The sequence below is a fragment of the Fundulus heteroclitus genome, chromosome 19 (genome assembly GCF_011125445.2).
Source record: "Fundulus heteroclitus isolate FHET01 chromosome 19, MU-UCD_Fhet_4.1, whole genome shotgun sequence".
NCBI classification, from domain to species: domain Eukaryota; kingdom Metazoa; phylum Chordata; class Actinopteri; order Cyprinodontiformes; family Fundulidae; genus Fundulus; species Fundulus heteroclitus.
Window position 1 is genome coordinate 24,218,965 of NC_046379.1, and position 72,089 is coordinate 24,291,053.

Consider the following 72,089-nt stretch of genomic DNA (forward strand, 5'->3'; position numbering starts at 1 on the left):
GGTGGAGGTCTGTTCAAGGTAATGTGCAGTGTTAGTTTAGAGCAGCAGGTTTTTAGAAAACCATGTATAATTTTTCTTCCACCTAAAAGTAACCCACTGCATTGTGTTGGTCTGTCTCATTAAATCACAGTGAAATCCTCTGAAGTTTGTGGCTGTAAGGTGGCAAAAGCTTTATGGATACCCGTGCTTGGCTCTGTGGTTATAAAGGCTTACTGAGCATCAGCAGAGACAGAAACAGCGAGCGGCTTCCCTGCAGATAAACCCAGATATTTGTTAATTCGTAATCAGATTACTCTGTTTTATTATCAGCTCGGGGATCATCTCAGAACCTTTTGGTGTCAGTGCAGCTGTTGAGCTTAATAGGCTGCTTTATTGAGTGCATTTAATCCATTTTTACAGTATACGAGCAGACGTGGCTTAATACTCTGAGTTGCTCGTGTTTTTTTTGGTTTTGGTTTTAGTTTTTTTCTTTTTTTGTAAATCATGGTAAGTTGTTCCAGGGGGTTGAGGGTGCTTCTACCCTAAAGGATGAGCACCGTCATCATATTCCCCAAGGTTTTACCCTCATCACTGTTGTTTTGATTGAGGAGGAGGCAGATGTTTGCCGTACAGACAGGCTGTGCATGTGGGGTGGGGTTATCACCCAGGCAGGGGGAGGGGCCTTGATTTTATCTCTGATTTGCAACCATCTGCCTCCTTCCAAGGCCGAGCACAGCTTCTCCGTCTGTGCTGTCCCGATGCCCCCTGGGATTTAAAGAGAGAGAGAGAGAGAGGTTGATGCTGTTGTTGGGGATGCACTGCGTCTCAGTTTTGTCAAATAATCAGGCCCATTCACACATTCATGTACTCTCAAAAAGCAATAAAGAATCAAATGAAGGGCAGATCAGGGTGCAACTGAGATTGTAATTGCCGGCAAACATATTCAAAGTGAAACCAGAGCTCCAAAATGCCTCAAAGAGAGCTGCACATCGTGCAATAAGGCAAAAAAAGAAAGAGAGAGAGAGAGAATGGAGGAAAAGGGGGGGGGGGATGACAGGTCCAGAAAAAGGATTTCCCCCTCTGTGTTGCCATGGAGACAGCAATGGATGGAGGATGACTGATTTCCTGTACAGCTGTAGAGGGAGGGAGGAGCCCAGTGAGGGAAGCATCCAGGTTTTCTTTTACATTGTTATGCCAGAGTAGCCTTCAGGGATATTTCCCCCCCCCCCCCCCCCCGAGTTTCCAAAATGTACCAAACGGAAGAAAAGAGAGAATCTGTGACGTTAATCTATCCCAGCTGCTACCGCTGACTGGAACGCAACACAGTGGACTTTTACAGAGAAAGGATTTGCTGAAGAACATTAAAAGCTGACACATGGAAACTGTCCAATCCAGTCATATCGTGAGGTGAACATCTAGTGCCAGCAGTTTGTAAAAATTAACTTACAGCCATAAGCAGATATGCATTTTTTCCCCATTTCTGTTCATCTTTAGTTAACCAGGTTATACAATTGAGAACTAGATCTCTTGATTGTAAAAGTAGTAGTGCATAATAAGTAGTGAACAGAACCTGAGGTTTACTGAGAAACATTTTGCTAATAGAAATCTGAAAGGTGTGGAGTGCACGTATTCAGCCCACTTCAATCTGATTCGACCAGTCACCTAATTAGAAAACAGAGTCCACCTGTGTGTAACTTAATCTTAATATATTTCCTGCTCTTTAATGAAGGCCTAAGAGGTTTGTTAGAGAACAACGTAAAAAAAACAGTGTCATGAACGCCATTAAAAGTGTTTCATAACCGCAAACTTACCAAGAAATGGTCGTTCACCTAAACTGACAAGTGGGAAAAGGGGAGTGCTGATGAAAGATGGAGTGAAGAAGGTCCATAGTAACTTTGGAAGAGCTGCAGAGATCCACAGCTCAGGTAAAATAATCTGCTGCAGGAGGCTCACTCTAGTCTGCCCTAACACAACGTCCCCATGGTGAAACATGGTAGTAACAGCATCAAGCTGGAGAGGATGCTTTTGCAAAATATGAGAGCCTGTCAGTGTTAAGCCAAAAATGTATGGATAGAAAATACTAGAGGCTGCTAAAGAACCAAGAGCTAAGGATTAGGGTGATGGCAATGAGGCCTTCCAACCTGGACAGCTTAAAGCCTGTTCATTAAAGATAGATCAACAAAATACAGAGGTGTTCTTGTGAATAAAAGGAAAGCATCTTGTTCTGCAGAATCATCCTTGCAAGTCCTGTCCTGACCTTGAGATTGGCAGCCAAGCATGGCATAAAGCTTCTTGGACAGCTAGAACGAGCAGGTTGCCAACGCAACCGGGTGAAATGCAGATATCTTATTGTGTACAAGTAGATTATTCCATTCATTTGATTGTGAGAGACCTAAAGGAACAGGAGTCTGGATCTATAGAACGTATAAACAATGATGGGAAGATGGTTTAGTGGCCGTATTGGAATGAAGGGATATACGAAGGAATGTTTAATGCCATATGCACGGTAAGGAAACACGTTTTGCTTTAAAATTCAATCCATTCTTGGCCGTCCAAAATTAACATCTAACTGAACAAGAAACAGAATAAAACAAACAAAAATCAGCATGGAAAAATACAGAATCAATTAATGTAGCAATCAGCAGTAAATGCAGACAAAAGCAGAGGAGAAACGAAGAAAAAACTATGTGCAAATATTACAGATGTGCTGTGCTGCATCAGCTGAGCTAAAGTTAGAACCGGAGCAGGAGTCTCATGTGTGAGAAAACACTGCCACCCTCAGGCCAAAGGGATTTATTGCTGACGAATGCATTCCAGACCTGGTATTCTTTTTCTTTCTTTCTTTCTTTCTTTCTTTCTTTCTTTCTTTCTTTCTTTCTTTCTTTCTTTCTTTCTTTCTTTCTTTCTTTCTTTCTTTCTGTCTTTCTTTCTTTCTTTCTTTCTTTCTTTCTTTCTCCTTCCTTCCTTCCACAGAGTTATACATGTACACAGCTCAGCACGTTAGAATAGAACAGCAAATTTATTACAGCAATTTAATTTAAGATGAAACATGTATAAAATCATTACTAAAAATGTCAAGTATCGGTTCTGATTATTCTGGCTTAGTTTGTGAAATCTCAAAAATCTTGTTTCTCATAAAATAACAATATTACATAAAACCAATAAAAAGGGATTCTTAATCCGATCTGCCTGCAAACTGAAAATGACGGCATCAGCGTAGCGTGGAGGTGATCGGTCTGAGGCTCTGCTGTGATGTTCAGGAAGACCAGGTTGCTTTAATAGTGCCCTTAGGTAGCATGGATGATGCGTCTCTGCCTCCAGACTCTGGAGCCAAACCTTTCCTTCATCTAAAAAACAACAACCTGTACTCCCCCCTGCCCCACCCCTCGCCTAGGTAAGACACCTCTGACTATGTCCCTGGTTCAAGAGTATTAACACAACAGTTGTTGCACATTTTTCTAACACACCTTTTCCTTCCACTGAACTTTCTATTATGCTTGAATGAGCAGCCACCTTGTTCAGGAATGACCTTGTGGAGGGAGTCGGCGACTTACCTGCTGGTCTTCCCAGTGATTGTGTGCGCAGCAACACATTTCTACATTAAAAATACTTTCTATTGCTCTTCTGTAACTTCAACATTCAGAAACTGAGCTGTGGATTTTCACAAGCTGTAAACCATAAGAATCACATTTTCCACCAATAAACCCTTCAAATATATAACTCAATGTGTGCTATAACATATTCCGCTATCTCCATTAAATTACTTCAATAGATGGACCATTTCACTATATCCTAATTCATTAGGTAAATAAGAGTCGACAGCAGCGCCGTGGTAAGATAAATGTACCTGTTTATTGGATGAGAGGAACATTAGTACCAAAAAGGCACGGAGCAGACTCATTGTAACAAATCATTTTTTTTTTTTTTTTTACCAATAGGGTGACAAAAAGAGATCTAGTCTTTTCCTGCAGGCAGATCCTTTCACAGAAAGGACGATGGGACACACAGAGTCTTACAAAGCGTAAGCAGGACCATTCCCTAAATCAGCGACAAATACAGGAGGCAGGGTTGAACCTGCATGGCTGTGTACCTAAGCATTTGTGTTTGCTGAGATAAATTCTTGCTGATGATTAAAAAAAAAAAAACTAAAAAAAACTTGTCTTTGACACCTTCCATTAAAATACAGCTCTAAAAAACAGGAAGAAATATAGAAATTCCTTTTAACTTGACGCCATTATTGAAAGAAAATGTTTTATGAGAGATGTTCTCACGGTTAAAACCGAGCTGGTGAGCTGTAGAGAGACGCCAGATCTTACAGGACTATAATTAAGTTTGGCAAATGTGCGGATTTATTCGTTTATTGCTGACATTTAAGGCAGCCGTGTGGATCTTAAAATGTCAGCCAACCAAAAACACACAAAAAAAACCCAACAAGTTTACTGCTAAAATAATACCATCTGATCAGTCAAGCTTACAGGAAAGTTGTGACATTTTGAGAAAAGAGTTTACGATCAGCAGCTTGAGAGCTCCCCAGGAGGATAAACGTCTTTGTCGGCACATCTTTGGCGCAGAGGCTGAAAACACGGCGAAACACCTGGAAGGCAAAAAAGGCGGTGACCAGAAGAGCCGATCTCACAAAAAGCGAGCACGTCGCCTAAAGTTGAGTTTAAAGACTGGAGAGGTTTTCATCTCGTCTCTAAAACCACTGGAACTAGTGTCGTAGCTGTTGCTGAAAGTATCTGCTAATAATGTAAATGTAAAAAAAACCCAGAGCAAACAGGCTTCTGGTGATGAGCTGGGCAGGGATCCAGCATCGGCGTGCTTTAAAAATATGCAGGGAGGGAGTAAAAGACACGAGGCGCTTCAAAGGAGCGGACAGAAGGCCGTTCCCTGTGGTTGGCGGCTGCTTAATGGCTTCCTGTCTTGAGCTTAGCTTCTAATGACAGACTCAAAGGTTAGATGGGCCCGGGCCGATGGTTCCAGACTGCAAAAACGGAACTAAAAATGAGTCATATTTTCTTAAAATTAGTGTATCTGTCCTTGATTTGAGTCTAAATCAATAATTGTCTAATTATCTTATTTTAGGGGTCAAAATGCTCATTCCATTGGTGGATAATATTATTTACCTGCTCAAATCTAGGAAAAAAACACAAATTTTAAGAACATTTCGCTTATTTTTAGATCCGTTTTCGCAATGCAGAAAGAAATGCTCTGTCATGCCGTCGCTACCGTTCAACTCCTTTCATTGCAACATGTTTCCCTTCCTTCCAAGAAAGTTAAACGTAGTGCCGAAACAGCAGGACGACGAAAAGGTCAGATATTCTGTGCGACCAGAGTTTATCATGAGAATTGTTCTGTGTATTTGCTGAAAGGAAGCAGTTTATACCTTCAGAACAGACGCTAACCCTCCTGGCGTCTACACGTGCTGCATATGGTGTGCTTTTTCTTTATTTGTTCTTTTTATTTAAATATAAGCTGGATTTTCTGATTTCTCAGACATACAGGAAGAGCTCTACCGGAAGTGACAATTCTCCCTTTCTTGTTTGCTGAGCAGCCCCGAGTGTAGTGTCCAATATGACAGGCTGTAGTGAAAGTTCCTGTTCTAAATAATTAGCAACTTTAATGCTTTATGTTCGACTTTATAAGTAATAAAGTAACTATTTTTTTCCCCCGTGAAAAGAGCTGAACCTGGGTCCTTCAATGCGAGACTAATTCAGGATTGTGATGAATCCAGATCAGCTGGTCCTGGAGGCTGGAGCTAGCAGCTAGTCCAAGCTATGGCCAAATAAAGCCTCATGGAGCAACAAAGCCTTCCAGCCCATTGCTTTGCCCAAAGCTTCATCACTCAGTGCTCCATCGGTTCCTCCCAGGTGACATCTGCTGCTGTACTTACACTACGGCAGCCCCGTCACTTAAATCACTTCAAAAACCCAACAGAGCACAGCTGTTTTAAAGCAACTCCAGCGTGAAGAAATGACACCGAGCGGTTAGCGAGAACCCCCCTTTTATGAAGACTGGAACCTTTCTCACGTTTGTCACCGAGTGCTTATTCACAGAAGAAGCAGACGATTGTTTTCACGCGGTATGGAGGTAGGAAGCGGAGTGTCAACAATGATCTTCTTCTAAAAACACGTGCAAAGAACAGAATGTAAAAGTCTGAGTAACGTGTCCGTCTGCGTTTCCGGCAGGAACGCTTCTGGTGTCGCACCGTCTCCTCCCTCCTTTTCCCTCATCTTTTTAAATAATCATCAGCTTCTCTGTAAACAACCAACCAAAGCAAAGGTGACGGCCAACTAAAGGCTCATAGAGTTTGCTTAAAGCGCTGCAACATCTTTGAGACTGGAGCTGGTTTAAGACGAGACAGAAATGTGCCCTGAGCCTCGGTTACCGACTGATCTGGACCGATACCAAGAGAAGACGCCAGGTGTCACTAAACTGTTGCTGGACCCTCACTTCCCCTTAGATCAGGTCATCATAATAGCAGTAAATGCATGTTACAGATAACACAGTTATAGCTGCAAAAAATCACTGAAATATTTTTGGCATAAATGTTGCTTTTCTGTTAAAAAATGTTAGAACATGGTATATATTTCTGGCTTAAAATAACAGTGTAAACACAGACCGTGGTTATTAATCAGAGCCTCATACCGACCCGTGCCCAGTCAGGACTGTGGTTTTGTTCTTATGTCATAACACAGCTCAGTGTCGCTTGCTCAGTCTTGTTTTGTTAAATAAATCCCTTTTTCGAGAACTTTTGCAAGAGTTAAACTGCATTTCTGTTAAAACTTAAAAAAAAAGAAGAAGGTGAAATTAAAGCCTAAACGGCGGTACTGTTCCATTTGTTCTTTTGACCCGTAACAGTGACCCATGTTCCCCCACACCAGCTGCGGTGTATTACCGTGTCAGCTGTGAGAGCTAACAGCCCGTACCGGCGCATCCTCGGGGAGTCCGGCCTCTTGCTGGGGGATTTAAAACGATGATGTCAGATTAAAACCACTGAGACACTCCACATCCTTAACACTGCCACCGACATTTGTTCGTAATACTGATGACAGCAGCCACGCACACAATAATATCTAAACAATCATTTTATATAAAAATACATCTAAAAAAAATGTTGCTTTCTGATTGGAGGACGTAAAATAAAAACAGATTCCAGTTTTTTTGTTTGTTTTTTAAAAAGTCCTCGCTGACAGAAGGCTAGAAGTGTGAAGGAAGACGTAAAGCATCGACATGCATGGTTTGTTTTTGGCTGACAGCTCCGCTTTGACTCCAGACAACGCTCAATTGTATTTTGGCCACAAGCTCGGCTCGTGTGGGGACATGCAGGAGAGCTCAGTCGGGCCCGTTCCTGCGCGGACACCAAGTCTAAATGTCTCGGGAAAATATTGGGAGAGTTAAAAAGCGAGCTCGACTTGCCGACGCGGAGGTGTGTGAAATGCTTAAAAGGTTGAATCCTCATGGGTTGAATGGTGGGGTTCGAGCAAGGTGAGGGCTCGTGATTGTCAAGGCGAGTGTTTCAACACCTGCATAGTGTTAGGAAGGCACGGCGGTGGTGTGTTCACGTCGGTTCGGCTCCGGTGGCGTGAAAGTGTTGCTGGAGCAGAGAAGCGGGTGATCGCGGCTCCACGTTGCAGGCAGCAGGTACGGCGGCCGTGGAAACAGGCCTTCTGGTTTCGTACTTTGTTAGTGACCTCAGCTCCTTATGCTGCCAGTCTTTGTATGACTTTGTAAAGCTGCTGAAAACCGGATAAAAATAAAGATGGCAGGACTCTGTTCCTTAGCTTTGAGCAGTTTGGGCTGGCTCTTAAAACAAGTTCATTATTCCTTTATATAGATGTCCCATTTCAGCCAGAATCCTTGTCTGTAGGTCAGTCTCTGGTATTGGATGAAGGGCCTCGTTATGGCCTGGTTACTGACCACCTCTAAGAGCGCTTCTCTCGTCTCGTTCCATGAAAGGTCTCCACACTCGACCCGGGGGGGGAGCAAACGCGCCGCCGTCGTCTGCCGCCGTCACACCACGAACTCAGGCACCTCGTCGTTGGTCAGGTCCAGGGAGAAGTACTTGTTGGCCCTCTTGATGGGGAAGGGATGCTGCTCTCCGAGCACGCCGGCGCGCTGATCGGACGGGACCTGGAGTCCGTCGCCGTCGCTCGGCTCCTGAGCGCAGCCGAACGTGTAGCTGTGGGCGGTGTCCTGGCAGAGCTCCGCCCACTGCTGGCAGTCCTTCTGGTAGAGCCGGATGTCGTCTAGGGATTGGCTGTGGCGGTCCGTGGAAGACTGGGGCTTCCGGCTCGTAGTTGTCTGCAAAGGTGAAAGGAACAAGATTACCGACAGGAAGAACGGTGAAGGCCATAAACCGTTTTGGTTTATTGGGATTTATTTGTATTAAACACTGTCTTTAGGTTTCCTGGGTGACCAAAACATGAATGAGGTCAAAGCCTCCCATCTGTTTTTGGCTGCCTGTAGCTCACAGCTTGAGGTATAGAACCAGCTATTTATTTTCTGGACAGCCACTATGGGGCCCCTGGCCCTGACGTACGGCTCTCTAACCCACCCATAATAAAGGACTGTAATTTGACCTTACTTGCTATTGTAAAGGTTCCTATAAATTTTCCATGTCCAAATTCAGGCTTTTCTAGACTTAAAACATACGAGTTCTCAGTCCATAATTTCCCCATTTCAAAAGTAGAAATAAAATTTTTCCCCCTGCATTTAGTGCTGACAGTAGGAAGCAAAAAAGCAGGAAAACAAGGAAAAGAAAGTAAGATACAACAACGAATGAAGGAAAATGAAAAAGAGGGAAGGAAGGACTCTAGAAATGTTTATTATCTTTCCTTTTTTTATCCTGTGTTTTTCTTTTTTACTGATCCAGATGTAGAAAACACTTTTGCTTATATTACAAGTTCCACGTTTCAGTTCACACGCGTCACGTAGCCGGAGAAAATCCTCTCTGCGGTAACGCTGAATGTTTGTGCATGACCTTCTTAGGACTATAACGGAAAATGATGCGGCCTTTGAATGTAGAAAAAAATCTGCCACACTGATGAAGGCTTACTTCTGACAGGGTGGAACCAATTGTGTTAACCAAAGCTGGACTGTATAACTATACTACAGAAAACACTGCACTCAACATAACACCGAAACGACGGTATTTCTTATTTCTACATGTAGCTGCTTTGTTTAAGTGGTGTTGAAATAAGTCTGAGTTACCTGTGGCAGCGACTCAATGCTCTGTCCTCTCATCTTGACAACAGTTTCTGAGGAGCTGGAAGTGGAGGAACTAATGTCTTTTACTATCAGACCTTAAAGGAGACCAAAAAAAAAAAACAGTTTTTTTAGAGCAAATCCTCTTCCTTGCAGATATAAAACTATATTTGCATTGTCAGACCTTAGATGCGGCATGATGTTATGGAAGACAGGACTCTGACAGACTATACCTGAATATCCATTGGTCTGATCTGGTGACATTGTCAGCATGTCCTCAGTGATGTGGATGCACAGTTCCTGGTCCAAAGCCATCTCGTGAAGCTCCTCGTAGTCTTTGGGGTCATCTACCAGCATCTCAATCTCTGCCGGGACAAAAAAAAAGAAATCAGAATACGGAAACATTAAAGGAAAAAACGTAGCGCTTTAGACTGGTCAAATCTTTATTTCTCTAAAAAAAAAATCCCTACAATCCTCTCATCAATATATAAAATTTTCTTTTTTATACCAACTTTTCATGAAACATTATGTGGGAAAAACAGTATCCACACACCAAAGAAAAAAATAATAACAATAATAATAATAATAATAATAATAAATAAAGACATGTCAAAAGAGATTCATTTGCTCTAAAGTAAACTTTAATCTGTTCATTGTAATACAGACATAATCCTTTTCTTAGCCTTCATCTATAAGGATAGAATGAGGAACGAAAAGTAATGTTTAGATAGTAAAAACAGAGACAATAGTTAAAATAAATATATGAGTGTAGGGTTACTATAAATGTTCCTGAAACTAATTAAAGAAATATGGCCTTAAAAAGGATAAATAATTTCATTTTAAAAACATAGGAAAATAAATCACAATCTCAAATAAAGCGTATTACATTTGTGATGCCCGATAAATCGGCATTAACATCGGCATCTTCTGATGTTTGCCATTCTTCAACGTAATGTTTTCAGCCCCATTGGTGGGCAAATATTACCCACCAATGATTATTTCTTGCTTCTCTTTGTGTGTTTGTTTTTGAAGCAGGAGGGGATTTTTTTTTCATGCTGTCTAAAGAGTAGGGAAACATATATAATATATATAATGTGAGTAAATATCAGTAGTCAGCCGTGACAGCAATATTAGTATCGGATATTGACATGAGACCCAATATGCGTATTGGTACATCTCTACTAAAGATGAATAAAAAGATAAAATTATAGTGTTAAATTGGAAGTTGATAAATTAACTCAAATAAAAAAAGGGTCAAAACGACAAAAGTATTAAAATCATTCCTTAAACTCAAAACAAAAATGAACAAAAAAGATAAGATAACGTGTACCGGGTCTGTTCGCTTTGAAGCTTTGCTTTACGCTCTTCCTACTTGGTTATATGATCAATAATTAAGATTTCTCTTGTATTTTCTGTTTGAGCTGTATGAAGTTGTCTGCCTTTCGAGGCCACGTCTAAGACGCAGTTATAAACCTCGTCAGTCAGGCTTGAGTCATCAGGAGACACAGCAATGTAAACCTGAGTGTCGTCTCCATATGCTGCTTCCTGATTATGTCTCCATAAGGAAGGACACAAAGATTAAGAAGTACTGGACCTAAAATCTAATCTTGTTAAACATCACATTTCGCTGTACACCTTGTTAGGCTCGCTGATCAATGCTGACAAAAAATATCCACTTAAATACAGAACTAGACAACCAGAGGGGGTTTAAAGTCCGTTTATAAAACTCACAATGACCCACATAATAAAAACCTGCACTTAAGTGAACAGACAATGTTCTCTTATGAAAATCCTGGTTATCTATAATCTTAAAGGACAGCTGAAAATATGCTCCCTACCACCATATCACCACCACCTAACATCAACTATCCACTCTTACCATCGTCATCAAGGATGCGCTCTTTGCCGCTGCTTTCGATGCCGGAGGTGTGGGAGCTCCCGTGGCTGGTCGTGGATGAGCTGCAGGTCCGTAGGGGCCTGTGGGGGGCCTGACCGGGGGCTCTGAAGCTGTCCGTTTCAATGCCGGATGTGTGCGAGCTGCCGTGGCTGGTTGTCGAGTGGCGGGACAGACGTTTGTGGTGGGACATGCTGCCCGCGCTGCTGCCGCTGGCCCGGGAACGCTTGTCCAGCTGCTCCATGTCCAGCTCCAGAGCGTCGCTGATGTACGACTCCCGGTACTGCTTCTTCTCTAAAGTCAGATCAACATGAAAAAGGCATGAATAATTAACAGGGCGAACACAGTTTAAGAAAACGGTCATCAATTCGAACAAAGACATTGGTACTATGTGATCTTTCTGAATAAGACACAAGATGCTTTGCTTTGTAAAACCACTCCTCACACTTTGTAACGGCACAATCACATGTTTCAAGATATCTAAGTGGGAGTTTTTTTTATTTTTTTGTGGACTTACAGGTCATCCCCAAAAAATGTTATGTTGGGAAAAGGTTTAATATTTTTGTCACTCTTTTTTTGAAAGGAAAACACATACATTATATAGATTAATTACACATAGACTATTCATCTCCCTCTGCTGAATATAGAAAGTACTCCTGGATCAATGTGAGCTTCTGTGCTTTTTGTGTCTCTGCTCTGTCTTCTCTAACCCCCAGTCGGTCGAGGCAGATGACCGTTCACACTGAGCCTGGTTCTGCTGGAGGTTTTCCTTCCCGTGAAAGGGGAGTTTTCCTCTCCACTGTCGCTTCATGCATGCTCAGTATGAGGGATTGCTGCAAAGCCATTAGCAATGTAGACGACTGTCCACTGTGGCTCTAAGCTCTTTCAGCTGCTATATAAATAAAATTGAATTGAATTGGTTTCCAAAAATAGAAAACCAAAAATACAGTGCGTCAGAATATTTTAATACATAGGATCATTAAAAATAATATTTTTAACAGAAATGTCTGACAGGCGATCAGCCTGTGTTTCTGCCGAGGTGTAATTGAAGGCCAGGATGATTTGATAGCAGCCTTCATGTCGTCTGCTTTGTTGGGTCTGGTGTCTCTCATCTTCATCTTGAAAATGCTCCATAGATTCTCCAAGGGGTTCAGGTTAGGCCACCTTGCTGGTCAATCAAGAACAGTAAAACCATGGTCATGGAACCAGGTTTTGGTACTTTTGTCAGTGTGAGCAGATGTCAAGTTGTGCTGGAAAAACAGCATCTCCATACAGCATGTCTGCCGAGGTAAGCATGAAGTACTTAAAATCTGTTAGATGCCTGCGTTGACTTTGGACTTCAAAAACACAGAGGACCAAATCCAGCAGATTACATGGCACAGCTAATCACCACTAACAGAAGTAAGACACTTGTAGTCCACGAGTAGGATTCATCTGTGCGTAGCGACTCGTCACTCCTTGTGAAGTTCCCCCAACTTGTTGAAGAGATTTTGCTGGACAATCCACTCAAGGCTGCAGATATCCCTGTTGCTGATGCAGCTTTTTCTACCACACTTTTTCCTTCCACTCAACTTTCTGTGAATATGCTTGAGTACATCACTCTAGCAACAACCATCTTCTTTCGCAATGACCTTTGGTGTCTTTCCCTCCTTGTTGAGGGTGTCAAAGCTTTTGAACGTCTGTCCAGTTAGCTAGACCTTTGAGAGACTCACCTTTGCAGGTGTTTTGAGTTAATTAGCTGATTAGAGTGAGACGCCATGAGTTTCCAATAATCAATTATTTCGAAACGTTATTTCTTTCAGGATGGATCTGTATATTCAGGCCCTTCTATCCTAACATCCCTAAATTAAATACCGTGTAACCAACACTCTACAGAAGTCACCAACTTAGTTCATAGAGTCCACTTTTCTAAAAGAAATTAATAAAAAAGTTTGCACCTGCAATATATAGCTTACCACAAGACATGTAGAGGAAACAGTGGATATTCTACATGTGGCAGAAAGCAAGCACTGCACCTGAGTTTGAACATTTTTGAGTTTGAGCAAGATAGATGGCGATAAATACTTGTAAACTGATGTTCACAGACATCCTCTATCAGATGTGAGAGTGGTGTTATGTCATGGTGACTGAGCAGAGATACACGCCACACTTTTCAGATTTCCAGCAGATTTTGAAAACCATCTATTGTTTTTCTCCCACTACTTTGTTTTGACCTGTCACGTATAGTCCTTATAATACACAAAGGACCGAGGGGTGTGAAGGCTTTTGCAAAGAGCTGTATGTAATTGCACAACAAGAGGCTGAAATTACCTTCATTTTCCTCCAGCCGACGCACTTGTTTGAGAACAGGCTGCAGGTTCATGTAGAGCCGGTGGCTGTTGCTGAGCAGCTGCAGGAGGTGGCGGGAGCGCAGGGGGCAGCCCGTGTAGTAGATGAGCTTACGAGCCGAGGGCAGACCGTCGGGGAGGATTTCAAACTTTTTCCCCTGAGAAAGCGTAAAGGGGGGGGAAAAGAGTAAATCACTAGAAAGTGACAGAATGCTGATTTCTAACATATGACAAAGTGCCAGAAATTTAATTGAAACAGTAGAAGCCTCTTGTTACCAAACACCAAGCAGGAGTTTGTTTTCTCACAAAAAAGCATTTTTTTTTGGGTATTTTGATGATTTATTTCCAGGAATAGGACCTTTTGGCTGGATACATGGAAAAATCTAAATTGGTTTGTGCTTTCTGTGTTAGAGATCATCAGACTGTGGGACTGCTTTCTGTTGATACCTCCAACCTTTTCTCATAGGGTTTGGACTTTTACATGTGAAGGTTAAAAACCTAATTTCTGACTGGTGGGCTAAACTAAACTTTCTTTATCCTGGTCATTTTTTAAAGGAGGCAGCTCATTTTCAAGACTCCAGTTTTGTTTTTTAAGGAGATTTATTTTTTGATAGAGGCTTTCCTATTAAATATCATTTTCTCAGGACAGATCTATCTACGGGAAAACTTGGACCTCATGTTTAAATTCTTGCACAAACAGAAAAACTCAGCAGGAAAAGTCTCTTCCATCCTTCAAACTGAGTGTATTTAACCTAAAAGTTTCCCCCCTGGAGCATTGACAGCCTACCATTAAAACCACACTAGGGCAGCAACGGGGGAATTGAATAAACTGCAGCTTTTCATCTCCTGAATTGCTTTAGCTTCTGGGGGTACAGATTCCTGTCAGAGGTATAGACACACTCACTGTGGGTGTGAATGTTGGTCATTCTGGGATTTTGTTCATACATTTTAGCTGTTCTTTGATAAACCAACAAGACTGATGTTTTGTTTAAAACAAGGATTGGAAATGTCAATTTATTGTTGATTTTTTTTTGCAGATACAGGCTAAAATAGTTACACACACCCCTAATAATACAATAAATATTTAAATATAAATATTTAAATATTTATAGCCCTCAACAAGGTCCTGTTATAATTCTGGTTTGAAATTTGAAGCAGCTGTCATTGGGCAGGCCAGTGAGGCTTTCAAACCTTAGCTGTCAGGCCGACATGATGCTTCTGGACTTGCCCCAGCCTCAACTGTGTTGAAAATTTCATCCAGAGTGGTCAAATAATCTGCCAGAATAAATTTGTTGATGGCTTGTTGATGGCTAAAAAGTGCTTGGTCCAATTGTCCAACTTGGCATTAATCCAAATTTGTGTCAGGGTGTATCATGTATATATTTGGGACTGTATGCATAATTCTGACCCTATGTGGATACGGGAAAATTAAGAAAAAACAATTAAGCATCCGCTTGAAAAATGGCGTTTTTAAAAAGCATTGAAGTGGTTTGTTCTATCATGATTAACATCGAAATAATCTATCTGCAAGATATTGCAGCATCACCACGAGGCTTAAACCCGGTCCTGTGATAGATTAGACTCGGTGCTTGATTCAGGCCATTTTAACTTTCAGAGGAAAGAGACTGAACTCATAAGATGCTGGCAGGAAAAAAAAACAACAACTCTGCAAGCCTAAAACTCATCCCACCTTCCTGCTATGTTTGACACCGAAGATGATCTCAAGTTACTCATAAGGTCCAGACTCAAAACTCCTTCCCCCAAAGCATCATAACATCTGGTGTTTATTGAACTCCCCGTCCTTCCCCCTGGCTCTGCTGTCAGACCCGCCCGCTGACGGTGGCAGCTCTGTTGGGATGACGCAGCCCCCGTGGGTGGGGTCAAGCTGAACGGCAGCTATTCTGGAGAAGGGAGGGACGGGGCAGCGAGAAACCGTTCGGGTCCACGGTAAAACCCCAGCCACGCCGCCGCTCGCCTTCATGATGCTCCAGGCAGGCGACGGAGAGAAACCACCGAACAACAACAAAGACCAGGAAAAACAGGATGCCTGCAGCGGTTGTTTTTGCTCAAATCACAACAAGCCCAAACACAATTATGGATCCAGGTTTCCGGAGAAAAACAAATCAAAAACTAAAAGAAAAGCGTAGGGATAAGCAGTGAGAATCTCTCTGGATGGTGATTAAGAGCGAGCTGGCAGCAGCCGCCTGGACGTCAGAGTGAAACAGATATTTAGTGAACTTCTCCGGCTCCACTTTGATAACGCAGAACGAGGCGGCTGCTGCGCTCAGCTTTACGACACGCTGAGTCAGAGCAGAGATGAGGAGATTTAACAAGTTTTCCTTTAACGGGCACAGGGCACCTAATAAAATCAATCAAGCAAGAGGCGTGTTTATGAAAAGGCAGAAACTGTTGCTGCTGATTGCATGAAAATACGTGTGCAGCACACAGCGCTCTGTGTGAGTGTGCGTGTGTGTGTGCTTGAGTGAGGAAAGACTTTCAAAATCCCTGATTAGTTCCAGAGGACTTGCCGGCTAAGATAAAACAGCAGTTTCGGGGAGACGAAAGCCTTGCGTAAAAATTTCCACAATCCCGACCAGGAGCATCAAAATAACCGAGGGGATGCAGAGTCTTTATCAGCGCTGTGGTCGGTTCAGAGGGAATAGCGACCTGTGAAAAGGTCACCCTGGGCTACATGTCAGGACGGCGCGTTCGACTCACCACAAAAACGAGTTTGCCCACATTGGTCCATGGGAAGTCGTACAGGAGCTGCCGCACTGAGCCGACGTTCTGCGAGACAGAGAAGGGGGGGGGGGTGAGGAATAAGTCCAACAAAGAAATAAGGACAACACTGCTGCAACCTGAGAGCGTCCTACTTTGTGGAACAATCTCCACGCTATAACAATATGCTGCCCTGCGAAAGTATTCATGTTCCGATACGCTGCAACCACAAACTCTGAGTTTTACTGAGATTTTATGTGGCAGAACAATGCAGTGATGCATAATCGAGAAGTGGAAGGAAAATGATACGCCGGTTTTCACATTTTTGCCAAATCAAAATCTGAAAAGTGTGGCTTGCTTTAGTATTCACAGTCCTTACATTGCAGAGCCGCCTTTTGCTGTAGTTCCAGCTGCACAGCTCTTTTACATCTACAGAATCACATTTTGAATAGCTCAACTTCAGCTAGATCTGAGGTCTTGCCACAGATTCTCATCATCATTAAGGTGTGGACTTCAACGAGATCGTTCTGCCACATAAGTAAGCTTTGATCTAAAGCGCTCTGGCTTCATGTCTAGGGTCTCTGCAGCTCCTCCAGAGTTACTTTGGGCCTTTTAGCTGCAGCTCTGAATAATGCTCCTCTTGGTTGATCAGTTTCAGTGGACGGCTATTTATTTGTAGGGTGTTAAACTTCCTCCATCCCTTTGAATGATGCATTGAACTCTGTGAAATTTTCAAAGCCTAGGATTTTTTTTTCTAACCTAACCCTGTTTCAAACCTCTCCATAACTTTCTCCCTGACCTGTGTGCTGCATTACTTGGTCTTCATGACACCGTCTCTTCACTAATGTTCTGTAACAAAGCTCTGACTTAAAGCGCAATGGATCGGTTTCCTTCTACTTCACAATTATGGATTACTTTAAATACTTTTAAGTCTATGAGAATAATGTCAGAAAATGTGGAAAGGTTCAAGAACTATGAATACTTTTGCAAGGCACGGTAAACTATTAAAAGAGCAAAGACATCCCCAGTAGTCATGCTTGCTGCAGAATGACACTACACTGTTTTTGAGCTAAAACAGGCATCAATGGTGCGACAAGTCCAACTGAGACCCTGATCGCTTAAGAAGAGGCTGTACCTGAAATATCTGGATTCCACGTAAGGTCAGACCCAATGTGAGAGACGCTTCAACTTCCTTTTTATCCTGTCGAGAGAGAGAGAGAGAGAGAGAGAGAGCGAGAGGGAAACAGAAACCCATTGAGTTGTGATTTCATGAAATGAACGCCCATTACTCAACTGAGTAAACAGCAGCGCTCATGCACCTGCCGCTGAGCCGGATGGGTTTCTCACCTTGTACAGCCTGTAGTAATGCACGGTGACATCGTCCAGCTGAGCGCACTCCTTTATGTACTTGAGGTGCGCCTCTGAAGCCGTGAGTGCAAACTGGTCTTTGTGCATGTTAGGGATGTGCCTCAGGATGTATTCCCGGCCACGCTTGGCTATCACCTGAGCAGGAAGAGAGGCAGAGGGAGCCGTCAGGCCTGGCTGCCCTACCGTAGTAAGGACAGGCTACAGAGAGAGAGAGGTGTGGGTGATGGAGCCGCCTGCCGCGGGGCGAACAGATGCCAGAGAGGAGAGTCTGAACGCGTGCCAGGAACAGTAACCGGAAGGACGCCCTCTAAGCTTTTGGACTAACTGGGTAATCTTTATAAGCACCGAATAGGTCTGAGGGAGACTTGCTTCAGGGAAGCGTACATTGTTGAGATTCCGACAATTTCCTGTAAGCACCGGTTAGGACTGTGATAAAGAGGCAGGGGGCTAATCGCAGGAAGCGGAGGCCAATCAGACGGGCGTGGCTGTCAGAGGGCCGACGTTACCAGAATAGTCATCTCAGCTCGTGCAAAAAAAAAAGAACTCTGTGTGCCACTTTCAGGGAATAATCTCCAGGTCCCAGGTTTCATTAGGCCACATACTGCAATGTATGTAACAGTGTAGTGTTTTATCAGCATGATTTATAGACGGGTTGCTTCAGAGCGGCAGACCGTTCACCCAGCAGGTCAGGACACTGAAGGCCTGAAACTGTCCTCTCAGCAGCTACACAGCACTTTGTCCTTCTTCCATGTTATTACACGTATATACTTAGTCTGGAGCTCTGATAAATACATATAAACATTTAGTCTGCCGTCACCTCAACAATCTACCATAGAGCAAATAAATAAGCATATAAACCAGCAGTATTTAGAGTCCTTACTGTAAGAGGCGGATTGATCAGTATTTTTGAGTTTGACCATAATCCCAAACCTACATATGACCTGTAAAAGAATTCATACCACGTCAGCATCTCCACATTCTGCCACAAACCTCTGTGTATTTTACTGAGCGTTCATAGGACAGACCAAAATAAAGTGGTGCGTGTTTACGAGGTGGAATTTGTCACGGGGGGGAAAAAAAGGGTGGAGTGAATTTGTCTGTCTTTAGAAGTCCCCAAATTAGTAAGCAGGGTCTAGCTGAGTGTAAATTAACCTCAGCATTAATCCAGTTGTTCTGTTGGAGAACGTTAGTGAAGAAACGGCATCATGAAGACCAAAGGAGCACAGCAGACAGCTCAGGGGAGAAGTTGTGGAGAAGTGAAGCACAGTTAGGTGATTAATCAACATCCCAGCCTTGAACATCTCACAGGGCGCGACTTAAATCCACCCTCCAAAAATGGAAACAGCAACCAACCAAGACATGCCGCACTATGTATACCGTCAGGTCAGGAAAGAAGAGGCTTTATTGCTGCAGGTCTTCTGGGCGATGTTTCTACCAGCTTTACCATCTGGAGACTTTTGTTTTTTGCCAGATCCTTTTAGCAAAATAGCTCAAATTCAGTTGAATTTGATGGAGAGCATCTATGCACAGCACTTACCAATCTTAGCTCAGATTCTCTGTTGGATTGAGGTCAGGCCTTTGACTGGGCCATAATAATGCAGGTATATGCTTTGATCTAAGCCATGCCACTGTGGCTCTGGCTGTATGTTTGGGTTCCTCACTGCAAAAATAGACCTTAAAATGAGTAAAATGTTCTTAAATTTTGGGTTTTTGTCCTTGATTTGAGCAGGTAAATTATACCATCTGCCAATGGAATGAGTATTTTGACTCCTAAAATAAGATAATTAGACATCCTGCACTTGAAATAAGATGATGGAGATGAGTTGTTCCTATTTTAAGTGCAAAAATCTTATTCCATTGGCAGATCATCTTATTTACCTGCTCAAATCAAGGACAGATGCACTAATTTTAAGAACATTTAACTTATTTTTAGTTCAGTTTTTGCAGTGCTTGTCCAATGCACTGTCAGCCTCCGCCCACCTCTAACATTTTGCAGCCTCTAACAGATTTTCTTCCTGGATTGGTCTGCATTTAGCTCCATCCAGCTCCACATCCATGTCAACCAATTTGCATGACATCGCTTAAGAAAATTCATGAATCACAGAAGCAGCCAAGAGGCCCGCGGTTGCTCTGGAGGACCTGCAGAGATCCACAACTCAGGTGGGAGAACAAGTCAACCAGAACAAAAGAGAACAAATTGTTTCTTGTGTCCTTCACACAAAGTGATACGTGGCTGAAAACCGACAGTGCACATCATCCTGAACTCACCAGTCACACAGAGAACCATGGTGGTGGCAGCATGGTGCTGTGGGACCCAATGAAAGGCTGTTTTAGAAAATAATAAAAAGGTCTGAAATCATCATTTTACCTGTTCCACTTCCTACTTTGTGTGGTTCGATTCCATTAAATCCAACGAACGTAAACTAAAGTCTGGAGTTGTAACGTGATAAAATATGAAAAAAAGTTGCAAATACCTTTGTCTGGAATAATGGTGAAATAAAAATCTAGTTATATAGAACAAGATATTATATTTCTTTTTCTTTTTTGGTGTCACACATGCCATGCGTTGTACTCACCCATTGGGGGAAGTAGGCTTCGGGTTCAAAGTACTTCCCAAAGTGCTTGTTGCGTTTAAAGTTCCCGAGGTCAGCCTGGAGAGCGAAGGCTGCCAGGAGGAAGTAGGCCTCCTCTCTTTGGATGCACTGTGAGAGCAGCACCTGCTTCCTCAGGTGCCAGTAGTAGTAGTACCTGGCCACCCGGTCGCTGCAGGACACACAGAGCACGTCACGGTCAACGCACGTGTCTGACGTTACTCTGGACTCTGGCTAATTCGGTACGAGAAGCTTCACTGACCTGATCAACCTCCCGTTTTCCACATAATACTGAGCTCTGAAGTGAATGATCATCGGAGGTCCGAACTGGTCGATACCCTGGAAGCACACGACAGGAAGCACTTCTCTTACCAACCGCAGCTGAATACGTTAAACATTCAATGTGTAAAAAAAAAGAAGCTATTTCTGAAGACGAGTTTATTTTATACATGACTTGGTCTGTGCAGGAGGGCACCTTCGCTTATCCTGCTCCCGTTTTAAAGAACGCTTACTGTCACGGTGTTTACTGTAATTGTCTGACCGCAGTCAAGTCCTTCAATAACAGGCAGAGGTTAAAAAAAAAAACAGGAACAGAAGAGAGCCAGGTCACCACACCGGTGCATGTCAGCTTCATTTCTGGACGTTACGTCATGTCGCAGTTAAACGTTAGAAAAGAGACACTACATCAATATTTAACAATTATTTGGATCTTTGCGCCTCAAAACCCACGAAAAAACTGATTCTACACTATACTAACGACTATTTGTTTTATTATGAGTAAAACACAGCACGGAAACTGGCTGAATTTTCTTGGTTAATTTAAATGAGTTGAGCCTGAGCTAAACGTTAGCCTTAAAAGCAAACGTCCAGCTCTTTCTCACCTTGCTGGCTTCTCTCTTCCACTCCTTGGGGCAGTATTTGGACAGCTTCTGATCTCGCTCCATATAGATGTGTTCATTATCTGTGGGGAGAGGAAAAGGTTGAGCTCCTTCATTCTCATGATATCAGTTTGTGTACATTCACAGCCGTAGAGGTGGAGGGCTTCGGGTGGATGCGTTCACGGTCATTGCCATTTCTTTCCCTCTGTCCGTATCTCTGTCTGCTCCTGGAGTGTCGCCTTTCATGGCCTGCAGCCTGCTCATCTGACCGGTATCAGTTTGGGAACCGGGTCAAAAGCAAAGTGTTTTTTCTAGGTTTGTTTTTTTTGATAGTTGTAGATTTATTTTATCTCAAAGACAGAACAGTAGCGTCCCTTTTGCAGCCAGTTCCTGTCTTCTGAAGGATTTTTCACACCCTGTGACCACAAATCAAGACTCTTTTGGCCCATTGATGCAGATAGTTTTTTTTTCTCACCCTATTCTTTCAGGGTGAAACTTTCCTGTCAAAATAGATACAGACAGATTTAAATCTTCTCAAAATGAAAAATGTTAGTTACAACATGTTTTCCTCTTTTATTAACCACCTTTTTGCTTTCATCTTCATTTTATAGGAAATGGGACAAACAGCGAGAGAACATGGGTCCGCTCATTCATTGCACTTTGCTCAATGAAGCAAGCATTATGGAAGAAAGGATGACGTACAATCCCTTTCTTGTTTCTTGTTGCTAGACGAAGAAAATAGAAAAGAATCGAAAAACGGTTTCGAAAATTGAACGCCCGTCTTTCAATGGCGGGAAAGGGCAGGACCCCTTTTTAACAAAATCAGACTACATTGTTTGTTTTATTAAAATATCTTGTACTTAGTTTATTACTGAAAGGGTAAAAAATAAAAACATTCAAGCATTTTTAATTCAAAACATTTTATAATTTACTAAAAGTCTGGAAACGCCTGCCATAATGCTAAGGTATGAACAGTTCTTGTTCAAACTCCGTCTCCCGCCCAAAACACAACAAATTTTTTTTTTCTTTTCAAGCAGCAATGCCGCATGTAAAGCTTATTTTTCTTTACTGAATTCCACCTAAACATGGATCGGCATGATGTCCTCAGGAAGTCAGTGGGTGACACACAGGGAGTGGGTGGCCTCTGTTTGCCTTGGGGATTTCATGCTGTGCAGACAGGCACTCCAAGAATGTCCCACAATCAGACCCATTGGCTCCTGCTCAACTGACCCGCTGTGCCACCATCAGCTCCGCGGGAGCCATGCTGTGTGAAAAACACAGTTTCTGCAACGGATTGCCCCCCCCCCCCACCCCTCCCAGCTCGGTGCCTACAACTGCCACCAGTTGTCTCCTCGCCACGCTGCAGACTCACTCCGTCAGCGGCGCTCTGGCTGAGACCCGTCGCTGTCAGAAACAACTGAAGCCCTGCTGCTCGGTGGGAGGCAGTCATGATAAGGTGGCTTCAGGTTCCCAGGCTGAAGCACGACAGCTCGCTGTTAGAAAGCATGTTTCTGTTTTCCCGTCAGGTTATTGGGAAAATAGCTGCCAACTTGCTCTTAGTGGCCCCTGGAGATTTTCCACCAAACTAAAAACCAACTCATAATTGGAGACGAACCAGAAAAACACTTTGCTGACCAGAAATAGAGGATTTTTTTTAGCTTGATCCGCCCTGACTGGTGACCATGTGGATAAAAAAAAAAAGTGCATGGACTGCGTGAATAAATATCTGAGAGGAGGAGAAATCTTACTCTGAATGACGCTGAGCCCAAAAAGATGACAGTCCTTCAGCCGGAGAAGGTCACAAACCTGGACCAACAGTTCCTGGCACAAAGTCTTCACCTTAGGAGCAGAATTCAGGAGATTTTTTAGGTTTTCTTACAAAACAAACGCTATATACAAAAATAAAACACATGTCTACATCTGCGAGTTATTTAATTCTGGTAAGATCTATACAAAGTTAGCATTCATGGAGGAGGGGAAGTACTGAGCACCAACAGATCACAAATTACAGCAGTAAACCAATTGATCTACATTTTATTTCTGTAAATGAAAAGTACGCGAATAAAAATGTGTTTACTCACATTGACGATGATATTGAGAGTGTCATCATTGGGCAAAAAGACACAGACACAGCGGCGGTCCTGCATTGTTTTGTTGTTATGGAAGGTCAGTCTGTTCATCTTCGTGTGGCAGGGGACAGTGCAGGTCCTTTATCTGCCTGCTGTCGGGGGTTCTGGGCCCTGTGACGACCCACCTCCACCGCCGCGGGCTCCACGAGACCACCGTCCAGTCCCTGCTGTCCTGCTTCACCTGCAGCCCAGAGGAGGCCCGACTGAGGGCTCAGCAAGCCGGGCAGCGACGACAGGAGAGGGCATGGGGACCCTGGATGCAGTCACCCCCCACTGTGAAGACACATCAGACAGGAGTCAGGACTCAGTGCACCGGCAGGATGCAACTAGGTCATGAACACAAGCAAAACGTCAAAATCACCAGGAAAGCATCTGAGAGAAAAAAAAGGGATGAAGAGACCAAAAACAATTTGAAAGCTTTGAGCGTTTGTGTCCAGAAACCACTGGCTGTGAGTTCAGAAGAAGGACCAAAAAGATCTGACCCAGACTACATCATTATGTCGTTCCCAAAGCTACTAAACCAGGATGGAAACAACCTTTAGGTAACAGTGTGCCGGGAATAAGATCTGTAAATACAAATATTTTCCAGACTTTTTAGAATGATCCAGGGCAGGAAAAATACTTAAATGCCAGTCTAGACTTTTCCAGAATGCACAAGAAGCCGGGTTCTGAAGCCCCGCTATCAGGGCCATCTAACCAGAAAAAATCCCATTCTTTCTTTGGCGTCACATGTATTCCAGGTTAAAATGCTTAAGTGACTTAAATAAGATGGTGTCTCCATTTCGGAGGGATGTAAAGCCACAGCTTCATTCACTGCAAACCAGCTCCTCAGGAATGAAACCAGGCCATTCATAAAAGGAGATATAAAGCTAAACAAACTACTACCTGAACCATTTCCAGTTGTGTGCTTAACATAAGCGCTGCTATTGGTTCCCTGCAGCGTCTTCACCTGCAAACACACACTTGAGAGAGAGTGTGGACACACCAGCAGCTGCAACTGCACCTGAGGAGGTGGCAGACCTCCAGAGGGTGTGAAAAGTCTCACACCAGACAACAGACTGTTAAAGAACAATCAGTTCACATTATCACATCTTCCCGAGGAGCGTAACTCTCCTTGAAGCCATGCTATCACTGAAAACAGATAGGACGGATTCCAGCGAGGATCGCGTTACAGAGTGAAAAGCAATTAGCATTTAAAAGGCCGGGGTCGGCGAGGTTACGACCAGCTCCCAGCTCCAGCTGGAAACCCGCGGCATAAACTACATTTTGCGTGTTACGCACATAAAGTCGAGAGTCAGAAGCTTTTTAAAGCTGGGACTACGATGCTGAAAAGAAAACCTGCAATTACCGACTAGATCCATAACATAAATAACGCCCTTAACCGCAGAGCTGGACCTTTGTAGCAGAATCAATTCAATTAAATTTTATTTATATAGCGCCAATTCATGAAACATGTCATCTCAAGGCACTTTACAAAGTCAAATTCAATCAGATTTACAGATTGGGTCAGATTATACAGGTTGGTTAAAAATGTCCTATATAAGGGAACCAGATAATTGTATCAAAGTCCCGACAAGCAGCATTCACTCCTGGAGAAGTGTAGAGCCACAGGGAGAGTCGTCTGCATTGTCCATGGCTTTGCTGCAATCCCTCATACTGAGCAAGCATGAAGCGACAGCGGAAATAAAAACTCCCCATTAACGGGAAGGAAAACCTCCAGCAATCAAAGTATATTATAAACCTCCCTCACACTAAAAAAACCCATTCAGGCTCCCTTCCGTCCACTTATAGCGCCGCTTTGTTTCTGCAGAGACAAGGAGCACTGAGGGCGAGCCAGCCATAAATATACATGCTGCCGACATGCAGCATCAGTTCTCATTAAGGCTGCTGATTGGATGCAGAGCGTGGCGGGCCAGCAGCCGCTCAGTATGCTGATGAACCAGGAGTCTCTGCACTGCTGCTGACCTTGACAAAACGAAACGCACATACAGATGTGTCTACAAAACAGCACGGCTTGGAAAGGAGCGCGAGGCGGACGCATTCGCTGTTGCAACCGCTCGCCCGTTAGTGGGGGGAGGTTAATTAGAGGTGAGCGCTAATCTAGTTGGATCACTTTCCTCCATTGTCCAGAGATCTGAACCGGAGCCCATCGCTTGAAAAATGACCCATAGAAACTGAGAAAACTAGTGAAACAACAACTAAAATGTGCTGGTTCTTAACTCTACCTAATGGTCCTCAGTACATTAAATGACCAGCAGAGATTTACAATTATCTTTTTTTTTTTATTAATCAATTATTTTAAACTGTTATTATTTTCCTCCAAAGAAGCAATTTATTTATTTATTTATTTATTTTAACAAGAAAGTATAATTTTTTGGGCGGATTTCCAAGTTGCAAGTCATCAGTCAGGGCCGATCAAGTAGAAAAAGGAATGTGCCATACCTAAGCACTACCAGGCTGCACTGACAACACTCTTCAGTGTGGATGCAGTTACTCAGAGAATTGTATTTCCTTTTACATGTTAACCATTCAGGCTATGAGAAAACAAGACTCCGTGCAGAACAGGAAGGCTGATCAGAGTACAGTGCAGTCGTGGACCAGGCTGTGTTGGGAAACGACAGCAGGATGTTTAATGTACGGGTTTACACTCTCTAGAGAACAGACGCCGACACTGCTGTTTTTGTAATGCTAGCTTTGACATAAGAGGGTAAAGGTGATTTAAAATAAGTCATTATTTTGAGCTCTTCTTGTTAGCCTGTAAAATGCTGTTATGATTTTAAAATATACCTTCTGAAACTATATAGCCCTAACGAGGAAACAGAATTGGCAAAAATCTAAATTTGTCCAGTAGGTCAAAGCTTTACAGAAAAAGGTGATCGGATATTGGCCAGAAAATTCTGATCAGTGCATCTCAAATTTCTAGTTTTAATAAGAAGTCAATAACAATACTAGTACTGTGTGGTTATTATTATTTATCCTTATTGCAAGGCATATTCGGAAAAAGTAACCCACTGCCCGACAGCTGATGTGCAGTGGGTTACTTTGATTTGAAGTTGGGTATTGTAGGATTCTTTAAACTGAGATTTAAAGAACAAACCTAGTGTTTTGTAACACCTGACTCAAAAGGAAAAGCCTTTATAATCAGGCAGCAGAGAATGAATAGGATGTCCGAGGTTGAGTTGACTTTGTCCTGAAACAAAAAGTAATTTAACACAGCGTTCATCTAGAGAATCATCAATGTGGTCATTGGTATAAACCTACGGCAAGCATGAACAACTAGTTAAGAAGAAGTCAAACATCGCTGGTTAATAATCAGAGTGCAGCACACACACACTGGTTCCCTGTCCCTGCTGATTACACGAAATAAGGAATGCATGTGAGACTCGGGCCACTGGTTTGAGTCAAGTCAAACTATTTTATGACCCGAGACTAACACTTGAGTTACCATCTGTGCTCTAGGCTAGAGATGCACCGATCTGATCGGAAATCGGCTCCAGTGGTGCCTAATCAGCTGGATCGGATATAGGATGAATGACACTGGTCCAGCATTCCAATCCAGTCACTACTTTTTTTAAATTAATATCATACACAGCAATACTGTCATAGCAATCTAGTAACTTCATTTCTATTTTAGTAATGCCAGTTATGTCATCCTGCAGAGCACGCACAGCAGCTAGTTCAATTCAATTCAACTTTATTTATATAGCGCCGATTCACAACACAAGTCATCTCAAGGCACTTTACAAAGTCAAATTCAATCAAATCATGAAGATTGGCCAAAAAGTTTCCTATCTAAGGAAACCCAGCAGATTGCGTCATGTCTTGACAAGCAGCTTTCCCATGAAAGAGCGTAGAGCCACAGGGAGAGTCGTCTGCATTGTTCATGGCTTTACAGCATTACCTCATACCGAGCATGCATGAAGCAACAGTGGAGAGGAAAAACCTCCAGTAGAACCAGAACCAGTGTGAACGACCATCTGCCTCGACTGACTGGGTGTTAGAGAAGACAGAGCAGAGACAGAAGAGCACAGAAGCACTCACTGATCCAGGAATCCTTTCTATGTTATATAGTGATGGCAGTGATAAATAAACACAGAGCAACATGGAGCAAGAGCCGAACCGAGCCAAGTCTGCTATTTGGAAGCATTTTAAACTGGATGCACCAACAAGTCTGACTGTAACATGCAATATGTGCAACAAAGAAATTGTGAGGGGTGGTGGTGATAAAGTTGGTCAATTCAATACCACAAACATAAATAAGCGCCTTCAAAATCAACATGCTAAACACCACGCCGACTCTTTTTTTTAAGCAATGTTTACGTCGAGCCTGATGCCTTCACTTAAAGTCCCTTAAATGAATCATTTAAGGGACTTTACCTTCACTCACATGGCAAGCTATACGGTTCATTCATTCAACATTAGTACCGGATCGGTATCGGCTGATGTCGATCAGCCGATCCAATTGGATTGGAGAAAAACTGGATCGGTGCGTCTCTACTCTGGACTCCCACCGACTTATAATCATAATCATGATAATCATGATGGAGACGGCGGCAATCTAAACATAACTACATGGATAACCATCATGGATGGCATCAAAGTAATGCGGCAGAAGTGAAATTTAGTCAACGTTTCTATGGGAAGGATTATGTAACAAAATGAAAACGCGGAGTCCCTTTTACACTGTTGAGGGGAGGAAGTGATGTATAGTCAAAGTAAGCCGTTTCACTGCAGTAAAGTGAGTGATGTAATGTAACGTACACGTCCAAAGAACCCCTTGCCCTCCAGTCTTAACCTCATGGCATTAGACTGGGCACCATGGCTGACATAGGGTATAAACAGGACCTGTGTCACTGTCACAGACCTCTGTCTCTTCCTGAGGCATTCACCTCGCTGGCAGCTGAGAAGCTAACAGTCAGAGAGAGACGGAGAGGCACATGAAGGCAAAAGAAAACTTCAGCTGTTCTCAGGGGAAACACTGTCACCACGCTGACTTTCCAAAGCCTTCAGGTACAGCACGTGTAGAGGCAAAGACAACAGAACGAGGAGAGGAAAGGATCCACACAGCAACGAGACGAGACAGCGGGAGGGTGGGAGAATCGAGAGTCGGGAAGCGTTCAGAGCCCAGGCACGAAAAAAAAGGAGAGAAAAACTGCTGCAGTCAGGAGAATTCCTCGCTAACATCTGCTTCTCATTGCCACAATAGCGGCCTTTGATTCCCTGATGTGCGCGAGCCACGACACAGACTCCACCTCCATGTGCCCTCCATCCGCCGACAAAACCCTGAAACACGGAACGGCACGCGTGAAACGCTCCATGCTGATCGGACTGGGAAGTAAAAAAAAAATTTAAAATTCCTTTTCGGAATGTTAAGAGTGAAAAAAGTTATTTCTGTGATTAAAACAAATGTAATAGCTAGCAATTTTGAGAATTTGTTTCTGAACTCTTCTATATTTCTTTCAGATTGCTCACAATGGGGCAGCAGCAGAGGCCTTCATTCAGAAATTCAGATTCACCTCCAGACCCTAGGTGGCGGTAACACCACTCTTTGGTGTGGAAGTTGCTGCTGTCAGAAGATTTAATTTATTTTTTAAAGATGTTTTCAATGCCGCTGATGTGTTTATTATGAGGGAAGCTTTTTAAAATAAAAGTGTATTTCTGGAAATCCAGATTGGGAGAACATGAGAGAGAACGGGACTTACAGCAGATACCAGGTTGGCTGAATGAGCAACTCTGCTCTGTTTTATCCTTTTGAGGAATCAAACCCCTATCTGTCATTTAATACAATAGATTTAGATACATCTGCGACTTTTTAGGAAATCTCAGAGCAAAGGTAAAAGTCTACAATCTCTAGGGCAGGGGTGTAAAACTCATTTCTATGTGGGGCCACTTTGGCGTCATGAAGTCATTAAAAGGGCCGGTTGCATGTGTATAGACGATACTTTTCATTTCATAATTTCATTCCAGTTCACATAGAAGTATAAAACATGCACAGTACCATGAAAGTAGCAACCTTAGGCCCAGTTTATACAGTTTATCTGCAAAAAAAGTTGATATTGGGGTGAGTTACACTTACAGGAGGCACCTTTTTAGCCACTTTATACACTTTAAAAGGATATATGCCTGTACTTTATGACATGATATGCCTTTTTTTTGGCTCTTGAGGGCCGGATAATCTACCTTGACGGGCCGGATTTGGCCCGCGGGCCTTGAGTTTGACACCTGTGCTCTAGGGAGTACCTACCAGAAATTGTTGTTTAGGCAATGCTACCCCGTTTCATTGCCTATAAAACAAGCTTGGCACAGCTTATACAGTGAATCATTTTCTTTTCCTTTAGGATAAAAACCTCAGTAAGCTCCAACCTCTCTAAGCTTTAAGAGAAACTCAAATAGGCAGAAATTGCATTGGCAGATCAGAGACCGGAATTTTGACCAGTGAATCTATATTTTGTTTGTACTTATCAGAACATATTGAGGAAATAATCACACCACATTGTGGTGTTACAGTAGTTTAGGTTCCTTCCCTAAACCAGCTTCAGTGCGTCACTGTTGTACAGCAATTTTAGCGGGGAAACCTTTGTTTCAGGGGCGTGATGCCAGAATACCACCAGCCACTACATCCATGTGGGAGCTGGTTGTTTAACTCCCTAATTCCCTGTCAAGAGACAAATAAATGCTGTTCCTGAACAATGCTGCTGAGCTGACGAGTAGCTAACATCACTTTGGTCCCAACCCGGCCTTCCCTGAACAGTAAGGCTTCCCGTCTCTCTGTCTGACTCGGTTGTGTCCTGAAAGCACGGCGCGCTGCACTTGAAAAGCCAACTTTGATCAGTTTTTTGCCTTTCATAGCTGTAAGCAGATCCACTAACAAACAACTACGCTGACTGTAATAGCAGACATGTTTACCTGCTACTCTCTGAGTGCCTGACTGCGTTTTGAGCCTTTAAGCCCAGCTCTAACACAGAGGGAAAACACGGCGAGCCATTTAACCCACTTATGATCCCTTCCCCACAGGGTCCTTCAACGGATATATTTATGTTGACAGAACTCCCGCTGTTTGTTCCTGCCTGGCTCAAAGGAAGATGTAAAGTTCAGGGGGGAATAGAAAAGACTTATCAAGGAAGGGAATCAGAAATTATCCACTACGCTGATAGATCCAATCCATAACACAATCTACGTGTTTCCGGATTCCAAGCTAACAACGTGATGGTTGAGTAGTCGGGTGTCTGCCGTGATTACTCGTTGGGCTTATAAACTGCTGACAGTCAGGCCTGTAGAGAGGAGATAAATGGGAGGCTGTAGTTTGATGTCTTCAGAAAAGTGAAGAGTTAAACTGTGAGTGGACTCAGGTTGAACTACTTGCACATTGAACTGCTTTCAGGATTTAGTGCTTGGGAGATTTAATTTCCTCATAGAAAAAAATCCTGTTATGGCAGACCTTTAATCCTTTCAGGTATTAAATGTCCCAAATTTGTAATGAATTTAAATAATCAGATTGTCAGCTGTCGTCCTCGAACCATTGGTTGGCAAAGAAACAATTTGACTTTAGGTGCCTTTTCTAAAGGCAGGGACAAAGGCTTAAAGGCTTGAAATGAATCTCACCCCAATATCCACTTTTTTTGCAGATAAGCAGCATAAACTGGGCCGAAAGGTGCTACTTTAATGTACATTTTTACGTTCTACATTTTTATGGGAGTTCTACAATATGTGTGTGGCTGCCCTCTGAGGGTTGAATTTTCTTATTGGTTCAAACATTACACACTTTCGTCACCATAACCCTGCGTTTGGGGGGGTGAAACATCGATGTCTCTTGGAACCGCCGCTTTGGTGGCATCTTTTTAAATGTGCCTGAGGCGGGGTAACGACTGGTTACGGCTTTACATCAGGGCGAGTCAGACGAAAGAAGCTATTTCAAAGGAAACGTCGTGTTCTATGAGATGCTGAAAGAACAAAGCGGATAACAGGCAGGCTAAACAGGATGCAGCAAAACATGCGTTATTTGGAAAAGCTGGTAATCTTTTAGAAATCTCAGAGCTACATTCTCAAGAATACACACGATGACTGTGCTGTTGAAGATTCTCAGTCATCCAGGTCATGGTCATTCCAAAAAAGTAAAAAAAAAAAAAACAACAACTGGACTTTTTTCCTCGAAGTTTAAAGACGTTTCGCTTCCTATCCAGAAAGCTTTCTCAATTCAAAATGTCTGGAGTAGTGTGGAGCTCCAAGCTTTATGGTACGGCCCAACAAAGGCTTTGTACTGGCTTAGATAACATGCAATTTTAACCGAAACAGGTCCACCCCCTTAGTAATGGGGAGTCGTTAAGGTCTTCCCAATTTGCAGGCTAACAACGACCTTAACGACTCCCCATTAGGAAAATAGAAACGTCCTCAAACTTCGGGAAAAAAGTCCAGTTGTTTTTTGTTTTTTACTTTTTTGGAACAAACGATGACAGTTGTTTTGATAATCCTGGCCACGCTTACCCTGGTAATTTCTAGCATAGGATGGTAAAAGTTGTGTAAAATATTAACTATGTTAATATTAGCTTGTTTTAGGATAGTAAATAAATTTTATAACAATCACTATGTCACAAACACAATGTGACATCATTTCTGCTCCTAATATAAATTATTAAGGAGGACTCATGGCAGGAAGTTAAGAAAGTGTATTTTGAATGCTGTTCTTATATCTTTCTGTTTTATAAAAACCAGAGTTCGCAGATTGGCCTCCAATCTCTGATCGGTGTATCTCTACTTACGGCTAAAGGCACCAAAACAAATGTCATTTGTCTCGCTATTCCAATTCTCAGGGTCATCCTTGGTTCAATCAATAAAAAATAATATGCTAAACGTTTTAAAGATCGCTTGTGTTTTCCATTAAGAGAAAGGAAAAACAACCCTTCAAGCAGCCGAACGTTGAAACAGCTCCTCATGCGACGTCTATGATTTAAATGAGTTGTTCTCACTCGGATGGTGGAGGTTTCCGCATGCATTTAAACAAGGAAACAACAAAGTAAGCGCCCAAGTTAGACATGGGTGACTGCTTGAACTGCGTGCATTGAGCAGATTTGGCTTTAAAAACATGTTTGTGCAAATAAAACACCAACATGATTATGTAAGGGATAATGCCGGACGAGGTGTCCGTTATCAGAAATTAATGGACGACGTGGAGGCGTGAACCGTCCGACGCAAAGCGCAAGACGGTTGCTTCTGCAAAGTCTATCCATTTCGGATAATGGACACCTTGAAGGGCATTATCCCGCTTATATCATGGTCATTGACGAAATAAATAGGTATTAAATCAATTATTAACACTTTATTGTTTTTTTCCACCAGTAAGATTTTCACAGGAAGCAGCTGAGAGAACATTTTAATTTCTCTCGGTGTGATGCGTTGCCAAAGTAACCAGCTAAAGTTTGAGCCAGAGCAATAATTTATAACTAATTATAAGACTTCTACAGAAACGTAATGTGTGTGAGAACTGACAAATGTCCATTCTAACATTACGTTAAGTAAAGAAAAACTTTTTTGAAGCAATGATTCCGAATAGGGCAAGAAATGTTCCCTTTTTACGCCTGCCAGCCGTTCCCTCTCTGGAGCTTTGAATGATGATTAGACAAATTGCCACATAAGCAACGGCTGAATGGATTCAGTGTGAGAGCTCGTCTCTTTGTAGTGAGTTAATGGTACCTGTAGGTTGAAGAGTCTGGCCCTCGCCGCAGTCCCACCTCAGCTCGCATACCTTTTTGGGAAAAGGACTTTAACGAATACAGCATCTGGCATCCATGTGGCTCAGAGCAAAGACTGACACACACACACACACATACACACGCACACACACACAAATACCTCAAGCTGCCAGCGTTGCCAGACATGTTTGAACAGAGTCAGCAGTCGCTCCCTTCCCTCCCCGCCCAGCATTCAGGCTTGGACCCGGCATGAGTAACCTCACAAAACTCGCAGTCGCACTGCAACACGCCACAGAAACATCAACCCGCCCATTACGTATGCCCAAAATAGTGCAAGAACGGCGGTAAGGAGAACATAAAAAGTGCTGCAGTTATGGCCAACCTCAGCCAAAAGCTGTTTATATATATATAGATATATATATGTACATTGATTTGGAAACTTTCTGTTGCGGCTGGATGGAAACTGTTGGAGCAGGTGAACTGATCTGTTTCCTGTCTGTAGCTTTTTTTTGCTCTCCCTTTGTTTGAACTGTCACACCTGAGGAGTCACAGGAAGTCTGCGGAGCGTTTGGCCAAATGGGAAGGAGAACACCCGCGCACATCTGCAATAATAATTCAGCGATGACGCGCGGCAAGCGTAAAGATGACCCTGATAAAAAGACAAAAGCCAAGCCGGTCTCCCGTGTTTGACCCACATGCGCTGCCGCCTCTCTGCAACACATAATCCCGCCACCGATCCTGCCGAAGCAAACAAAAAAATATATCCTGAAGGAAACCCTAGGAGCTGCAGTGAGGAGCATGCGAAATGTGCTGATAACATCCTCATGGGAGCGCCTGCAGGTTGAAATCCCTTTGGTCCACTTCCTAGCAAACACTTCACCCCGAGACGCCAAGCAAGCAAAAGGGGAAAAAACAAGGACGAAAGAAGACAAATGCAGGAAGAGCCGACCCATTTTCCCCCTTCGTCGCCTTGGTGAAACCCGCGGCGTGGATGTGAGGAGTCACGAAGCATCTCTGCAGTCAAAGTGAGGACATCCAGTCCTGATGTTTTCCCCCAGCGCCAAGGTTTGTGCTGTCTGCTTGCAGAGCACGCTCGGAGCCCTACGCGGCTACTGAGCTAGCCAAAACACACAGAGGATGGAGTCTTTTTTATAAAATGAGGTCATAAACCTTCCTGGGACACAAGGTGGGAATACTAAAGCAGCTAGGACTGACAGCAGCCGGGAGCCCAGAGCACCTGTATAACTTACACCAAGGCAATGTGACTGCACACCCTCACACCACTTCTGGGAGATAAGACCAGCAGGAGCGTGATAACAGATAGTTTTTCATACTTTATTAGCAGCGGTAATCTTGTTCTTTCCCATGGAGCTGCGGTGTCCTTATTTATCGGCAACTTTGTCCTGACGCTCCAAATACAGTTCCTCCTTCATCTAATCTTCCAGCAACAAGGCCAAAAGGAACGTCGGGAGCTAAAGTCCTGAAGTCTTCTTTTTTGTTTTTAAAATCAAAATATGCTGATATAATGGGGAAAAAAAACACCCCAAGCTTGACATAGACAAAGAAGCAAATATCTAAAATATTCTTTTCAATGAGATGCCAGATAAAGGATCCAGGCGTCACCACGGTTTTCTCCAGCTGCATAGAGCGTACGGTAAACCAGCGCTTTCCCTCCTCGACTCGTCGCTGCACACGGCTGTACAGCTGGCTTAAACGAAGACAAAAAAAAGACTGTTTCACTTTTACATCAGATAAGCTTGACTTGAGTGAAAGAGAAAAGAAATCTGATTTTAGGAGATCTTTACAAAAGATGCACCGATCCAGGCCTTTCCTTGATGATCCGATTTTCCACTTTTCTTCGAGGGCCCGAGCTGATCCTGTTGTTGACCTTTTTTTTTTTTTACTCCGGGGAAAGTAACGCATAAAACGAAAACACGTGCTGCAGGTTTCGTGATAGAGGTAGTAGTTTTGAAGCCAACAGAAAACGAAGGAAGGACCAGATCATTAGACTTTTTGCATCAGAGCAAAACACCCCGAACCTTCAGCTTAGGGTTTTGCTAAACTGAAAACAAGTGAGTTCTCCTGCTGCTTTATCTGCATATTATGCAGACCAGAAAATATTGACGGTCCTTCCAGATGACGCATTTAATAAATCTGACTAAAGGTTTAAAATTATTCAACATTTGACCTGCCGATCACCGATCAGTGCCAGTGAAGGGAAAATGGTCTGATTCCAATATCTGGCCCATAGACTGGTGCAGGTCTAATACTTCCAGGTGGTAAAATATGGAAAGGTCTGGTGTAGAAGCCCGCTGAGCGCCACCCATCACCATTATTAAGGTACCACTGTTTTAAAACGATGAGTAGCAAGCTTCTAACGGAAGATGCCTGCTATATTAACCAGCTAATAGCAGCCTATAAGACTAGTGTTACTCCATAGAAAGCAGAACAAACGTTGGCATATCCTGTGGACTAAAACACCTAAAAACGACTACTACTGCATTTATAGAGGGTTTCTTTTAATTTTTTCCCCTCAGAGTGCTGACATCTTCATCCCTTTTCCAGTTTGTGACTTCAAAGCTTCGGTTGTTTGATGCCTGACTATTTTCCGGTATGAAATGGAGCCGCCTGCCACGAGACATTTCTGACTGACTTATGCATCAAATGGTACCCGCCAGGGGCCCGTTTTGCGTCCGCTTTGACAACCAACGATTTAAAGCCATTCTCTGTGAACTGAATGAACAACTGCTGTAAATACACGCCGTTATATGACTGACATAAACATTATCGACCAGCAGGAGGTGGCGTATGGTTGTTTTGGGTCAACCAGGGCCAAGATCAAGACTCAAATAGCCAAACGAGGCAGTCAAAAGCAAAACAAATGAAAAGAAGGTGAAATAAAATGGTTTTCAGAAAGTATACATTTAATCATACCTCTTTTCTATGAGTATTTATAACAAATGATTTAAGATAAAAACTAACTGGAATGGAAAACAAACTGATACTCAATAGCGTATGTACAAGAAGTTGCTTATTAATGCGTAGGATATGCAAACTAAGGGGCAAACTGATCTAGAAGCTTTTGCTTAAGTCCATGTATCAAAATAAACACGTGTTACATGTAACATTGCGTTAAATTTAATAGTCACACTTTTAGCAACTGCAGTTATCACTGTTGCTTCTCAGTTTTAAAGAGGCTTCGTCATATATTGTGACTATAAAAAAAAACCCTCACAAAAACCATATTTATCCTCACATAAAACGATAAACGCCAAGAGTTTGAGTGTTTAGTTGACTTTTTCGAGCCCGAAAAAATGTTTTGCACCAGGCGCAGTCAGCAGACATAAACATTGTCGTCCATCTGCCGGCGGTTCCGTGTAGCTTTCAACGCCTCTCAGTAAAGTGAACGCTCGGCGCTACTCATGTCTTGTCACTCTTGCCATCAAATTGCTTTTTTTCCACTTTTTCACACTTGGTCTTGTAGTTTTTCTCTTTCTATTCACACCTCCGCCGGGTGTTGTTGATTCACTCGGGTTTTCCTAGTTTACTCATCGCGCGCGTGCGCAACATCGCACCTCCGGCTACGTGGTCTTGTTATTGTAAATAACAACAAAAGCTGCTTTGTTTATTAACAAACAGAGAAAGAAGAAAGCGTAAAACACAGAAATAAAACATAATAAGCCAACAGGGCGCAATAATTTAATCGGAAAACCGTCGTATGCAACCAGAGTGCGTTAGGGGCGTAGAAATTCGTAGTCATAGTAAGTGACTAGTAGGCCTCTTTAAATAAAAGGAATCCAATCATCTTTTAGGCCACGTTCTTATCATACTGTAACACAATCTAGTTCTGGTCTCGGCGTAGAAGATATGAAATTTACATTGTAGGTTATGTCCTGTCACTATGTCTGCAGCTCAGGAGTTCAACGTGTTGTTTTGTACTCACTGAAATGTTAAAATGTGGAAAAAGAAAAAAAATAATGTAAGAAATCACAGCTTAGGTTTGCAAAAAAACAAAGATCCCATCTAGAAGTTCTGAAAACGGCTTTAATGACGGAGGATCCAAACATTCGGCAGAGCACGCCTGCTACCCACGTAAAGCTTCAATGACGACGGTAGAGAGGGGGTCTGCCTTGTGCAACCCCGGACCATCCCACTGACATTCCTACACAGACTCATCTCTGAATGAGTCAGGACACACACAGGCACCGGACGTTTTCTTTTCGGTTCACACGTTTCCTTTGTGTTTCCTACCAAAGCCTGGGTTCTTCCTGCGCAGACGACACCTGCTCCAACACTTCCCTCCTGATATAAATCGGTCGTTTGGGGACACAAACCGAGCCAAGAGAGCAACCTGGGCTTTCCTCCGGCTCTCCCCGCTGCTGGAGCGGAGCCCTGGATGACTAGTTTGTTGTACGTCAGCGGGTCAAAGAAGGCGATCAACCTGCCCGTTATGTGAACTGGATGCAATTAAAGACCTAATGGGGCGGGGGGTGGGGGCATTCCTCTAAATGAGACTTGTGCAATAACCCTAGTGTTGCTAGTATCCTGGCAGGGAGAAACAAGCAGCCAGAGGATATGAGTTTGACTGTCGCAGTGAAGTCCCCCCGAGGCAACACATGCTCCAGAGGTTCCCTGGAAGTGAGGCAACAAGACGTCTAACTTGAAAACAATGCATACCAGACTTGATGAGCCGGGGCCATTTTTTTTTTTTACGGCTCTGAATAAACTACAACCAAGAAGAGGAAAACAAACCTGTTTGCTCTGCTCTGCTTCCCGGGCTAATATTAAACGGAGGGGAGATTTTTCACATTCCTGAGTCCCGAAATCTAACTTCCAGCTCAAACTAACAAACTAGAGTTAGCGGCGCTAAAAAAAAAAAATGATACGAGGTTAACATTTCCATTCTTTTTAAGCTCTGACATCCACTCCCGCGTGGGAGGTAATAACACATCTGTAACAACTTCAAAGTTTCTCTTTTACTGTATAATGAAGACGGATCACGAGGTTGTGACATATCCTCTCCTTATAGAGGACACTGAGTTGTTTTATGGATAAATTTCCCACCAGAAGAGTGAAGGCTAGAGCAAAGGCAAATATTTAGAGCCAGCTAGCCTACTTTGCTGCAAACATTTCTGCTCCGTGTCTGAACATCGAAAGGTAACATTCCAAAAGAGTGGACAAGAAAATACCCAACCAGCATAACGAGGAAGTTTAGGTTTTTTTTTTGTTCCGTTACAACGTCTTTTAATGTCCAAGTTAGGAAAAAATAAATCTTAAAGGCACCGTCCATTTCTATATTTTCAAATTCACGTTGACAATGAAAACACTCCTGGGGAAGGAATTGTGGATTTACACAGCAGGATTTCACAAAACAAAGTTTCTTTCTTTTTTTTTTTTTTTTTTTTACTAATTCTACCGTGTTTGCACTGTATTTGGGCGGATTACGTCAACAGAGGGAAAAGGGTCTGAGGTGAAGCCCAGTCAGTGTTAGTGATCAGTGGGTTTTGACACATTTTCAGGCAGATTCCATTTGTTTGCATCAGGTAGCCTCACTGCGTCACAGCATGCAGTCTCAGCACACACTCCTACTTTTCTTTCTGTGCTTTTTTCCTTTCCTTTGGTGCTGAATGCAAAAACCAATAATTATAATAATAATAAAAGACAAATGAGAGAAAATTTGCCTTACGTGACGTCACCAGAGGTGCGCGCGCTGATGCTTCTTTTTAGAGGGGTGGGTTTTCATATATTTGGATAGAAATGGCAAAACAAACATACAAGGAGGAAAAAGCTGCCCGCCTTGGCATATTTTATAAGCTTCTGTGTGAGTGAAGTGAGCATGGGTAATGTTTCGGGAGAGTCTGTTTAGTAACTTTAACCATAAAGACAGAGGATGGCTGAATAAAAAAAAAGAGAGAGAGAGAGAGAGACTGCTGCTGGTTACTGTCGCGGCAGTAAAAGTCCCCCAGTCTGAAGTCATAAACGCTGGAAAGAAGAGAAACAGAACTCACCTTTGCACGGCAAAAAAAACAAGTTATTCCACACAAAACAATATATCCAAAGGCGTCTCGCTCTGTTTTTTTCAGCGAAAGAAAAATGAAATTCCACAGTTTGGGAAAGTCTTGCACTAGTTTGGGAATCGCGTCGTGGCTCCTCCGCCTCCGCTGTAGCCGCTGTGTCCCAGTCAGCAGCCCTGCATAGGGATACATGTGCGGCGAGAGGGAGAGGGGAAAGGCGGGGGAGGCGAGGGGAGGTGGGAGGCTCTCTGTTGGTTTTCACTGCTATTAAAATGACAATTTATATCAGCTTAAACACAATCTTTATATAAACTGTCTTTAGTAATACAATAAGACTCAAAGTTATATTCCTAACGTGGAATATTGGATCTGTTTAGGCGGGACTCCCCCCTATGAGAGCATCCCTACTTGGTATCTCCCACGGCTGCCTCTCATTCCGTTCCTCCCAACCGAACCGTGCAGCAGGACAACAGAGCCCTGCCGCAGTAAATTTGGAAGTGCTGGCTGGAAGCAGCGATGACTGCTGCCTGCATGTATTAAAAGAGCAATAAGAAAAGTTTAGAAAAGCAGGACACTTTATTTTTACCCCACAAGCTGGTTGTCTCTCCAGCGACATGTAGTAACAGCGTGATAAATCTTCAGACAAGGAGAACGGGATGGGACAACGCTCAGCCAAAGCATAATGCAGTTGTAAAACGTAAGCGACTTTAATCTTGGCTGTAAATTATATTTTTTATAACATTCTAAAAAAGAAACGTTCAATTAACATAACAGTTATATGTGATGGAGCCCATCTACCTCCCAGCATAGAATAATGATAATGATTTTTTAATGATTTGAAAGATTAGGGGATAATTTAGTCCAATCCATCGTGCTTTTCACACTTGTCACAATATATAGTCGGTCTAATGTCAGGAAAGCATTGCCGTTTTAAAACTGTGCTATAAAGAGTCTCTAACATTAAATTAGAGATGGACAAATTAATTACAAACTCCCTAAAAACCTCCAGGCCCGCTGTAAGTCAAAATGCCATTCCACCCAAATCAAAGGCCTTGCTATGTATATCTATATCCTGCAACCCCATGCATGATATACTCCCACTTGCCCTAAAGAAATATATAACTTATTAGACATTGGTAACAAAATATCACACTAGTCTGCTTTCCTCGTCTCAATCTAAAATAACTTATTTTCGCAAAAACATTGGAAACACTGGCTAGTGGGGTATGATAAATGAGAGGTCTGGCCAATGATAGTATGTGATATTCAGTCCAGTCTGCAAAACTAAAATTGCCCTTTTATTTTAGCGCTCAATCCTAGGTTTGTCAGAGATTATAACTGAACAAACAGAATCACAACAATGAAAGAAGAGAGCAGAAATGTCAGTGAGAAAGATATATTTAAAGCAGGGATAGGTTAAAACAAACAATGAGCAAGCTTTGGACAACAAGGAGAGCTATTCAGTCCATCGTCTGAAAATTAAAAGAACATGACACGACTGGGAAAGGAGTGCATTAATCAGAGAACCAGCACAAAAGGCCCATGGGAACTCAGGAGAATCTGCAGAGATTAGATACAGCTCGAGGTAGAGAGTCGTTCAATGGGATAACCTTGATTCAACACCCAACAAATGTGATGTTTATGGAAGAGTGGCATGAAGGAAGCCATAAAAAGTCTGTTTGCAGTTTGTCACAAAACACAGGAAATACTAACAATGTTTGGAAGAAGGTGCTTCCTGAAGTCAAGACTTTCTCGCCTTTGTGGAGCTACGTGTGGCATAAAAACTAACTCTCCACATGACAATAAACACACAGGGAAGTTGGTCAGAGGGAGGCAGAGGTTTCTCTTCCAGCAGGACAGTGACCCTAAACATGCAGTCCAAGCTCCAATAAAATGGCTTAATTCAGATTCATGTGTTGCAACAGGCTATTCAGAGTCTGAATGGTCAAAAATATGCAAAACTGGTAGAGACATACAGCACCTCAAAAGAAAAGCAAGAAAAAAAAGGTGGTTCTACAAAGTATTGACTCAAGGGGCATTCAAAACGAAAGCGCGCCATGTTTTTTTCTTCTTCTATTTTTTTAAAGTTGTGACAACCATATATCGTTTTTATTCCGCTTCATGGGGCACATGGTTTAGGTCTGTCACTTTGACATAAAATACTGGTGAGTATTGAAGGATTTGCAGTTGCAACGAGGCAAAAATTTGGAAAAGCTCAGTGCTTTTACAAAAAAAGGGCCATCCTCCGTTCACCCACATGATGTCAGACAGAGGGGAGAGCAGTGACACCGTGACCCGTAATTAGTGCTCAGGGGGGGGCCAGCTTCTGTTCCAGCTGCTTGTCAGAGAGAGAAATGAGCCTTCACATGAAAAGCGACAAGGAAGTGTGGCTGGTCAGGCTAACCTGCCCCCCCCCCCCCCCCCCCCCCCCCCCCCCGCTAGACAGCACATAGCTTTGAAGTGACATCAGAAAAAAGCACCTGTGGACAACAAAGCTACCAAGAGACTATGATCTTCAAAAAAAAAAAAAAAAAAGAGAGAGAAGGAGAGAAAAAAAAATCACAAATCCCTGGCTCAGACACTTAACGGATCAGGTTACAGTAATATTCAAGGCTGAATGTCTGGATGAGACATGTGATATTATGTGTGACGCTTCAGCAAGGATTTTCAGCAATCAATGTTTTGGCTCGCTCTACTTTAAGGATGCATAACCACTGGGGCAAAGAGCCCCCCCAAATGTGACACACCTGATCTATTCCACAGCCTATTCGCCCTACCAGTTTCCTAAACTGGCTCCCCCAAAAGCCTTTGTCTGCAAACGTTCCTGTCTTGATTTGATTAGCTAGCGCTGGCCAGGCTCCAAGTGCAGCGGGGAGCAGGTCAGGCTAATTGAAACAACTCCCTCTGCGTTCCCCTCTCCCCAGGGGAAGATGAGTGGCTCCCCCAGCAGACTTCAGTCATCAGAGGGAGTCCTCGCCATCTGTCCTTTACTTGATTTAATACGACACATGCAGCTACATACCAAGGATAATGAGGGAAGCAAAGACTTTAATGCTTTGCCACTTCAAACCTCGTAAAAGCTGAGAGCGCTCAGTTTTCAAAGCCCTTTTTCGATGGAACCATATGTCGCAAAAGTGAGTACACCCCTCATATTTATGTAAATATTTGTATTATTTCTTTTCGTGGGCTGACACTAAAGATGTGACACAAGGTAAAGTAGTCAGCGTTAGCTTGTACAACAGAGTAAAATTGCTGACCCCGCCAAATGACTCAACAAACAGCCATTAATGTCTAAACCGCATGGCAGCAAAAGTGAGTGCACCCCAAAGGGAAAATGTCCAAATTGTGCCCGGTTAGCCATTTTGTCATGGCTGTGTCATGTGCCTCATCAGTGTTATACGTCTCAGGTGTGAATGGAAAGCAGGTGTGTCAAATTTGGTGTCATCACTCTTACTCTCGCTCATACTGGTCACCAGACGTTCAACATGGCTGTGGACCCAATAGGACGCCTTTTCTAAAGATGATGCACAAGAAGGCTCGCAAACACTTTCAGAAGAGAAGTAGACGGAGGACAAGGATTGACGGAACCATGTCCTGTGGTCTGAAGAAACTTAGATAAACTCAATTTGGGTCAGATGGTGTCATGCTTGGGTGGTGGTAACCAGGTGAGGAGGACAAAGAAGAGTCTGTTTTACCTACGGTTACGCATGGTGGTGGTCAGTGTCTGGGTGAGACGCAGTTCACTGAGGAAACCATGAATGCCAACGTGTACTGTGACACAGTGAAGCAGAGCAAGATCCACTCCCTCTGGGAACCGGTTCCAATATGATACCGACCCCAAACAATCCTACCCCCAAGACAACCACTGCCTTGGTAAAGAAACTGAGAGTAAGGGTGTTGGACTGAACAGGTGTATCTCTAGACCTTAACTCTATTGAGCACCTGGGCATAAAATATCGACACATAGGGCACAGTTTCACTTTTGTTGTCTGCAGTTTACACATTAATGGCTGAATGTTGAGGTTTTTTTTTTGAGGGGTTAGCAAATTTACACCGTTATACAAGCTGTACACTGACTACAAAGTATCAAAGGGTGGTTTCTTCAGTGTTGTCCCATAAAAAGATATTTGTCCCATAAAAAGATATAATAAAAATATTCACAAAAATGTAAGGGGTGTACTCACTTTTGTGAGATACTGTATTCATGTCCCTTGGGCCTTTACACAAATACAACCACAAATTTCTGTGTATTTGATTTGGGTTTTACCTGACGGACCAACCCAAAGTAGCACTTAATTGTGAAGTGAAAGGAGACATAGTTTCAAACCTTTTTTTTTTTTTTTTACAAACATAGCACGAAAGTGTGGCTGAACAGTATCCCAAGCTTTGAACATCTCACAGAGAACCGTTCCAACCACCATCCAAAAAAGATGAAAACTGGGCAAGGACATCATTCATTGGAGAAACCACCATGTGGCCCATGGCATTCTGGATGAAATGAAGAAATCCAGAGCTCAGGTGGGAGAATCTGCTGACAGGGACGCAAAAAGTCTGGCCTCTATGGTAGCGTGACAAGAGGATGCCATTGTTGAACAAAAGGCCACAATGAGTCGTATTTATGGTTTGCTACAAGCCAGTGGATGCAGATAACCTGCGGAAGGTCTTTCATATAACATTCCAATAAAATATATTTATGTTTTTGGTTGTAATGTGACAATATGTGGAAAAGTTCAAGGAGTATGTATCCTGGCATGTGTATATATATATATATATATATATATATATATATATATATATATATATATATATATATATATATATATAAAAGAATGATTGGATGGTGACCGTGCCAAAGTCTTGATTAAGGATGGGACTTTTACAATGCCATTGTAACAAATGTGTATGATTTGTATTTCTTTCATGACTCCCCCTGGATAGAGCTCCATTCATCTTTCCATGAAATTTCGCCAGCTTCTCTGTGGCGCCTGAAGAAAACCATCCCCACAACACGATACTGCTACTGCTTTGTTGTTTTGATGGCAACATATTCATGTGTTGATGTGCAGTGTTAGCATTTTGCATGCAAAAAGTTACATTTTGATCTCATCTGACGAGATGACCTTCTAGTTTCCCCCTCCATGGGAAACTGGAAACCCGATCTCTCGTTGCATCTTGGTATGTTAGAGTAAATTATGCCAAATACTAATGGAAACCAAACATTTCAGGTTAAAAAAAAAAAGAAAATCCATAACATACAGTCAGCTGTGTTGCTGTTATATGGCAAAGTGTGAAAAAGATCCAGGGATGTTTATACTTTTGCAAGGCCCTGTACTGTAAACACCAAAATGGGGCTTTTTTTTTTTGGTCAAATTTGTATACTACTATCTAAAAGGTACGTAAACGTACACACCTGACATTTTAAAATCATATTGAAGGACATATTGTAGCTCTAAGACCCACAGACAGCATCGCCGATCATGTTTATTTTATGCATGAATGTGTTCTCAAACAAAAAGGCAGATGGCTGGCCGGTTGCATGAGATCATTGAGTCAGTTTTGTCTGCCCTCAGGGAAATATCAGGGAAGTGGAGGCCGGCTATCTGCTCAGAGTCTGTTATGGGGAACAAGAGATGAAAGGTGCACTCTGATGTACCATCATTTTAAAAAGGAGCGATATGGAAACATCACTGGAAGTTTTAAGAATGAACGTCCTGTAGTAGTAGGAAGGAAATAGGAGTGGCTGTAAATCTGAAGCCGTCGTAAACTCAGCCAAAGCAGTACCGTGGGAGCATGATGAGTTTTCTGCATGCAGAAACACGAAGACATTGATTTAAATCATCTTGCCCTCCATCTCCCCCTTTAGTTGCTGTCTGGCAATCCATTAAGTCCTGCGTGGCTCCAGAAATGTCTTTGTCAGCAGAAATAATCGAGCGCTGATCACCCAGATTACTATACCGTCCAATCACTGCACGCCCAAAAACTGTTGTGCTGCAGCTTGGGATCAACTTTTCCCATCTTTTTGTTGGAAAACATGTGATGTGACAGGCGCCCTCTGAGACAGCCGTAGCTGTCCTGCGGAAACAAAAGAGTCATCCATTTGCGGCTAAACAATTCAAGCCCTCTGCGCAGTCAATACCTTGCCTCTCGACGCACTTCGCACTGGAGATGACGCAGCGCTGGGAGCGGGATGAGAAAGAGAGCGAGAACAATGCAAACAGAGAGAAAGAGAGAGCGAGAGAGCAAGTGATGTAGGAGTGAAGTCACCAGATGGTACAGTGAAAATAATACACAATGGTAACAATGAACTGGCTTCATTCAGTGTGCTTCTGAGCCTCTACTGCACCATGACATGCAGCTCTAGAATCAACGGGGCAGGAAAGCCATTTTTTAATAATTCGTTAAGCAAGTTCTGAAAGGAAGGAGTGTTTCATCCACTCTACGAATGGATGTTAGCGCAGGACATATTTAGTCCCTGCCTTACAAGTTAGTGTCATACCAAAAGTATTCACACCTGGAAAATGTTTTTGTAGCCTATTGTGTTAAAAAAACAAAAACAAAAACAAAAAAAACCATTCATTTTCATTCAGATTTTGATGTGATAGAACAACACAATTGGGCAGATAAATGTGAAATAGAAGGGAAAATGTGCAGGATTTTGCAAATGTTTTCCAAAATGTAGTACATTATAGAACCAATACTAGCATTTTATATAATGGAGTCTTCATATTCGAGTCTGGCTACAAATCCTCAGTTGGGCTTAGGGCTGGACTTTGACTGGGCCATTCAAATACATATCCTTTATAGAAACCATTCCTCTTTAGCTTTGTCTGTATGTTCAGAGTTGCTATTCAGCTTTTGGAAGGTGAACCTCCACCCCAATCTCATGTCTTTTGCATCCTTTGACACATTTATTTCCACAATTGTTCCCTGTCCCTGCTGAAATAACACAATGACCCTGATGAAGACCACAAGCCGAAACGCCTTGATCTGTCAATAAAGTTGGTTCCAAATATTTCAAGTGTTACTGAAGTTTTTGCCTCATCACATCTTTGGCTCTCTTCATGTACCTTGGATGTTGTTGAAGCTGTTCCAGAAACATTTGAAATAAAACATTCTCTCAGAATAATGCTTTCACCACCATGTTTTTTTAATGGTATGGTATGTTCACACAGATGTGCAGTGTTGATATTGTTCCACATAGCAGTTTGCATGTGGGTCCAAAATGTTCTGACTAGATCTCTTCCAACCAAGGTCCTCTTCTTCAACATGATTGCCTTGTTCGCTTTCAAACTAATTTATTATAGGTTCCTTTCAACAACAGCTATTTTCTCCCATGAATGCTAGTTTTGTGGAGTACAAAACTAGTAGTTCTTCTGCCAATGGGTTCTCCAATCTGAGCTATGGATCCCCAAAGCTATGGAGATACCATGGGCCTCTTTGCTTCTCTCAATTAAAGCCTGGCCTGTCAGTTCAGGAGGACAACCACGTTTTGCTACATCCGTGCCATGTACTTTCAATCTTAAGATTACATTAGCTCTCATGTCTTTATGATGCTTTTTGTTCACTAATGTCTTGTATAAACATCCAAGGCCTTCGCAGAGCTGGATTTATACACAGATAAAATTGCATGCAGGTAATTAAGTGACATCTGACAGCAGGTGGTTTTACTGATGTTACCCAGTTGTATCAAAGTGGAAATGGCCAAATAGAAATGCAAACCCCAATTTTGAGGTGTTTATTTGTCAAAGCTTTTTTGAAACTCAGCACTTTGCATCCATCAATCATGTGAAATCCTAACAAAATACACAAAGGTTTGTGGTTGTAATATCATAGGATCTGAAGAAGCTCAAGAGGTGTGGATTTGCAAGACACTGTATGAGTATTGTGGACAAATGTTGACAAAAGACATGATATTCATAACTATTCATCACAGGGATTGAATGTAACTCTGTATGCTATTAAATTAATTTTCTCTTTGCCCATTTAGAACATCTCCAACCAAATGAGGTGAAACATTGTATTTGATGGCTTGGGGAAATGGTCCATGGACTTCCTTATCACACTTGTGAACAATTATTGATTTATTGATTGTTTGATTATTTTATCCTCCTTGGTTTTAGCACCAATGTGATTTGATAGTGGTCAGTCTTTGTGCTTTCATATATGACTCTCTGCTTGTTTGTCACATTAATGCTTGTTTCAGTAGAGAAATGATTGTATGGATGTCAGTTTGAGTCCCCCCCCCCCCCCCCCCCAAGAAAGTATTCAATGTGGAAATAAAAATAGCAGCCAGCAGAACTGGGACAGCACATGTACTATAAATAACTGCTGTATATGAATATAGTGCGCACCCTGAAAGTCAAGGTTGAAGTGTGTCAGCGACAAGCTCCTGAGCAAGCAGTTGGCTTATGGCTGGTGTTGTGCAGGCAAACATTACAGGGCACCTTGACAGATCACACACACCCCCCCCCCCCCATCCCATCCCAATCCACCCAACCCCCGCCCACCACCAATTTCAAGTCCATCAGCGGCTGTTACCGAGCCCTGAAAAGACTTTATTGTTACGTCCTAAACCAGAGAGCACATCCGCACTCCATTAACATGAATGAAGATGTTTACCCTCTGGTGAAGTGTCCACAGCACTTCTCACTCGGCAGCTTATTGTCCGCCTCACCACAGGTCACCGGTTTTCCCTCTGCCATCAATCACGTGAGCTGACTTTGTCCAACGATGAGAACGAATGTTGCTGGGACTTGCACTGATCCTTCCACGCCGTAAAGGTCACAGTGCTGCAGGGCATGAAAAAGCAGGAGCAACAAACAAATCCCCCCCACCACCACCTTTTCTTTTTCAGCTTCACCCCAACCCCCGCTGCATGGAATGCGTTTAGCTCTCAGCCCCACTGGAATCCGCTCACAAACGTTTCTGCGTCGTGCCAAAAGGAAAATGTCCTGCAGGTGAACGCTGTTAATCGCCAATGCCTGTGAGCTAACACGGGTTGTGGTTACATTGTAGAGCTACCTGTATGACCCAATGCAATACTGTGTGTCATGTTGAATGCAGAGCATGGATTCCAACAAGAAGCTCATATATTCTCTGACATGGCATGTCTTGACATGAAGTGTCATTTTCTTCAATCAAGGCTGAGGGCTTAAAAAAACCCCGCTGAATTCCTGTTTATGATGTACAGATCCTACTGTTCCCGACAGATCTCTGCATAGATTCATCAAGAAGTCTTGAACATTTCTATCTCTTTCTTTTTTTAAGGGAGCCTGATAATACAATTTTTTTAAAATATTTTTGTAAACAAGAATCAGGGACATGCATCTGAATTTTGATTTTCTCTAATCTCTACAGTGTCAAAATGATATGGACTGTGATAAGTACACATCAAACAACCCCCCTCCACTAAAGTTTGTATAGTTCCCTTAGCAACTTGCTTTATATATATATATATATATATATATATATATATATATATATATATATATATATATTCAAAATAGTAGAACCATCAGCTATCAGACAGATAGATCCTACTGAATCCAACCAGTTGGACATTTTATGTTTTAACATTCAGTCAAGACAGAAGTTATCATCTTTGTGAAACTCCATAGTCAGACACTTCATCTGAATGACACTAAACTGCCCTCTAATAATAAAATGAAGAAGCTTTATCTCAGACCAGGACATGTCAATTAAATCCCACATTAAGACACATTTCAAAGATTGCCTTCTTTCACCCCCAGAATATTGGCAATCAAGTTGACAAAATGCAGGTAAAACCTCTAACTGCAATCAGTTTCCCCAGAGTCTGGCATCTTCATCAAATGCAATAAAATCTGTAGTACCTAATGCTCTTGTTTAAAATGAGTAATACCCAGAGTAGTGGATTTCTGGTCTCTCTTTATGTTTGTATGAAATGCATCTTGCTTGCCTTTGTTACTCTAAAAAATACACCTGAATCTTAAATGCAAAGATTGAAAAGTATTTGTAGCTCCCATGCTATTAAAGCAAAAGTAGCTTCTAATGGTGTCTTGCAACCATATTCACTCCCCTGAAACGTTCTTTCATATCGTCACAGTCATTCACAAACTCCAGTGCATTTCAATGAGAATTTCTCTGATAGATCAACACAAAGGGTTGCATTTCCTTCGTTTTCACAAACCAAAATTTGAAATGTGTGGAGTGCATTTGTTTTCAAGCACCCTCTAAATAAATTCAATTGCAACCACTTTACTTCAGAGGTCACCTTGTAAACAGAGTTCTCCCATGTATAATTGAATCCAGCTGTTCTGTGAAGGCCCCAAAGATTTGTCAGAGAACATTACTAAACACACAGAGGTGTCACAAAGACCAAAGGACACAGCTGGCAGGCCAGAGATAAAAGTGTGGAGAAATTTAAAGCAGAGTTAGATTATGCAACAAAATCCTAAGCCTTGAAGATGTGCTAGAGCTCCAATCAAGCAATCGCCCAATAACTGAAAGAGTATTGCATGCCTGCAAACTTACAAAGACATGACCGTGAACCTAAACTCACAAGCCAGGTAAGGAGACCGGTGCTCAGATATCAATAGATAGGACTAATTATTTGTACAGACCACAAGTCTGGCCTTTATGTAAAAGAAATACACCATTAACAATAGGAAACCATAATAAATTCTAAATGCAGTTTGCCACAACCACTACTTTGGACACAGTCAACAAGTAGGAGGATATTTTGTGGTCAGATCAAATAAAAATAAAACTTTTTGACCTATATGCTAAAACGTTTGTAAGGCAAATCAATTCTAAACATTATCTCTATAGAGTGACTCGGTGGTGGGAGTATTATGCTGTGGGGATGCGATTCACAATTCAGGATTTTATTAGTAAAGATAACGTAAAACCCATTTATTGTTTTATTTTTAACATCCTGTGCTATTTTATTTTTTTCTGGCAGAGACAGCGAGAACAATGAAAAGCCTTTCTGTCCATCTCAGGGTACAAAACGTCTCTGAGAAATCTTGTAGTCGTAATCTGTGCTGAGTCTAAATCTGAGACCTTGGCTGCGTCCAGTCAACTACAACTAATTCCCGGCAAGACAAAACAGGATCGACTTAAAACAAAAATAACTGGATGACAAACCCAACAAGGCCACTACAGGGAAAATAAAGCGCCGTGCGAAAAGGAAATGAAGAGGGAGCAAATATTTGGCTCCCCTGGAAGAGTGTTTGGGTTTCTGGGTCAAAGTCCTGAAACTAAAATTTATCTTAACTCTTTGGTGTGTTTCAATCCACTTCAATGGACAAAAACAGTAAATACATACATAAGGTCCAGGTTTGATACAACCCATTTTAATCTTATATTCTTGAAGGATTGCTGTATTTGTTTCAACCATAAAAATATATAAATTTTCTGTGTTCAGGCACTGAGGATTATAAACTGTGACAAAAAAAAAAAGAAAGTAAGCACTCCCCCATGTTTGACTGGGTGTTGTGTCTGTGCAGACAGAGATAGGGCTGCTGGCAGGAATGGAAGAGGGAATTAGGAGGATGTTGGATTAAATTCACCGGGAGGTGACGGCTGTGGGAAGTTTTTAAGGATTAGACAATAAATCACTCTGACTGCTGATAAGGCACAAATCTTAAAGTCTTAATAATAAGACCGCCAAGCTGCCGTTACGTAACAGCCCGATTTTGAGATGATTGTATGACACCTCAGAGGAAATGTAAGCTTCATACTCCCACTTAGGGGTATTTTTAGGCACTGGATTCACAACATGAACTTTGCATGCCTCCACTTACCCTTTCACTTCTCCCCGAGCCGTTTGCACAAAGAAAAGCGATGAAGTTGGGAACAAAAAGCAGACGTTAGACAGACTTTTGAGGTATGCATACTATGAATAAATCCAGCATAAAAACAACAAATTACGACTAACATTGAATATGGTGTGTGTGTGTGCGTGAATGGTTGTTTGTCCTGTCTGTCTCTGTGTTGCCCTGCGATGGACTGGTGACCTGTCCAGGATGTACCCGCCTCTCGCCCATGTGAACGCTGGACATAGGCACCAGCACCCCTCGCTACCCCATGAGGGATTAGGCGGGTCAGAAAATGGATGGATGGATGGATGGATTGAATATGTAATCATTTCTGTAAGCATACTGATATCATTTGCAGGCAACAACCCCTTGCAAATTGTATCTAATGTGAAACTTTTTATGTTTAAGACCAAACTGTTCTTGATTTAGGTCAGTTTTAGGTCAGGATTACCAAAACTGTTTCTCTTTCTCAATTTATTTAGTTGTTTTGTTTTTTACCTTCTTTCAAGTACATTTCCATAGTATTTGGTAGAGTTGGCTTTCCGACTTTCTCATTAAGGGCAAACATTTTAAGTAGAATTTTTATTTCCAGATAATGCTCTCTTCTAATGACAGAAACTGATTTAGGAAGTGTGCGAGTCCCTCCTGCAGCCAAACAGCCACACAACGTGACACTCCCACCTCCGTACGTCACAGTTTGGATGGTGTTTTCCAACTTGGATGCCTTTCCCTTTCCAAATGTAACCCTGGTCCGTATAGCCAAATACCTCAACTTTGGCTTCATCGGACCACAAGACACGTCTCCCAAAACTGATTTGTGCATTTGCAAACATTAATCGGACTTTATGTTGATCTTTGAGCAATGGCCTCCTCCTCTCTGAGCAAGCTTTCGGCTCATGTCAGTGCAGGAAGCGTTCAGCCTCCATCTTCACAAGGGTCCCACCGGGGTTGTTCTGGATGGATACACACATTTTATACCAAAGCAGGTAAAAACTTTTTCTGATATCTTCAATAATTTCCTTTGATCTTTCCAAGATGTCACACATGGAAAAAGTGTGAGCTAAGTCTTCAAACCCATCTGTAGGTGGGCCTCTGGGTCACTTAAATGTTGTGAATTAACCTGTGAAAGCCTACAAAGCCTCACATCATCATCTAGACTACAAACTAGCCACAGTACTCGCATTTGTATATTTTAAAGATACTCTGTTACAGTTTCTTTTTTTCTACCAATTTTCCTTATTTTCCCCCCCCCTCCATAAACTATTTAAAAACGACAAAGGCCTCTTTATGAAATCATCTTTAGCTGACTCCGTCAACCCAACATCAGTCTTTTTCAGAGTCTCAAAAATAAATTCAATATGGTGTCGCTTACCTGTATATCCAGCGGCTCACAGCAATAACTTTCACTGGCGTCACCAGATGATGTCACATGCTCACAGCAACTGCTTAGCGAATGGGAGACTCATTTTTGTGATGGTTGACCCCCCCCTCCTCCCATCCCCTTGCAACGTGTACGTTGCAGGACATTTCTGCCTTGCTGTTAAAAGACAGGCTGGTTTTGCAATGTGTTGCCAGGTCCGTTTTTGACGTCATCCTCAGCATCATACGTAATACAATGTTTTTCCCCGCTTAGGATTAAAAAGAAAAGTTGAAAGGGGTGAAGCAGTTTGAATGGATGTATCACAACTAGAATGTTTGAAGTAAAAAAAGCATCAAAGAAAGTAAAAGGTTTTAAGTTAGAAATGCTGGACACTGTGGAGACAGACGAAGCAGTGAATCTTCTTGTTCTAAACCTTTTAAAGGAATCTGTAGGAATCAGAGGATGTTTGGGCAACCCAGATATGTTGTACCTGGACCATGACCCATTATGGAATGCATAATGTTGTAAGGATCAGAAAATATGTCTGCGCTGGTTGTTATGTTAGTCACACTAGTTCCCTCGCTCTTTCTGAACCGAAGTGCGTGCGCTCTTTGCAGACGCAGACTCAACGCTTTGGGGGACGTGAGCTGAAAGGTCAGGCTCCTTTAGCTTCTGAAGGACACAATGGATGAAGGGACTGTCCTGTTCTTTCAGCTCTCTAAAGTGCAGAGCATCATGAAAAGCAAAAGAAAAGCCCAGAGTTTGCATCTGATGAATCCTTTTAAATATGCTCCACGTTGCCAAAAGCAAAGCTAAAAATAGAGGCCAAGAGGTGGTTTAAAAGCCCTTTTGTGGGCCTCCTGTAATGTCAATGTTAAAGGTTCACCAGCCAATACTCCATTTTTTCTAAGTTACTATTTTCTACCTATTACTGTTATATTGTGGATGTACAATTAAACAGCATCAGTGCTCGCTTTTTACTTAAATACAGTTATGTCCATGCTTTACAGATCCTTACCATCAGTATTAGATTCTGCATTTGAACAGCTCTTTTTCCATAGTGAGAGGAAAGTACAGTGTACATCACATTAAATTTCATTTATTTGTAAACACAGGAATGAGGTTTCCAAGTTTGAATTTATTGGGTATTGTCTCTAATTCACACAGGGTCAAAACTATACATTATTTTCTATGCAGGTTATCTTCTACGTAATTCATATTGTCCAATCAGAGCACACTAAAGCCACTCCAAGGAAGTGGCCCCTCATCCAGGCTCTTCTAGGCCGGTCGAAACACAAGCTGTGCAGGGTAAAACTGAACGGGGTGGGGCAGTGTGTCTGAGAGCAAACAGTGTGATCAAATGTGCGTGTTAATATACACAACAACAGGAAATTTTTGCTTATCCACCCGTAGCTTCGGCATTCTTCAGCTTGGATTACAAAAAAATATTGGTAAGCAGAAGTCCATGACCTTGTTTAGCAGCTCCACAGCAACTACTGTGACGTAATTGTGGATAAAACGTAACAGACAATAGAGAAATCTTAACAACATGAAAAATATGACCCAAACATAATTTAAAGATATCTGCACAGTACCCGGACAGACTAAATTAACCTTTTCTGCATTCCTAGAGACTCTAAGTACATGGCAAAAATGTATTTAAGGGCTGAAAATTTGAATTTTGCAAATATGTCCCCTTAAAGCAGAGAGATCAACTCAGAAAAATACTACAAGTTGATGCCAGCAAAAAAGCACATGATCGAGGTGTGTTTTGCTATCGGACATTTAACCTCATAATGGCAGGACTGTTGGCATATTTTAGAGCCTGAATGTATGATTTTAAACATTTCGGAATGAGAGGAATTCACAATGAATCCAATTTTTTTCTCTTGTTTTAAAAACTGATTGATGTTGCAGTGTATGTTGTCCACTCGGGAAACATTATAGTTCAAATTAAATTAATTTAATTCACGACCAAGGTGAATGCATGTAAACCTATTACCAGAATTTTATGTTGCTAAATCAGGGTTATACAATTCTTTACTTTCTCCCATGCTCAGTGTCAAGTTTTTAAAAAAATGAGGCCCTATTTTATAGACTTAGCTAAAGGACAAATTGCTTTGGGTTCATTTTTATGGGTATCTGACCAAAATTACCGACTGCTGTTTTAGAAACAGTGGCAGTTTTTGATCTGGGCCATATGGCTTCCTGCCCAGGTCCACATGCTATATAGCACAAGGTGAGAAAAAAGTTATCTGTCACTTGCATCCAAAACACATTTTTTTTTCCTAATTTGTATTTTACTGTCTTTGTCACAGCTTAAATCTTACAAGTTACACATATACACTGTCATCTGATAAACTTTAGTCCAGGTTGACTGCCCTTTAAAGCAGATTCATAAGATTAATAACAGTTTGGTTAGGAAACAAAGACTATTAATACAATACAAACCGAAACATACGTTTAAAATAAAAAATAAATCACACAACATTTAATACACCCTGGTCCATGCCCTGTCCATTGTTACCCCTTGCGTAGGGTAAGCAATACAAAGGAATGCAGCTGCAGTGGCTACTAAACTTTGTAAATGGTCAGCAGATTCTGATTCAGTTAAGTTAAACCAATATTTCGCTGCACTGTCTGCTAGTCTGCCTTTAATTGAATATCTGAAACACTTACACCTGAACTGGATAATTTATACAGAACAATGTATATTGATATTACCTAAAATACAGGCTAAGACAGATAGAGCCTGATTCTGTTCTATAGTTTTCTGAATTCCTTCAAGCTCGCAGAAGGAGGGGCTCATCCAGGGCCCTTTAGATTTTTTTTGTTAGATTAGATTCAACTTTATTGTCATTACACAGGTACAGGTACAAGGCAACAAAATGCAGTTTAGGTCTAACCAGAAGTGCAATAGCAGCATGTGCAGGATAAACAATGGTTCCATAAGTACAGGACATGGTTTTTTACTGAATAAATATAGAGATGAATACTAATATAAACAGAATTTTACTGATAGATTTGTCCTATGAGTATAATATATAGATAACTAGTATTGTGAACTAAATTTACAGCTGGATATGTACCGAATATAATATACAGGTGGATATTACTATGAATGGAGTTTTACAGATATGTACAATAGCATAATATACAGATGATTGTTATTATAACAATAATAACAGTCTGACACTTTGCTTGTGTCAGACTGTTTAGAAACCATGTGGGACATCCTACTGATTTTCGCGCCTGAGTCATATAATCACATTTTGGCTTGTTAGGGTCAGTCATCACAGGGAGCCATGACACGGACAGAGAAGAGGGGAACGTGAGTGAGAGGCACAGCTGGTAGCGTTGACACTGATGGTCCCCGAGCTGTCTGTAAATTACATCACCGTCCGATTACATCATCTCCCACCGGGCCTGGTGACACACGTGAGGGTCCGCTCGTGATCGGGCCAGCGAAGTGGCCGCACCACTACCTCACAACACAATGAGGTGAACTGTGGCGCCATCGTGACAAAGTGAAGATGTCAACCTCATCTGCTTTGGCTCAGCTTTTTTTGTTGCCGCTTCTCTGTTGCTGCGTATCTATCAGGTTCAGCAACGTGCAAGCAGAGTTCAGTGAAAGTTAACAGGGCCCGGTTGGTTTGTGGTCTTCTGTCCCGCCCTGGAAGCACACTGTGCTCCTGTGATTTACTCCACCAGTAAAACACGCATGGCCACGGAGCCAGTCGGCTTTGATCCGGTGTCCCACAATGTCCTAATGTTCACTTGTTGCTGCTCTCAACACACTCAATCAGCGTTTTTATCGCTACTCTTTTTTTTTCTTTTTCATTGTAAATGTAAAATGTTTGTTGGTGTTTTTCCTACATAGATGTTTTACACGTTTCTGAAAATCCCCCTATTCACTTGGACACTTCATACATTTTTAAATTTTGCTATTTTAATAACTAATAACTGTACAATGTGTTTTTTTTTTCCTATGTTGTAAATTCGCCCTTATTGCACAGTTATCTATTGGTATTTCTTGTTTTTAATCTTGTTATCTATCTTGTTATCTATGTGCTTCTATTTATGTTTCACTTTGCTGCAGGGACTCGAGAATTTCCCCACTGAGGAACAATAAAGGTTATTTCTATTCTAGTCTTCTTAAAGCGCGTGGGTTCAACCCCTTCTTATAATGCAGCCGGAACCAACAGATTAAAAATGAGCCTTCGAACATTATCAGTGAAAATAAATATTCATTAATGTAGCTTGATGTTGCTGTAGAGGACTATTCTCCTGACATTTTCCATTCATTCAGAGAGGTTTGGGCTATTGGCATGCTGTCCTTTGCTACAGCACATACACAAGGGGGTCTATAGCATTTTGTAAAAAATAGAAAAGGTTTTCTCTTTGTTTTTTCTCTTCATAGTAGCTACATCTGGCCCGGCGTTCTGTTTAGATGTGACAACGTCCTGGGGAGCAGTTCGGCTAAGCTACTGCTGTCAACAGCTTCATCTTATAGATGATCCAGCTGGCCCTGTCTCTCACAGTCTAACCCTGTTTCTCTCATAGCTACTGGCTGAGCTTTTACAGCAAATAACTAACTGAGCTCTCTTTTATCCCCCTGACCTGAAAACTGGCACAGAACTTATCTTCTTAGTTGTGTTTCTTTCCTAGACATAGCCACCTATGGAGCTAGCCGGTCATTTGCTTCTCTAATATAGAAAGTGTTCCTTAATCAGTGGTTCTGTGCTCTTTGTGTCATTGCTCTGTCTTCTCAACACCCAGTGGGTCGTGGCAGACTGAGCCTGATTCTACTGGAAAATGTTCTTCCTGTTAAAGGGGAGTTTTCCTCTCCACTGTCCCTACATGCATGCTCGGTATGAGAGATTGCTGCAAGTCAATGACTCAATGCAATCCGCTGGGTTTTCTTAGATAGAGAACGTGACCCGTCTGTCTGTCTGTATGATTCGATTTGATTGAATTGACTTTGTAAAATGTCTTGAGATGACATGTTGTGAATTGATTTTATCCAGAGTATATAAATAAAATTGCAAAAATAGTGGAAAACCAAACAGAAAGCCCCGTTAAACTCGGACTCCAAATCTTCTTGGCAACCCAAACCCCAATATTGTGTCTGAACAAAACATATTGGTAGCTGCAATAATAAATAATATATCTATACTTTTGGCCATATATGTCTAATTAAACATTTCACATGTGTAAATAGAGGATGTTCCAGGGGAACATGTTGCTTACATGTAAAGACCCATTGACTTTGCTAACAGGTAATTAGCCTGATCATTATGAGCTAATGGGCAAATATGGCTGGTTTTCCAGCTTGCAACCTGAAGATGGTTGAGTTCATTCCCAGAGAACCATGGTCCTATAACATTTCACATATTGGAGCATACAGAGAGAGGGAACTTTGAGCAATCTCTCTGGATCTTCTCTTGTGCGCTCTTCTCTTTTAGTAACTGATTTTATGTCCGCTGAACCATTTTTGTACTGATTTAGCCATTTGGTTTGGGTCGTTATTCGGTTTAAAGAGTCAATCATAACCCTTTTTGTGTTTACTGGCTGTGTCCACCATTTTTTTTTTTAATCTCCTGTTAATGATAAATTATACTCTAATAAGTCTCAAAAAGACTTTTGTAGAGAAACCTTCCCACAACACCACAGATCCTCCACTATGTCTAATAGTGGGCATGAGGTACTTTTCCATATATTTGTCCTTTGTTCCATATGCTGCAGTTAAAGCCCCAAGTTTAGCACGCTCCACATGTTTTCATTCACTAGGTTAAATAGAAAGTGTGTTATCTTCCTACTCTGTCTTTTAGTTTTGATTAGAATCTGCGAGTTTGACACTGACAATGATTTGATGAGTGCCATGAACATAAAACAGTAAATCGTCATGGCTTAAATCTTTTAAAGCCACGACATGCTGTGAATATTTAGTTTTGGGTTTCAGTGTTCCAGATGTGTACAGTGATACATAAATATATCATCATGATAAGAAAAACATAGCACCATTAACTGAGATCTGAATCAAACCCCCTGTTAGAGGTAGGTTAAGTAAAGTTCTTGATTTTAAATTGACTATAATCATATACCTCTTTGTAATTTTTACATTCTTCTACACTGATGGACCCCGGCTGAGTTCAGCCTGTTGACATAATTTTTCATAGGTTTGACTGGTTTTCAGTGTCAAGTTGAGATGTTAATTGCACAGATGTAATAGTTAAAATGACCAAAAATGTTATTTCTAATCTCAGCGCACTTGTTATTATGCATTAGAAGCTGTTTTACATCTAACAAAGGGAGATGGAGGAAAATGTATATTTTCCTCACTCCAGGGGTGGGGGACAATCTGTTAATCCAAGGGATGAACGTTGCCTTCTGTAATTTCACCTGTCATTACCCTCGCTAATAGACCCTGTTTAATCTACATTTTATGACCGGGTGCCTGTGGTAGTGCCAAAACAAAAAAAAACTGCAGCAAATGTTTAGAAAAGACCGCCTCTTCCTTTAGTTAGCGTCTGTCTCTCCATGCTTGAGAGGCCGTGAAGTGCCTGATCCATTTTGTGGTTTTATCACCGGCTTTATTCTTCGTTTGCAGCTTTCGTTCTTCGTCAAACACTTTTTAGATGTTTGAATAAGGAACTAAATCCTGCTTTCACAGGAGAGCTTATCCCCGAGTTTACCTCCCTTTCTCACATCTCCCAAAAGCCCCATTTGAAGGGAAATCAGCTTCATGTCAAGTAGTGTAATCGACATTACATAAGATGTTTTGTGCTTCACGGAAATCTAAAACAGACTGGAGAAGATTATAGCCGAGGTCCCAGAAACTGATTGGCTGACTCACGAGAGGACATTTCCTGGCAGACAGTCAGCCATACTAAGCTAAAAAAGGAATTATGATTTTTGCAAATGATTATAATGAGCGCTGTGCAGGGGGGGTTGGGGGTGGGGGGGGGGGGGGGGGGGGGTGGCACAGGAACTGCTAGTTACTCAGTCTAAACAGCACCCAGAAAGTCTCCAATCAACATGTAGCTTTGTTTTTGATATATAGCAGGTCATAATGTCATTCTGCAGATTGTCTTTAAACTTTTCTGGAGCTGAAAATTCAGTTTACCTGATTGTTACATTCCTAGTGTATAGGGACTTCTAAAAATATTCATGCCCCTACCTATTTTTGCTTTTTTTTTTTTTACATTACAAACAAACCTTTTCTGATTTTTTATGTGAATATCCCTCCTATATGGTGGTGGAAGGACTGTGCTGTGGGGTGGGCTCTCCTTCAGCAGGAACAGGAGAACTGGTCAAAGCTGATGAGAAGATGGAGGTAGCAAAACACGGAGTTCAAAAAGGCTCCCCATGAAATCTGAGCAACATTCAGATGTGCAAAGCTAGCACAAACATACCCTAAAAGACCTGAAAAGTGTGGGGTTAAAGGCGTTCAAATACTTTTCACATCTCTATGTGTAATTAATTCCATTTTCCGCCCACTTATCAATTAGGCCCTACATTTTTTATTTGCCTGTCACATAAGATCCCATTAAAACACACACCACTATCGGTGAAAACTGGTGCGCAAACAAGTTCAAGGTTTACGAATCCTTTTGCAGGGTGCGTTTGCACACCTCCACATCACTTAAAACTCCTTCAATTTTAAACTCGTTTCATACTGAACGTTTCCAAACAGACCAGGCCACACAGCTGAGTAATAGTAAAGTGGGAGGGGTTTCATGTTTCAAAATAGGAAAAACACATCTGAAGGAACATTCTCTGAGCGTGATTAAACAGCGCACTGATGTTGAGTCAGCCCTGGAGGCATATCAGGTGTTTTGGAGGGGTTAGCTAATTTTTTTTTGTTGTTTATCTCAGTGACGCAGTTGTAAGTGTCCTTCCGACCGACACAAACGGGATAAGACACGAGAAGATTACAAGCTCCTATTCTGGAAGTTATGATTAAGCACTGAGGCTCACCTTGATGAAGGAGGTTACCTGTGTGGGATCTGTTTGTGCCTGCCAATGCCAGCTGACTGTAAACCACTATACAGGCCTCTCTGTGTAATGCTTGGACAGGCTCTAATTACAACCTGATTATTTGTTTTTAAAGGCTTTTCTTTTTAATAGCTTTGCCTGCTGTAGTAAATGTGCTTTACTGTGTCTAACAGGATGGCTGTGTGTGGAACACAGCGATCAACAGAGGGAATTTTGTGACGCATTAATCTCCTGCAGGTCGGCCTGTTTCTCTTTCATCCCATAAAAGGCTCATTAAGGAGAACAGTAACCCGTGGCAGCGCCACCCACTTTGTGACTGCGCCGCCGAGAAACTCTCAGTTCTCTTCTTTGTAGGAATTTCTGGTTCTAAGAAACAGCCACTCACATGAAGAAAAGCAGTTTTCGTTGAGTGCGATTCGACAAATATTATCTTTGTCTTTGTTCAATCTAAACACTCACCAGATTTGTTTCTTAAGCCACATGGGGCATGTGTATATAAGATCAAATTTCTGCATCCAGACACAAACATCTTTGCTCCACGGGTTGATGTGGCAATGATGCAAAGCTTCCCAAAAACCAAAACTTTCATGTGCTGTGCGAGTGCAGGAGTGAAAAAAAAGAGTGAAAAAAAGAGGCACATATCTCATTTTTTTTTTTTTTATCAGCCAGCAAGATTTCCTAATCAAACTGTGAGTATGCAGTTCAAACATGCAAACATCCATGGAGTTTCAGAGACTTTCATCTGATCTCCCGCAGACCAGCTTAGCTCATCTGGTACACACACAACGCCTTCTGTCTCAGCTTATATCACTGCTGAGGGTCATGATGGCGGCTAAAACGGACAGAAATGTGAAAGTTAGCCGTGTTCCTATAATGATAAACCGGAGTAAGCATTACGAAATCATTATATTGTAGTGTCATGGTTGGGTGTGACGTTTCATCGTAACTTCAAATAAAATATAAATTGCAGTTTAGTGTTTTGCTATTATAAATAAAAGGTCATGTAAAGAATGGAAATAAAAAAAATAGTATTTACTTATTTACTTATTTTTCCAATCAGGAAAACAAAAAATGTTTACCTGCTTGAACGTAAATAAAAGGCTTAAACACTGAAATAAAAAAAAAAATCAATATCCTTTATTGCAAATTAAAACGTTCCGCTTAATAATTTTCTGGGGCGTATTTGTGAACAAACCGAGCTGTGTCACAAAGAGAAGATTAAATTTATAGCATCAGATTGTAGCTATGGTAACACATCCGTCATACAATTGGGATTACAATTTTACAAAGTAAACTTGATAATTCTTTTAAACGTAAAACTTGAATACTAAACACACCAAAATATTTTAGTTTATCTCTGCTGGAGCCGTCAAATCAATTTTAGATCTGTGGTATGTTTTCAAATTCAAGTATTTATGCGGGGCCCCTGCTGGTTCGAGGGCCCTAAGCAGTTTGCTTAGTTTGCTTCTGCCTTGGGCCGGCTCGGAGTTCGAATCAAAGCTGGAAAAGATTAATCAGCTGATGACTCTGTTGGCTGCTCAATAGTGAAGCAACGAGACAAACCAACGCACCTCCTCCATAGTTACTGGAACTTCTAACTATTTTTCATGGGAATTTGCAAAGCACTGCCAGGTCAAACCTTTTAGTTTAAATTTTATGTTGCACATTTTATGTTTCTAACCTTGAATCGTGCAATTATCATGTAAGCGGTATCCAGACAAAGTTTTCTGTGTTATGTGTTCTGGTAAAAACACTCTCATATCCGCCATAAAGCCTCCCAAAACCATGGAAACAGTTTGGACTCTTACCTTGGACACTTATGACGGATTTTATTACAGACTTAATCGTTTATATTTAATTCCCCGTACCTAGAGCAGGAGGGCAAGATAACACCGTCCATTCAAATTCTCCAAGTACCCAAAAAAGAAGAAGCTGACATATTTAATGCGCTGCTAGGAACAATCCTCCCTGACATGTCATGACATGTCGCCATCGCTAGAAGTCAAAATGGGGTGAAAAGCGTTGTTTGTTGCCTCCAGGCTACGCTCATCTAAGTCTGCCTGTTGTTATTCTTCAGCCGTTCTGGCACCAAATCCTGACGCCGCTGGCTTCTCTAAACTGTCCTTGGCTGCAGATATGTTTGTGGCTTTGTGAAAAACCTGGTTCATTGTGTCCCCTTCTGCATCTGCAGGTCACCAGCTCCTGATCTGAAGCAGGCTGAGGTCATCCACTTCCTGCTGATTGTGAGGGACATCGGCGTGAAAGCAACGACGAACCGCTCCAGGAAACTGTGAGGAATGGATGCGTTGAGTGAAGTTGCCGGCAAAGCAGACCAGAAACACGCGTAGTAGAGCGGGACAGAGAACTGTGCTGGTTTATGGCTCCACATTTTAAATGCGACACTTATATTTACAGCTCTTTTGATAGGTCTGTAACTTTTTTGCTTTTTCTGGAAGCAATGCGAAAATGGAGTTCGGAAATGACCATGTGTCATAACCTCCACTTTTCTATTTCAGGTCCTTAACGGTGCAATTTTCCTCTCCTAAAACAACAGCCTGCATTGAAATGGCTGCTTTATCCGCTTGCGGTCCTGATTGCTTGGCCAAACAAGGCCGCTCCTTCTCTACACGCGCCACTGAACCACCTGCCTCTCTTTTACACATGACCCCCAGATATTACACAAAAAAAAAAAAGCTTCATAGCGAGAGCATATTCCTACGTGACGGCCAAGGACGAAAATGATTAAATCCAGGTGAAACATGCTTTAGGGGAAGTACTATCAAAAAAAAAGGTGAAGGTCAGCATCTTCTGGTTGAACTCCCACATTTGGAGTCTTGTTGACTCAGGAACGCATTACAAACAGCCCTTGGAACGACACGTGGAATAAACGCTGCGCATAAACTGAACCAGATGTTGCTGCTGCCGTGAGGCAGAGCGTGCTGAGATCCTGCTCTGGGTTGGGCTGATCCCCAGCGTCACAGCGGAAAAGCAGCTCCAACTCCAGGCTTTAGAAAAACAGCTTTCTTCCTTTGCCTCACAGGACCACCTTTCCTCATTCTGAGGTTCTTTATTCAGATGTCCCTGCCTCGCGTGGGAAGAATATTCTGTGTTTCTTCCTTTCCTCAGATTTATACCATTGAGAGTACAGTACTTGTTTGCAATAAAGACTTTTACAGAGTTGCGGCTAAATAGATCGGTTACAAAGATCACACAACGTAGTGTTGAATTACATAAAACATACATAGAAACACTTTCACACATTTAGTCTTTCTACGCACAATAGTTTTCAGCTGGGCTTTAAATTTATTCTTGGATACTTTGCCATGCTTATAATGTTCAACCTTAAAATCGTCCCAGGCATTGAGTACCAAAAACCCAAATGTTTTGTTTCCTGGTTTAGGTCAAACACTTGGAACCACGATTTTCCCTGAACCCGAAATTCTATTGTTTCCTTGTCTAAAGAGATGAATGATAAGAGGAAACGTTACCTCAAACAGCTTTCTGTGAGGAGAAAGGGATGTGGGGATGACCAGTTTACATTACTTAAGAGCAGATAATTATGAGTTCATAATAAGTCTCAGTATCAGGTGATATACGCCACCCAACGTGTGAAGACAACAAGCAGATTATTAAAATAATGTATGTCCACATGATCAATAAATGGGAAAATGGTTAATTCTACTGGTTTCAGTTCTACTCAGAGAAGCAGATCAAGAATAATAACCAAGTCCACCAACTATCAGGATTTCAGTCTTTTTTTTATGTGAAAAAGAGCAGTTTTTTTTTCACAGCACTTCAAATACATTGTAGGCATATTTGCATCCCATGTAAGGCTTGTTGAAGATGCTCAAATACTTGGCTATATTGAGTTATCAGCATAAACTGTGAGCGGAAAGCTCATTGTTAAGTTAGTTGCGATCTATAAGTACCAATTTATCAAGTACTCAGTATCGGTACTTGAAATCGGCAAGTATCTACTTGTACTCTAAAAAACTGGCATCGGGACACCCTGCTCTAGAGAAATCCATTTACAGCGCCGTGAAAAAGAATTAGCAGATTTCTTGTGGTTTCGATTTTTTTTGTCACACTTAAAAGGTTTTACAACAATTTCAAAATATTGTAAAGGTAAAGATAACATGAGTAAATTCAAAAGAAGCTTTTCAAATCAGCATTTAATTTATTAAGACAAAATATGATCCAAACCAAACTGTCTCTGTTTGAAAAAGTTAGTGCCTTCTTTGCACAATCAAGACTGTACCAGAATGGAGCATTTCTGGCAACAAGCAGTAGGCTAAAGATCAACAGAATAGAAAAGAAATTGAACCACAGATGTGGGGAAAAAGGTCACTGACATCTATCACTCCTTACGTGCCACAGTGTAATTTCTGAAGTTTTGGGACTCCGGCAAACCACAGCGAGAGCAAAAACAACACATGCAACATCAATAAATCCTTCTTCCCAGGAGAGCATTGGCTATTCGTCAAGGAAGCTGCAAAAGACCCAAGAACAGCATCCAAAGTTTCACCGTGTGCACGATATAACAATAAGAACGAGACTGGACAGAAATGGCATCCATGAGAGAGTTCTGAGGGGAATACGTCGCCTGCTAAGAGAAAACGAGCACGATGGCCTGGTACACATCTGGGAGAAAAATAGAAATAAAACATTCTCCTAATCCCCATGACTTTTGATAAATTATTCTTTGAACTGAGGGGACAAAAGTGTTTGAAAAGTATGCTTCTCTTTACATGTGGTGTAAAACTAACAGTATTTCAGAAATAATTCCTTATTCAAGCATGTCATGCAAGGTGGTGGTGTGGTAGTGGTTTGGGATTGTATTGCTGCCTCAGAGCCTTGGTAACTTATTGCGATTGAGTCATTTCGCCCTTTACCAGAAAATCCTGAAAAACAGTCGGAAACAACAGTTTGGCCTTTGGTGTGTGATCTTAAACTGAGGCGCACTTGGATTATACGGCAGGAAAATCTGCAGCACACCAGCACGTCCAGTTCTGACTCAACCATGCAAAAAAAAAAAAGGTGGCCTAGACTTTGAGTGGCCTAGTCAAAGTCCAGTCTTTATCCTGATTGAGATGCCGTGATGTGATCTTAAATGGGCTTTTTGTGCTTGAAAGCCGATCAAGAATTATGGAAAGAAGAGCTGACTAAAATAATTTCAAAGTAATGTAAAAGACTCTTGTCTTTTCTTTGGGGTAACCTCAGAAAAACGATATTTCACATTTCTGTAATTTTCTCTGTTTCGAAAATTTCCAGTAAACACTATTAAATTAAGTGTCCTCAGAAATGCAGCTTCATAACCGCAAACCGTGGTGTAATTTTCAAGGCACTAAGACAAATGCCCTTTAGAAGGGAAATTTATTTCATCTTATATAACGGTATTGGTACATAGACAACAAGGCCCTTGATATCTCTTGTGACTAAGAGTCTGGGGCATTAATGGCAGTCCATAAATTCTGAGCTGAAAACCTTGATGGCTGTCTTGGCCAAAGAGACATGCTTTTGTTGTAACTCAAAACTTGGACAGAGATAAGTTTCCAGAGCCAACAACTTAGCGAGATTAGTCTCCATGGCCTGTGTCTATTTTCACTGAAAACAAAAGATTTTCAAGCATATCGCCACATCATTTATTCATCTGACCGCCATCGTGGGTTCACGCTCGCATTGTCGGATTATGCAAAATCGTTCCCTCATGGGCGGGTGGAATATGTCTCGTTTTCTCCGTTTATGGGACAAGGTTTGGAAATAAGGCTTTCATCCCGTTCGTTGTAGGGGCTAGACCAGATCCACCCCCTTTTTTTTTTTTGGGGTGGGGGGGACCACTTCCATACCATCCAAATCGAGGCTCGCCGCAGCTCGGAGCCTGCTGTTACACAACTGGAGGGTTGGAGTTCAGCCAGCTCACATGCTGATGGTGAGCACACATGTGCAGCTCTTTCCGCAGCTCCAACCCCGTCCTCCAAACCCACAGACTATCTCTAAGCCTGAAAGCGAAGGTAATCATTAGTGTTTGAGGTGCAGCATCCACGCTGTGTAGCAGCAAAGACACTTGTGCGCTGTCATCACACAGAAAAGATTAAGCGTGAGCACTTCAAAACCTGCTGGTTCACATAGCACCGCTCTTAATACCTACAGCCTTGCAGAAGACAATAAAGTAAGTTTTATGTGATGTACCAACACAAAATAGTGCATGGATTTTCCCCCTTTTATTCCAAAACAGCATAATTGTTGACGACCTCAGAGGTGATGTTAGAGCGCATCAGCAAACCAAGAAACACCGCAGGGTCAGGTCATAAAATGACACCCCTCCCTTTAGAGATCCTCAACCCTTTATCATCCTTCAACCAAAAAGAGCATCACTGCCACCCAGCCAAGACATGTCCGCTCACCTAAACCTGCAGGACAGGCAAGGAGAGCATAAATCACGGAAGAAGCCAAAAGCCCCAGCGGTATCTCTGGAGGATCTGCAAAGATACCACAGCTCGGTTGGGAGAATCTTTTACCCAAAAAAAAATTTGTCGTGTGCTCCACAAATTTTCCCATTATGGAAAAGTGGGAGGAAGAAAGAGGAAAGTCTAAAACGTCCGGTTTCCCACAGTCCATGAACATACCACCCCCAGTTTGGTGCATGGTGGTGGCAGCATGATGCTGTGGGGATCCTTTCCTTTTGTCAAGCAGGAAAACTAGTCAGAGTTGATGGGGTGAAGTGTGGAGTTTATCACTGGGCAATCCTGGAGGAAAACCTGTAAGACGTTCCAAAGACTTTAGACTGAGTTGGAGGTTTACCTTCCAGCAGGACGACGACGCTACACATACAGCCAGGGCTGTAAAAGGGTTTAGATCAATGCATACTCATGTGTTAGAAAGGTCCACTTAAAGTCCAGACATGAATTTTATGAGAATGTGTGGCAAGACTCGAAGAGCGATGCCTCAAAGAGACGTGCACAAAGGAACATTGTTTAGATTTTAATTGTGAAAAAGAATTGACAACAGTTTCCCTTCCATTAATAAAAATGTTCAATGCTTTGTGTTGGCCTATCACATAAAATGCTTCCAAGTTTGATATTTTTTTTGGGGAGAAATGTCTGGATAGCATGAAAAGCCAGGAGCTTCACATAAAATAAAGCACAAAGTTAATGGAAAACAGGGGTTTTTGAAGGCAGCTGGCAGAACTTTTTTTTTGCAGTGGTAAAACCAGATTTGGAAAAACAAAATGATGTGTAGCCAAGACAAGCAGAAGTTTCTCAGCTTTTCATGTCCGCTGCTTGTCCCCTCATCATTAGAGAGAGAGAGAGAAAGTCCTTACGGTTCATTCTGTGGCGTCAGGAGTTCACTGGGCAGAATCTGTACATCAACCCACATCAAGATGGACAGATTTTCTGGCTTGCCACAGAAACATTTGGTCTGTCAACGTCTTCAAGCTAATGAGCCCAACGGCAATTTCTATTCTAAATAATTAGTTGTGAACAAATCCCCCTGCGCTCTGATAAAGACCCCAGTTCGGGTCGCAGCCCAAACCGGCTGGGTTCTTCAAAGCCCCCTCTATTATCATTCCAGGGCGCTTGCTCGAACCGCGGAACAACAAAAATAACAAGAGTCATTTGGCATCCAAACATCTCCTGCATCTCTTGTGTGCACGCTGGGGCTTTGATAGGTTCTGGGTTGCCCACTGAGAACCAAATTCCCTCTCCCAAAATTGCTGGCTGTTAAAGTGGATGATGTGTTTCAATTTGCCGTCTTGAGAGGAGAACGAGCAGATGGAATTCCCCCGCTCGTCGTTTAGTGTGGAAATGCAGGCAAGCTTTTGTAAACACATGGAAGAAGTCGCTGAATAGCGCTTTGTGAGAAGGGCTTGGTTCAAACTATGACACCCACCGTCATATGACAAGATCAATAATCATGTTTTTAAGATATATCGCCACTATGGAGTGAATTTTGTTCCATTATTGTTGCAAGCAGAGAGCACATTTTGTAAATGGAAATTTGAGAAAAAAATGCAGTCTAGAAAATAAACTTTGAAAAACATCTTATTTAAAAAAAAAGGTTTTGAGAAAATTTGCTGTTTTTCCAGATTTTATTTACTTTTTTTTAATATTCAATTTTTTCATTTTCAAATTTATCTTTTCAAAAAAATTCTACAGATTTTATATATATATTTTTTCATTTCACTTTTCCAGATTGAGTTTTATGAATTTCATTCTTCTCAAATTGCGTTTTACAGATCACATTCTCTTCACTTCTCACCTGAATCCGCAACAGTTGACCCTATAGAACGTTTTGGTTTGAAGTGACCATGAAGACAGGCAATAAAATACGTGCTTTGTTGGAATATGAGGCGGGCTTTAGAGGAAGACCAAACCCGGTCGGCCACAGAGCGACGAGAAAACTGACAAGGTAATTTGCTGTGCAGGTAAAGGCGTTTAGCTCCACACTGTAATTCTTAAACTTCTCGATAGCGCCATAGTTCATCGTGAAGCCGGCATGTCTTTTACTGAATGTCGCTTCCGTTGCGTCACACTCAACCCGCCTCAAACCAAAGCGACTGGCACGTTGTTGGTGAACGCTCCAAATTTTCTTAACGAGAGTACAGACTGATTGCGAGTATGAAACCTGACGCTCGCGAATGGAGGTCTCACGAGGCTAAATAGGTCTCCCATGAGTAGAAGGAACTCATGTGACTCTCAGGTTATTTCTTATTATATATAGAGTGCTCTGCGAAAGTTTTCATAAACGCTTTCATATTCAGTCTCGTCCTAACCACAAACTGAAGAATACATGGTTTTAACTGTTTTTTAGCAAACAAAAATCTGAAAAGTGTGGCATGCAATTGTCTCCCCCAGCTTTGCACATCTGGAGACAGAAGTTGTTGCTCAAGCTAGCTCAAGGTCATTCAGGTTGTGTGAAGACCATCTGTGAACAGAAAGGTCTGGCCACAGATTCTGAACTGGATTATAGTCTGGGCTTTGACTAGGCCATTTCCAACACGTTAATATACTTTGATCTATACCATTTCATTGTAGCTCTGGTTGTAATGTTTAACGTTATTGCACTACCGGATGGTGAATCTCTGCCCCAGTATTTGGAACCTCCCAGAGGTTTTCTTCCACGATTGGCTTGTATTTAGCCCCGTATTTCAGTCCATGCACCTTTCCTTTCCCTGCTGAACAAAAGAGTCCCCACAGCATTCTGCTGCCACAGCCATATTTCACAGTGCTGGTGACGTACACACAGACATACCATATTGCGTACATCACAAAAGAATTTAACACCACAGCATAATGCTGCCAACATTACACAGAAAAACATGGTATAATGCCATATAAAGCGTTTGCTCACGCCAATCCTTCAATTCAAGTGCTCCAATCACTTTTATGACCGCAGATGTTTAGAAAAAATTAAGCAGCGCTGTATACCAGCTGCAAGTGGTATTGTAATAAAGTGGAAGCGATCAGGAATGAGAACAATGTAGCCACAAAGTGGTAGGCCACGTAAAATTACAGAGCGGGGTCAGCGGACACTGAGGCGCACTGAGGGCGGCAACTATCTACAGAGTCAACGGCTACAGACCTCCAAACTTCCTGTGGCCGCGCTTGCATGTGCACGCCAACTGTGAGTTTTAATTTACTGAAGCAACCCACCGGCATATCGTCCAAGTACTCCAACATGGTCCGGTGCATCTTTTCAATGCTTAATATGGATGTTGGTTGTTGGCTGAATGCACCTTAATGGACTGGTACAGAAATAGTGAAACGTCCTAATAAACCAGACTCAGCGAGATATATTTTAATTAGTCATTGTTTGACTTTAACTAAGTTTCTGTAAAATTATTTTGGAGTTCAAGATGATCTTTATGTAAGGACCAAACTGCCCCGAATGAGAAGAGCAAGACCCAAAAGCCTGTGATTTCCAAGCATGTCTATGGGAAACAACGCCATTTTGGTGGGACCTGTTCAGGGAGAAAAAAAACGCAGGTGAGTGTGACCGTGCGGGGAGTGAGGGGGCAGGATATGAGTGGAGCTGTGAACAGGTTACAGCCTGTCCTGCATTTCACGGGTTGAATCTAAGCTGACACGTAGGAATGCGTCTCCATGTAGAGCGTGAAATCCTCGCAATGCAATCTGCAGTGCGTGCCCAAAACAACGACCCAGCGACGGAATAATGTTCCCGTCCCTGTCTGGGGCAAACTCCAATGTAAAGAAACAGATTATAAGGCACAAAGCATTTTAGGACAAGTTGAAATGTACTTTAAATAGCCTAGATCTTTTGTTACACACAAGTTTCAGTATTTTATGCTAAATTACCACTATAAATAATAAACCTGGGTGTTTCCCACTCTCTCCTGAAGGATGATCTAAGATCCAAACTGAAGCTTCTTACATAGTCATAGCATTATCAATAATCTGGCATTACGTAATCAAACATTGTTGCACTGAAACGTGAATCCTGTTTTGTGATAAAGAGGTAAATTCTCAAGACCGGACCCTTTAAATTCAGATAAATATACAGACAGTGAAGGTGAGAAATCTGCTTGCATTTTAAAGGCACGTTTGAATCGTTTCTTTTTTCAGGTTGGTATGATTATACGGCAAAACATTTGAGTGATCTTTTCTGGGAAAAAAGCAATTGTTGGTGCAATTTTAAACTCATCATTTATTTTCTTCTACTGATCTGTTGGAGCAACGTAAATATGTACTGTCTTCAATATCAACATTCATCTTCACTAATCTTTGTTTGAATCCTTTATGTTGTAGCTATCACTCATATTGCGGCCTACTAACATTTGACCGATCAGAAATGGCAGAGGTCATTTAAATTGGTTCATTTTACGACACCGAATCTATTTTTGAGAACATCCAGAACGTCTGACAGGGTTTAGGTCAGGGCCGTTCCACAAGCTTGTTGTTTTAGACTATAGTACCCTTTACATAGCAGGTTTGGATTTTTCTGGTTGAATGTTGTTCGTCTGGAACATCCAGTGGTGTCAAGTTTCACAAATCTGACTCAAAACGGGAAAGGGTGCAGCCCTAGAAAGTATCCCCTTCATATCTGAGGTCGGCTGAAATCTGCAGCTTCCCAAATGGACAAGATAAATGCCTTCTAGAGAAAAAGTGTCACGGCCTTTGGAGCAGTGAAGGTAAGCCTTTCCAAACTGTCAAGCATGGTGTTGGCAACATCATGCTGTGGGTTTGTTCAATTGCACAACGTGGGTTCAAAAGTGAAGGAGTAATACTTCCACAGTTCCAAACTACCACACTACCAAATTGTTGAAACTTAAAAGCATTTAGTTGTGCAATGATCCCAAACACACATCAAGACTGGCTTTAGAGTGGATGAAACAGGCTGACTTTAAGTTTCTGGAATGGTCTATAGCCCTAACCCTCTAAGATTTATCAACTATGACTAAAAGCCATGTTTATTCAAAGAAGTCAATATGGTTAAAGTAACTCAACAAATTCTCGGGGAAAAAGTGTTCTGATATCCATCAGGATATCTGTTTCTGGACACCACAAAAAGCATGCAGCTCTACAGCAACATTCTAAGGGGCGTATTTTTATTTTATTTTTTTACCAATTATTAGAGCCTGCGTGTGTCAGCAGAAAATTCAAAATGCAGTTTCTGTTTTTAAAAATCCTTATAGATATTTAACTGCAGCCATTACGCTGTTCAAAAAAACTGTTCAAATTCATAATTAAAAGCCAAAGGTTTATAGAACATGTAGGCCTACTATGAACATGGTATATGGTAATTATAAAGGTAAAGATATTTGAGATGTGGCATGAATGTGACATTGACGTCAGCATGCAAATGGTCACTCACGGTGAAAACTTTCTGTCAAATCCCCTTTAAAAGCCAGTTGGTTTCTCATTAAGTCATTTACTTTAAGTGCTATACAGCAGCTTCTGCTGAAAGAAGTTGATTTTATTTGCATTTTTAAATGAAATCATCACTTCAAACAAAAGGAATACAATTTTCTTTCGCTTTAATGACAAGTGACTTCAAAAGTCTCCTAAGAATCCTCCCCTCCCTTCAGGTTGTCTGTATACCTTTAAAAGACCTTTCTTAATGTAACAATGGACTTGTGCTTCAATCTTTTAATAAGATTCCAACAGAAACACTAATGTCA

General features: G+C 41.9%; 1 protein-coding gene across 1 annotated transcript; it reads right to left on the reverse strand.

Annotated features, from left to right (window-relative positions):
- Nucleotides 1–6,189: 6,189 nt before the first annotated feature.
- Nucleotides 6,190–38,946, reverse strand: frmd6 (FERM domain containing 6). Its single transcript, XM_012872332.3, has 14 exons — nucleotides 38,786–38,946; nucleotides 23,044–23,364; nucleotides 22,711–22,801; nucleotides 20,966–21,045; nucleotides 20,347–20,423; nucleotides 20,070–20,256; nucleotides 17,473–17,628; nucleotides 17,261–17,326; nucleotides 16,126–16,194; nucleotides 13,391–13,565; nucleotides 11,066–11,374; nucleotides 9,420–9,551; nucleotides 9,193–9,284; nucleotides 6,190–8,283 (listed from the first exon to the last, which is right to left on the reverse strand). The coding sequence occupies exons 2-14, from the start codon at nucleotides 23,140–23,142 to the stop codon at nucleotides 7,993–7,995; spliced, it is 1,824 nt and encodes a 607-aa protein (XP_012727786.2). The 5' UTR covers nucleotides 23,143–23,364; nucleotides 38,786–38,946; the 3' UTR covers nucleotides 6,190–7,992.
- Nucleotides 38,947–72,089: the final 33,143 nt, after the last annotated feature.

Excerpts from the sequence above, each read along its gene's own strand:
- frmd6 (XM_012872332.3), bottom strand. The coding sequence starts at position 23,142 with ATGAACAGACTGACCTTCCATAACAACAAAACAATGCAGGACCGCCGC. Across the intron at positions 13,566-16,125 it reads TGGGCAAACTCGTTTTTGTG|GGGAAAAAGTTTGAAATCCT; the intron begins GTGAGTCGAACG and ends ACGCTTTCTCAG. Across the intron at positions 11,375-13,390 it reads TCGGCTGGAGGAAAATGAAG|AGAAGAAGCAGTACCGGGAG; the intron begins GTAATTTCAGCC and ends ATCTGACTTTAG.